The sequence below is a fragment of the Ruditapes philippinarum genome, unplaced genomic scaffold (assembly GCF_026571515.1).
Source record: "Ruditapes philippinarum isolate M1 unplaced genomic scaffold, ASM2657151v2 ctg2530_1_1_1_1, whole genome shotgun sequence".
NCBI classification, from domain to species: Eukaryota; Metazoa; Mollusca; class Bivalvia; order Venerida; family Veneridae; genus Ruditapes; species Ruditapes philippinarum.
This window is the reverse complement of record NW_026858537.1, coordinates 201,886-273,974: the sequence shown is the minus strand read 5'-3', so window position 1 is coordinate 273,974 and position 72,089 is coordinate 201,886. Positions and strand designations below refer to the sequence as shown.

The following is a 72,089-nucleotide window of genomic DNA, read 5'->3' as shown; positions in this document are numbered from 1 at the left end:
TAAAAAGGCTTTTCATCAGTAGGCTCGTAAAATTGATGTTTTTTTTTTCGAAATTTATATACAGAAAAAGCAAATCTCTGGATAATGACCTAGCCATGCGGAAAAATCCTGGACATATTTCTTGGGTTAGGGCTTTAAGCCTTATCATGTGCAAAGAAGACCCTCTCAAGTTGTACAAAATCAAATTTGCAACGGAATTGATCAAATGGTTTTTGAATGGTAGGCTCGTGAATATGATGTTCCTTCCCGAAATTTACATAGAGAAAGAACAAATCGCCGGTGCAAAAAATGACCAAGCCATGCGGAAATCTCCTGGACATATTACTTGGGTTAGGGCTTTAGGCCTTTTCATGTGCAAAGAAGACCCTCTCAAGTTGTACAAAATCGAATTTGCATTGGAATTGGTCAAATGGTTTTTGAATGGTAGGCTCGTAAAATTGATGTTTTTTTTCCGAAATTTATATACAGAAAAAGCAAATCGCTGGACAATGACCTAGCCATGCGGAAATCTCCTGGACATGTTCCTTGGGTTAGGGCTTTAGGCCTTTTCATGTGCAAAGAAGACCCTCTCAAGTTGTACAAAATCAAATTTGCAACGGAATTGATCAAATGGTTTTTGAATGGTAGGCTCGTGAATATGATGTTCCTTCCCGAAATTTACATAGAGAAAGAACAAATCGCCGGTGCAAAAAATGACCAAGCCATGCGGAAATCTCCTGGACATATTACTTTGGTTAGGGCTTTAGGCCTTTTCATGTGCAAAGAAGACCCTCTCAAGTTGTACAAAATCGAATTTGCATTGGAATTGGTCAAATGGCTTTTGAACAGTAGGCTCGTAAAATTGATGTTTTTTTTCCGAAATTTATATACAGAAAAAGCAAATCGCTGGACAATGACCTAGCCATGCGGAAATCTCCTGGACATGTTCCTTGGGTTAGGGCTTTAGGCCTTTTCATGTGCAAAGAAGACCCTCTCAAGTTGTACAAAATCAAATTTGCAACGGAATTGATCAAATGGTTTTTGAATGGTAGGCTCGTGAATATGATGTTCCTTCCCGAAATTTACATAGAGAAAGAACAAATCGCCGGTGCAAAAAATGACCAAGCCATGCGGAAATCTCCTGGACATATTACTTGGGTTAGGGCTTTAGGCCTTTTCATGTGCAAAGAAGACCCTCTCAAGTTGTACAAAATCGAATTTGCATTGGAATTGGTCAAATGGCTTTTGAACAGTAGGCTCGTAAAATTGATGTTTTTTTTCCGAAATTTATATACAGAAAAAGCAAATCGCTGGAAAATGACCTAGCCATGCGGAAATCTCCTGGACATGTTTCTTGGGTTAGGGCTTTAGGCCTTTTCATGTGCAAAGAAGACCCTCTTAAGTTGTACAAAATCAAATTTGCAACGGAATTGATCAAATGGTTTTTGAATGGTAGGCTCGTGAATATGATGTTCCTTCCCGAAATTTACATAGAGAAAGAACAAATCGCCGGTGCAAAAAATGACCAAGCCACGCGGAAATCTCCTGGACATATTACTTGGGTTAGGGCTTTAGGCCTTTTCATGTGCAAAGAAGACCCTCTCAAGTTGTACAAAATCGAATTTGCATTGGAATTGGTCAAATGGCTTTTGAACAGTAGGCTCGTAAAATTGATGTTTTTTTTCCGAAATTTATATACAGAAAAAGCAAATCGCTGGAAAATGACCTAGCCATGCGGAAATCTCCTGGACATGTTCCTTGGGTTAGGGCTTTAGGCCTTTTCATGTGCAAAGAAGACCCTCTCAAGTTGTACAAAATCAAATTTGCAACGGAATTGATCAAATGGTTTTTGAATGGTAGGCTCGTGAATATGATGTTCCTTCCCGAAATTTACATAGAGAAAGAACAAATCGCCGGTGCAAAAAATGACCAAGCCATGCGGAAATCTCCTGGACATATTACTTGGGTTAGGGCTTTAGCTTTTCATGTGCAAAGAAGACCCTCTCAAGTTGTACAAAATCATAATTTGCACGGCCAATTTCAAATGTGCAAAATTTAGAAAAAACATCCAAGACCATGCGGAAATCTCCTGGACATATTCCTTGGGTTAGGGCTTTAGGCCTTTTCATGTGCAAAGAAGACCCTCTCAAGTTGTACAAAATCGAATTTGCATTGGAATTGGTCAAATGCCTTTTGAACAGTAGGCTCGTAAAATTGATGTTTTTTTTCCGAAATTTATATACAGAAAAGGCAAATCGCTGGACAATGACCTGCCATGCGGAAATCTCCTGGACATGTTCCTTGGGTTAGGGCTTTAGGCATTTTCATGTGCAAAGAAGACCCTCTCAAGTTGTACAAAATCAAATTTGCAACGGAATTGATCAAATGGTTTTTGAATGGTAGGCTCGTGAATATGATGTCCCTTCCCGAAATTTACATAGAGAAAGAACAAATCGCCGGTGCAAAAAATGACCAAGCCATGCGGAAATCTCCTGGACATATTACTTGGGTTAGGGCTTTGGGCCTTTTCATGTGCAAATAAGACCCTCTCAAGTTGTACAAAATCGTATTTGCATTGGAATTGGTCAAATGGTTTTTGAACAGTAGGCTCGTAAAATTGATGTTTTTTTCCGAAATTTATATACAGAAAAGGCAAATCGCTGGACAACGACCTGCCATGCGGAAATCTCCTGGACATGTTCCTTGGGTTAGGGCTTTAGGCCTTTTCATGTGCAAAGAAGACCCTCTCAAGTTGTACAAAATCATATTTGCAACGGAATTGATCAAATGGTTTTTGAATGGTAGGCTCGTGAATATGATGTCCCTTCCCGAAATTTACATAGAGAAAGAACAAATCGCCGGTGCAAAAAATGACCAAGCCATGCGGAAATCTCCTGGACATATTACTTGGGTTAGGGCTTTGGGCCTTTTCATGTGCAAATAAGACCCTCTCAAGTTGTACAAAATCGAATTTGCATTGGAATTGGTCAAATGCCTTTTGAACAGTAGGCTCGTAAAATTGATGTTTTTTTTCCGAAATTTATATACAGAAAAGGCAAATCGCTGGACAACGACCTGCCATGCGGAAATCTCCTGGACATGTTCCTTGGGTTAGGGCTTTAGGCCTTTTCATGTGCAAAGAAGACCCTCTCAAGTTGTACAAAATCATATTTGCAACGGAATTGATCAAATGGTTTTTGAATGGTAGGCTCGTGAATATGATGTCCCTTCCCGAAATTTACATAGAGAAAGAACAAATCGCCGGTGCAAAAAATGACCAAGCCATGCGGAAATCTCCTGGACATATTACTTGGGTTAGGGCTTTGGGCCTTTTCATGTGCAAATAAGACCCTCTCAAGTTGTACAAAATCGAATTTGCATTGGAATTGGTCAAATGCCTTTTGAACAGTAGGCTCGTAAAATTGATGTTTTTTTCCGAAATTTATATACAGAAAAGGCAAATCGCTGGACAACGACCTGCCATGCGGAAATCTCCTGGACATGTTCCTTGGGTTAGGGCTTTAGGCCTTTTCATGTGCAAAGAAGACCCTCTCAAGTTGTACAAAATCATATTTGCAACGGAATTGATCAAATGGTTTTTGAATGGTAGGCTCGTGAATATGATGTCCCTTCCCGAAATTTACATAGAGAAAGAACAAATCGCCGGTGCAAAAAATGACCAAGCCATGCGGAAATCTCCTGGACATATTACTTGGGTTAGGGCTTTGGGCCTTTTCATGTGCAAATAAGACCCTCTCAAGTTGTACAAAATCGAATTTGCATTGGAATTGGTCAAATGCCTTTTGAACAGTAGGCTCGTAAAATTGATGTTTTTTTCCGAAATTTATATACAGAAAAGGCAAATCGCTGGACAACGACCTGCCATGCGGAAATCTCCTGGACATGTTCCGTGGGTTAGGGCTTTAGGCCTTTTCATGTGCAAAGAAGACCCTCTCAAGTTGTACAAAATCATATTTGCAACGGAATTGATCAAATGGTTTTTGAATGGTAGGCTCGTGAATATGATGTTCCTTCCCGAAATTTACATAGAGAAAGAACAAATCGCCGGTGCAAAAAATGACCAAGCCATGCGGAAATCTCCTGGACATATTACTTGGGTTAGGGCTTTGGGCCTTTTCATGTGCAAAGAAGACCCTCTCAAGTTGTACAAAATCGAATTTGCATTGGAATTGGTCAAATGCCTTTTGAACAGTAGGCTCGTAAAATTGATGTTTTTTTCCGAAATTTATATACAGAAAAGGCAAATCGCTGGACAACGACCTGCCATGCGGAAATCTCCTGGACATGTTCCTTGGGTTAGGGCTTTAGGCCTTTTCATGTGCAAAGAAGACCCTCTCAAGTTGTACAAAATCATATTTGCAACGGAATTGATCAAATGGTTTTTGAATGGTAGGCTCGTGAATATGATGTTCCTTCCCGAAATTTACATAGAGAAAGAACAAATCGCCGGTGCAAAAAATGACCAAGCCATGCGGAAATCTCCTGGACATATTACTTGGGTTAGGGCTTTGGGCCTTTTCATGTGCAAATAAGACCCTCTCAAGTTGTACAAAATCGAATTTGCATTGGAATTGGTCAAATGCCTTTTGAACAGTAGGCTCGTAAAATTGATGTTTTTTTTTCCGAAATTTATATACAGAAAAGGCAAATCGCTGGACAACGACCTGCCATGCGGAAATCTCCTGGACATGTTCCTTGGGTTAGGGCTTTAGGCCTTTTCATGTGCAAAGAAGACCCTCTCAAGTTGTACAAAATCATATTTGCAACGGAATTGATCAAATGGTTTTTGAATGGTAGGCTCGTGAATATGATGTTCCTTCCCGAAATTTACATAGAGAAAGAACAAATCGCCGGTGCAAAAAATGACCAAGCCATGCGGAAATCTCCTGGACATATTACTTGGGTTAGGGCTTTGGGCCTTTTCATGTGCAAATAAGACCCTCTCAAGTTGTACAAAATCGAATTTGCATTGGAATTGGTCAAATGCCTTTTGAACAGTGGCTCGTAAAATTGATGTTTTTTTTCCGAAATTTATATACAGAAAAAGCAAATCGCTGGACAATGACCTAGCCATGCGGAAATCTCCTGGACATATTACTTGGGTTAGGGCTTTGGGCCTTTTCATGTGCAAAGAAGACCCTCTCAAGTTGTACAAAATCGAATTTGCATTGGAATTGATCAAATGGTTTTTGAATGGTAGGCTCGTGAATATGATGTTCCTTCCCGAAATTTACATAGAGAAAGAACAAATCGCCGGTGCAAAAAATGACCAAGCCATGCGGAAATCTCCTGGACATATTACTTGGGTTAGGGCTTTGGGCCTTTTCATGTGCAAAGAAGACCCTCTCAAGTTGTACAAAATCGAATTTGCATTGGAATTGGTCAAATGCCTTTTGAACAGTAGGCTCGTAAAATTGATGTTTTTTTTCCGAAATTTATATACAGAAAAGGCAAATCGCTGGACAATGACCTGCCATGCGGAAATCTCCTGGACATGTTCCTTGGGTTAGGGCTTTAGGCCTTTTCATGTGCAAAGAAGACCCTCTCAAGTTGTACAAAATCATATTTGCAACGGAATTGATCAAATGGTTTTTGAATGGTAGGCTCGTGAATATGATGTTCCTTCCCGAAATTTACATAGAGAAAGAACAAATCGCCGGTGCAAAAAATGACCAAGCCATGCGGAAATCTCCTGGACATATTACTTGGGTTAGGGCTTTGGGCCTTTTCATGTGCAAATAAGACCCTCTCAAGTTGTACAAAATCGAATTTGCATTGGAATTGGTCAAATGCCTTTTCAACAGTAGGCTCGTAAAATTGATGTTTTTTTTCCGAAATTTATATACAGAAAAGGCAAATCGCTGGACAATGACCTGCCATGCGGAAATCTCCTGGACATGTTCCTTGGGTTAGGGCTTTAGGCCTTTTCATGTGCAAAGAAGACCCTCTCAAGTTGTACAAAATCATATTTGCAACGGAATTGATCAAATGGTTTTTGAATGGTAGGCTCGTGAATATGATGTTCCTTCCCGAAATTTACATAGAGAAAGAACAAATCGCGGGTGCAAAAAATGACCAAGCCATGCGGAAATCTCCTGGATATATTACTTGCGTAAGGGGTTTGGCCTTTTCATGTGCAAAGAAGACCCTCTCAAGTTGTACAAAATCGAATTTGCATTGGAATTGGTCAAATGGCTTTTGAACAGTAGGCTCGTAAAATTGATGTTTTTTTTCCGAAATTTATATACAGAAAAAACAAATCGCTGGACAATGACCTAGCCATGCGGAAATCTCCTGGCCATATTATTTGGGTTAGGGCTTTAGGCCTTATCACGTGCAAAGAAGACCCTCTCAAGTTGTACAAAATCAAATTTGCAACGGAATTGATCAAATGGTTTTTGAATGGTAGGCTCGTGAATATGATGTTCCTTCCCGAAATTTACATAGAGAAAGAACAAATCGCCGGTGCAAAAAATGACCAAGCCATGCGGAAATCTCCTGGACATATTACTTGGGTTAGGGCTTTAGGACTTTTCATGTGCAAAGAAGACCCTCTCAAGTTGTACAAAATCGCATTTGCATTGGAATTGGTCAAATGCCTTTTGAACAGTAGGCTCGTAAAATTGATGTTTTTTTTCCGAAATTTATATACAGAAAAAGCAAATCGCTGGACAATGACCTAGCCATGCGGAAATCTCCTGGACATGTTCCTTGGGTTAGGGCTTTAAGCCTTTTCATGTGCAAAGAAGACCCTCTCAAGTTGTACAAAATCAAATTTGCAACGGAATTGATCAAATGGTTTTTGAATGGTAGGCTCGTGAATATGATGTTCCTTCCCGAAATTTACATAGAGAAAGAACAAATCGCCGGTGCAAAAAATGACCAAGCCATGCGGAAATCTCCTGGACATATTACTTGGGTTAGGGCTTTAGGACTTTTCATGTGCAAAGAAGACCCTCTCAAGTTGTACAAAATCGCATTTGCATTGGAATTGGTCAAATGGCTTTTGATCAGTAGGCTCGTAAAGTTCATGTTTTTTTTCGAAATTTATATACAGAAAAAGCAAATCGCTGGACAATGACCTAGCCATGCGGAAATCTCCTGGACATGTTCCTTGGGTTAGGGCTTTAGGCCTTTTCATGTGCAAAGAAGACCCTCTCAAGTTGTACAAAATCAAATTTGCAACGGAATTGATCAAATGGTTTTTGAATGGTAGGCTCGTGAATATGATGTTCCTTCCCGAAATTTACATAGAGAAAGAACAAATCGCCGGTGCAAAAAATGACCAAGCCATGCGGAAATCTCCTGGACATATTACTTTGGTTAGGGCTTTAGGCCTTTTCATGTGCAAAGAAGACCCTCTCAAGTTGTACAAAATCGAATTTGCATTGGAATTGGTCAAATGGCTTTTGAACAGTAGGCTCGTAAAATTGATGTTTTTTTTCCGAAATTTATATACAGAAAAAGCAAATCGCTGGACAATGACCTAGCCATGCGGAAATCTCCTGGACATGTTCCTTGGGTTAGGGCTTTAGGCCTTTTCATGTGCAAAGAAGACCCTCTCAAGTTGTACAAAATCAAATTTGCAACGGAATTGATCAAATGGTTTTTGAATGGTAGGCTCGTGAATATGATGTTTTTCCCGAAATTTACATAGAGAAAGAACAAATCGCCGGTGCAAAAAATGACCAAGCCATGCGGAAATCTCCTGGACATATTACTTGGGTTAGGGCTTTAGGCCTTTTCATGTGCAAAGAAGACCCTCTCAAGTTGTACAAAATCAAATTTGCAACGGAATTGATCAAATGGTTTTTGAATGGTAGGCTCGTGAATATGATGTTTTTTCCCGAAATTTACATAGAGAAAGAACAAATCGCCGGTGCAAAAAATGACCAAGCCATGCGGAAATCTCCTGGACATATTACTTGGGTTAGGGCTTTAGGCCTTTTCATGTGCAAAGAAGACCCTCTCAAGTTGTACAAAATCGAATTTGCATTGGAATTGGTCAAATGGCTTTTGAACAGTAGGCTCGTAAAATTGATGTTTTTTTCCGAAATTTATATACAGAAAAAGCAAATCGCTGGACAATGACCTAGCCATGCGGAAATCTCCTGGACATGTTCCTTGGGTTAGGGCTTTAGGCCTTTTCATGTGCAAAGAAGACCCTCTCAAGTTGTACAAAATCAAATTTGCAACGGAATTGATCAAATGGTTTTTGAATGGTAGGCTCGTGAATATGATGTTCCTTCCCGAAATTTACATAGAGAAAGAACAAATCGCCGGTGCAAAAGATGACCAAGCCATGCGGAAATCTCCTGGACATATTACTTTGGTTAGGGCTTTAGGCCTTTTCATGTGCAAAGAAGACCCTCTCAAGTTGTACAAAATCGAATTTGCATTGGAATTGGTCAAATGGCTTTTGAACAGTAGGCTCGTAAAATTGATGTTTTTTTCCGAAATTTATATACAGAAAAAGCAAATCGCTGGACAATGACCTAGCCATGCGGAAATCTCCTGGACATGTTCCTTGGGTTAGGGCTTTAAGCCTTTTCATGTGCAAAGAACACCCTCTCAAGTTGTACAAAATCAAATTTGCAACGGAATTGATCAAATGGTTTTTGAATGGTAGGCTCGTGAATATGATGTTCCTTCCCGAAATTTACATAGAGAAAGAACAAATCGCCGGTGCAAAAAATGACCAAGCCATGCGGAAATCTCCTGGACATATTACTTTGGTTAGGGCTTTAGGCCTTTTCATGTGCAAAGAAGACCCTCTCAAGTTGTACAAAATCGAATTTGCATTGGAATTGGTCAAATGGCTTTTGAACAGTAGGCTCGTAAAATTGATGTTTTTTTCCGAAATTTATATACAGAAAAAGCAAATCGCTGGACAATGACCTAGCCATGCGGAAATCTCCTGGACATGTTCCTTGGGTTAGGGCTTTAGGCCTTTTCATGTGCAAAGAAGACCCTCTTAAGTTGTACAAAATCAAATTTGCAACGGAATTGATCAAATGGTTTTTGAATGGTAGGCTCGTGAATATGATGTTCCTTCCCGAAATTTACATAGAGAAAGAACAAATCGCCGGTGCAAAAAATGACCAATCCATGCGGAAATCTCCTGGACATATTACTTTGGTTAGGGCTTTAGGCCTTTTCATGTGCAAAGAAGACCCTCTCAAGTTGTATAAAATCGAATTTGCATTGGAATTGGTCAAATGGCTTTTGAACAGTAGGCTCGTAAAATTGATGTTTTTTTCCGAAATTTATATACAGAAAAAGCAAATCGCTGGACAATGACCTAGCCATGCGGAAATCTCCTGGACATGTTCCTTGGGTTAGGGCTTTAGGCCTTTTCATGTGCAAAGAAGACCCTCTCAAGTTGTACAAAATCAAATTTGCAACGGAATTGATCAAATGGTTTTTGAATGGTAGGCTCGTGAATATGATGTTCCTTCCCGAAATTTACATAGAGAAAGAACAAATCGCCGGTGCAAAAAATGACCAAGCCATGCGGAAATCTCCTGGACATATTACTTTGGTTAGGGCTTTAGGCCTTTTCATGTGCAAAGAAGACCCTCTCAAGTTGTACAAAATCGAATTTGCATTGGAATTGGTCAAATGGCTTTTGAACAGTAGGCTCGTAAAATTGATGTTTTTTTTCCGAAATTTATATACAGAAAAAGCAAATCGCTGGACAATGACCTAGCCATGCGGAAATCTCCTGGACATGTTCCTTGGGTTAGGGCTTTAGGCCTTTTCATGTGCAAAGAAGACCCTCTCAAGTTGTACAAAATCAAATTTGCAACGGAATTGATCAAATGGTTTTTGAATGGTAGGCTCGTGAATATGATGTTCCTTCCCGAAATTTACATAGAGAAAGAACAAATCGCCGGTGCAAAAAATGACCAAGCCATGCGTAAATCTCCTGGACATATTACTTTGGTTAGGGCTTTAGGCCTTTTCATGTGCTAAGAAGACCCTCTCAAGTTGTACAAAATCTAATTTGCATTGGAATTGGTCAAATGGCTTTTGAACAGTAGGCTCGTAAAATTGATGTTTTTTTCCGAAATTTATATACAGAAAAAGCAAATCGCTGGACAATGACCTAGCCATGCGGAAATCTCCTGGACATGTTCCTTGGGTTAGGACTTTAGGCCTTTTCATGTGCAAAGAAGACCCTCTCAAGTTGTACAAAATCAAATTTGCAACGGAATTGATCAAATGGTTTTTGAATGGTAGGCTCGTGAATATGATGTTCCTTCCCGAAATTTACATAGAGAAAGAACAAATCGCCGGTGCAAAAAAATGACCAAACCATGCGGAAATCTCCTGGAATTATTAATTGGGTAAGGGCTTCAGACCTTTTCATGTGCAAAGAAGACCCTCTCTAGTTGTACAAAATCGAATTTGCATTGGAATTGGTCAAATGGATTTTGAACGGTAAATTCGTAAAATTGATGTTTCTTTCCGATATTTATATACAGAAAATGCAAATCGCTGGACAATGACCTAGCCATGCGGAAATCTCCTGGACATGTTCCTTGGGTTAGGGCTTTAGGCCTTTTCATGTGCAAAGAAGACCCTCTCAAGTTGTACAAAATCAAATTTGCAACGGAATTGATCAAATGGTTTTTGAATGGTAGGCTCGTGAATATGATGTTCCTTCCCGAAATTTACATAGAGAAAGAACAAATCGCCGGTGCAAAAAAATGACCAAGCCATGCGGAAATCTCCTGGACATATTACTTTGGTTAGGGCTTTAGGCCTTTTCATGTGCAAAGAAGACCCTCTCAAGTTGTACAAAATCGAATTTGCATTGGAATTGGTCAAATGGCTTTTGAACAGTAGGCTCGTAAAATTGATGTTTTTTTCCGAAATTTATATACAGAAAAAGCAAATCGCTGGACAATGACCTAGCCATGCGGAAATCTCCTGGACATGTTCCTTGGGTTAGGGCTTTAGGCCTTTTCATGTGCAAAGAAGACCCTCTCAAGTTGTACAAAATCAAATTTGCAACGGAATTGATCAAATGGTTTTTGAATGGTAGGCTCGTGAATATGATGTTCCTTCCCGAAATTTACATAGAGAAAGAACAAATCGCCGGTGCAAAAAAATGACCAAGCCATGCGAAAATCTCCTGGACATATTACTTGGGTTAGGGCTTTAGGCCTTTTCATGCACAAAGAAGACCCTCTTAAGTTGTACATTATTGAATTTGCTTTGGAATTGGTCAAATGGTTTTTGAACGGTACACTCGTGAACATGATGTTTTTTACGAAATTTATATATAGAGAAAGAACAAATCGCGGACCAAGCCACGCGTTAAGCTCCTGGACATTTTACTTGGGTTAGGGCTTTACGCCTTACAATATTCAAAGAAAACCCTCTAAAGTTGTGCAAAATCGAATTTGCAACGATATTGGTTGAATGGTTTTTCAACAGTTGACACGAGAAAATGATGCGCATTTTTACGAAATTTCTTAAGTCTTTATATAAATAAAGAACAAATCACAGGTCCGAATAGCGACTATTGAACGTGGAGTAGTCGCTCTTATTTTCCTTGAGTTAAATCTCTGTGCCTTTAAACTTAATAAGCCTTTTATTTTCGGTGGTTTGTTCTTTCTGTATATAAATTGTGTAAAAAAAAACACCTTATTCCTGAGGCAACCGTTTAAAAACCATTTGTCTGATTCCAATGCAAGATCGATTTTGTGCAACTTTGGAGGGTCTTAATTCTTTGCACAATATAAGACCTTTAGCCCTGACACATGTTATACTTCCAGGAGATTTCCGCGTGGCATGGTCGTTTTTTGTTCCTGTGATTTAGGAAATAGATATCAATTCTGAGTGCATTGTTGTAGAATAACGGTTTGAGTTCAAATGCGTAGTAATATAATCACGATAGCCAAAGCATGTGAACGAAAAATGTGCATTATTATACAATTACTATTTCCATTTTAACACGTCAAGAAAAAATATAAGTATTATTATAATGTTAGACTTTATGTTTGGTGGTTAAATTTGTTTTCGCCTCATAGTTTCAAAAAGAAACGTTCTTTAAAGGCTGTCACAGTGGTATGGAAAAAAACTGTAGTTAAATCTTCCGTGTGTAGAAACATTTTGAGAATAACGCATTTTGAAAACGTTGATAAAATTTTGTTTGTTTATTTTATTTCACTCTACAATTTTTCAAGCGAATAAAAATTATTAAAAGTGAAATAAATGTAAAACTCAACTTGTTTGCGACATTAAAATAGCGTTCTTGATTTGATTGTTTTGCACGTGCTGTTAGCGCTACATTGTGACGTCACGTAAACATTAATTTAAACGTCTGTATAGCGTTAACGACTGAATAAAAGATATTGGTGTTTTTCATTTTTCTTAGTTAGACCATTTTCTTTCATTCTAGATAGTTTTCACAACAAAATTGGACAAAAAATTGTTTTTATTTATCAGATTTTTCAAACAAAATGGCGCCCTAAATGTGAAAATACACAGGGAGATAATAAGAACGGCGAGTGCATTGTTGTAGAATAATGCACGCTTCGGGCCTTCTTTGTTTATATAGAAAAATTTCCGATAGTGTTAGAATTGTTCTTTCTGTTTATAAATTGTGTAAAAAACACTATTTGCCTGAGTCAACCGTTTAAAAACCATTAGTCTTATTCAATTGCGGATTCGATTCTGTACCAGTTTTGAATGTCTTCTGTGAACAATATAAAGCCCAAAGCCCTAATTCAAGCAATATGTCCTATAGATTTCCGCGCGGCATTGTCGTTTTTGGACCGTCAGTTTGCTTTTTTTTCTCTTTATCACCTTAAATCGACTAAAACAGCATTATCTTAGAGACAACGTTCTTCTAAAACTGAGATTTACATTACTTTGATTCTTTATAAAAATGAAAGAAAGGGGACCAGAAAAAAAGCATTTTAGAGAATTTCTTAGAGGAATTGAGGTCATGAACAGTTTGTTATTTTACAATGAACACTACGAACTGAAAAAAAGTCAAGTTCATTATATAATAATAGCAATATAAGGCTCAAAGCTCTACCACAAGAAAAATAAAAACTGGAGGTCCTTGTAAAATTTCGCTTTTTGGACCTGCGATATGATGTTTCTGTATATAAATTGTATAAATTTTCGACAAAAATTCACCATTTTTGTGAGCCAACCGTTTATACACCACTTGTCTGATTCCATTGCGAATCAAATTTTGTACAAGCTTGGAGGTTCTTTGCACAAAATAAAGCCCAAAGCCATAACCCAAGAAATAAATCCGGGAGATTTCCGCATGGAATGGTGGTCTTTTTGCACCGTCGAGTTATTCTTTATGTATATAATTCGTATTAATTTTTTTAAAAATACACCATTTTCAAAAGCCAAACGTTTAAAAACCATTTGTCCGATTTCAATGCAAACTCGATTTTGTACAACTTTCGAGGATCTTTTTTGCACAATATAAGGCCCAAAGCCCTAACCCAAGTAATATTTTTAGGAGATTTCCGCGTGGCATGGTCATTGTTTTGTTCCTGCAATTTGTTCTTTTTGTATATATATTGTGTAAAAAACACCTTATTCCTGAGACAACCGTTTTTGTTCTTTCTGTATATATAAATTATGTATATTTCTTTAAAAAAAAACAATATTCTTAGTCGAACTGCTGATTTCGTTGCGCATTCGATTACCCAACGGTCCGTTATTAAACACATAATCATAATAAAACTCTTGTTATATTTTTAGTATTAAACGTAAAATTGAAATACAAAAATGCGCCCAAAATGCTCAAGCACACCGATTAGATATTTGACACACTTCCAGATTCACACTTTAATTAATATATAACAAATATGAGAACAAACAATCATTATGATAAAAATATCCTTCAAAATGCTTTTTACACAAAAGAACATATTTTAACTTAATAAATAATTCAAAAAATTAAAAATGCCTTACAGTGTATTTATTTATACATGTATATCCATCGAAATAGGAAGGAAGGAAGGAAGGAAGGAAGGAAAGAAGGAAGGAAGGAAGGAAGGAAGGACGGAAAGAAGGAAGGAAGGAAAGAAGGAAGGAAAAAAGAAAGGAAAGAAGAAAGGAAAGAAGGACGAGAAGGAAAGAAATGAAACGAAAGAAAAGATTAGTAAGTATAAATCGATTTGAAAAGTGAAACTATAATTTGTGTTTCAAAGCAATCATAACTTCATACAATTATGCAAGTTTAAAGGATTATTCTTTTAAAACAAGGTAAAGCAAAATAATTCCAATCTGATTAAAATCAGCTCCTTATTACCGCTACGCATTAGGATTTGACGGGCACCAATAGGAGGTCATCTCCTGTTACCTTTAGGTGTTGTCATTAGAAATTCAATGTCAAACTGGAGTAATATATTAGCTGGTGTGCCACAAGGCTCAATCTTAGGACCTCTGTTATTTCTCATTTATATATAAAAGATATTGTCATCAAAGTAAAATAATAAAAAAATGCCGACGACACTAGCCTTTATCTAATTGTTGACTTACCTGACACTGCCTCTTCTATTCTTAACAATGACTTGCAAAATATACATTTTGGGGCAAAATCCTGGTTAATCGATTGCAATCCCAATAAGACAGAATCCATGATATTCTCGCGTAAAAAAACCCCCTCTACACCCTTAATTAAAAAATGAACGACACCACAATTAAAAATTTCGATGAACATAATTAGGTATATCTTTTCAAAGTGATGGAAAATGGCACTCTCATATCTCGTCAGTTGTATCCCGGGCTTGGAAACGTATTGGAATATTAAGAGCATTTAAATGTATTCTAAATAGGGTCTGTCTTACAAAACTTTATTTTACTTTCATACGACCATTTTTAGAATATAGTGATGTTGTCTGGGATAACTGCAATAAGTACGAAAAACAAAAGATCGAATCTGTCCAAATAGAATTCACGGCCGCGACTAAACTTTGCAGCATTGAAAAACTTTATAACGAAACTAAGTGGGAAACCATAGCAATTCGCAGGAAAAAACATAAACTGATAACATTTTACAAAATGAAAAAAAACACATTACACCAAATTACTTATCAAACATAATCCCTGAACAAACACAAAATAGATAACAATTACGTAACTTCAATAACATACCAATTGTAGACTCTAGAACTAAACTCTATCAAGATTCTTTTCTTCCCTCTGTAATCCGTGACTGGAATAATCTATCCGATGAAATTAAATCAAGTGCAACCTTAGCAATCCAAAAAAGCATAAAAACTTCACACTCGTTTACGTCTAGGCTGTAGTTCGTTAAATCACGATCTTTTTCGCAAATCTATTGTTAACGACTAACACTGTTCCTGTGGTAACATTGAAACTATGAATCATTATCTTCTTTCTTGTCCAAACTTTAAAGTTCAAAGAAATACCTTCTTTGCAAACATTCAGTTTCCTTTATAACTGTTCAAAATTTACTATATGGCTCTGAACATCTCAACTTTGAACAAAACACAAATATCTTAAGTTGCTTCCAAAAATACATTGTCGCCACCAAACGTTTCACATCATAGTGCTTGCGCATGTTACAAAACGTCCTCATAAGCAGGATTAATACATTATACTAAGTTATTGTTTTATCGGTAGCAAACAACTCAGTTCCACACTGGAACTCTTTTATCACTTTTTTTATAATATCAAATCTCAAAACATTACATGTTATTTTGCCCAGTCAGCCGTCATCCTTGCCAACACACTGAGGAAATGAATTTACATAAGTCTTTGTTTTGTTTACAAAATTAATCCTCTTCCGAATTTAATTAAGTTAATAATTTCTTTAGCATTGTATATCAGTAACTTATATCTTCAGTTTTCCATGTTTCTTATTATACAATGTCTTCTGGTTGTAATGTATATCTATGTTTTGTAAATAAATTCTGGAAATAAATATTGTTTAAACTAAACAGCTAATCATCGTCGAGCTTTCACAATTTTAAAAGCGATGCGGTTTGTAATTTTCACTGCTGGAAAAACAAAACTGAGTAGGTAATTTACACGATAAAGCCGGGAGGTAAATGCCTATTAAAACTGAGTCCATTATTTCCAGTTTATTTGTTTCAAATTACTTCAAACATTTCTTATTTTAACAAACATCAACAATTTGTTTCACTTCCGCGAACAGCAATATTTTGATACTTCGTCCAATGCCTATCTCGCAAGGACAGTTTGGTTGCATGGCTAAAAATAGCTTTCTCGGGAAAGCCGAATCACAACGAAGACGAAACAAATACGGTGGCAATCAGATCTACATGCACGAAAAAACTGAACTTTAGTCAGATTGAAATAATCACATAAAGGAACAACACATAAAATATGACAATTGTGATGCAATTCTGAAAATTTCTGCTCAAAAACTGTCAAATTATTTCATTTAGTTTTCGTATGTTTAGTGAAGTCGAACTATATGTAGAAAAATAAGTTACCCTCTCGTTCTAAATGTGTCGTCAACCCCTAATTATAAAACGACATGTACAAACGGATATTTTCGAGAGCCTCACACTGAACATTTTCTGTTCAAAATCAATGTTTTAAAAGTCATCCAGGTTTTGTATGCGAATGAAGAGGATCAGAAAATTTGAGAGAAAAAGTTGCGCTCATGTTCTGGACGATTTGTCAACCCCTTACGCCATACTACCAGATAACGACCGCACCAACTGAACATATTTGCTCATTGTCAGACTATCGTATTGCAACATGGCCAGCGATTGGCTGAAAAGGCGCAAAGGAAACCTTAAGATTCAATGGAACATGAAGTAATTTGTAAAAAAAATGGACGTTTTAATGTATGAAAACTAATTTAAAAACTATATTTTTTCTTAAGAAAATGAAATATTTCATAAGTTTTTATAATAATTTGTGACTTTGATATTTGCATTTATAAGAAGTGTACGTCAAACATGTGGGCGGCAGATAATTTCAATGAAATGGGGGTAATCCTCTTAAAAGTTATGTTGCAAAAAAACCCTATAACAAGATCATGATTATGTGTCAGGCATTTTGAACATTCTGCTATAAAATCACCTCTTTAAAACTCAAAATTGGTAGGATTAGCTAGGGACCATTTCTCATCATTTAAGTCAAGGGCAATATGTTTTTAAAGGTGTAAGTGAAGCGGATCGGCAATGTCTCGAAATAAAGTTGTCGTTTTATTCTGAACGATTCGCCAACAACTAAAATCATACTACCGTGTATTTTCGAGTGCGCCACACTGAACATTTTCTGCCCAAAATGTGTCAACATCTTTCAAGTACATGTATTTTTAGTTTTTAAAATTCATTTGTACAGTTATCGTGAAGTGTTTTTTTTTCATGTGTTATGAATATTCATTACCTAAAAATATATTAGGCTCAAATATTATATTAGAAAATACAAAATTAATAATTGCTGGATTTGCTCTCTTTTAAAATGTGAAATTTTGAGTACACACAGAGACACACAGAGTAATACAGTATAAATACATACAGTAGTGTCATTAAAATCTGGAATTAATTTTTTAGAAAGGACTGATTGACTTGACCAGTTACAGGGAATCGTCTTCCTTAACATACTTTGCGTATTCTCTTATTCATATTAGATATTCATTTTTTTTTTCTTATTAGCGTCTAACTCTAATATGTGTTAGGTCTGTGATAAGCAAAACAGAAAAGAACAGTTCCCTTCATTAACATCATGATATGGCCTGCAGTTGAAATCAATACTCTCGATATAAAAATTGGCCATTATAATCTCTCAAAAACGCTGAATAGATTTAAAGGAACATTTCTCATCATGCCAGTATTCGGGAAATAAACGGCCTAGTTGAAGTCCCTATACATACAACCTCATCCCAATCATCTCTGCTCGAGGACACGGACTTCACTACCTGGTACCATTTGCAAGAAACCAGTGCTACCAGCGATCTTTCTTCCCAGACACCATCCGCCTCTGGAACAGTCTTCCCCAGACAGTTGTAAGCTGTACAACCATAGACAGCTTCAAGAGGGAAGTACTACAACTCACTCTCCGATAGACTGTCAGGTCTTTTTACCTTTTTACCAGCACTATATATAGTACTTTTTAAATCACTTTGTACATACATAGACACTTCTCACATCGCGCTGCGCTAGTACGAGTATGCGCCGGAAGGTGTCTGTACTATATTGGAAAAAGAAGAGGAAGAAATCAATACATTAGTCTGACCTTAATGTACTAGTCATGGGAAGTAAACGCTACGAGGAGTTCAAACGTCCAACGATTATGACGAGCAAAGGGAGGTTACTTGTGAATGATTCATCAATTGAGGAAGGAAACAAAATGTTTATTTTTTATGTGTTATTACCCATTTTCTTTCTTTTTTCTAATGGTAAGTGTTCAACAACAGAAGAAAACTTTTTTTTCAATCTGAAAAGAGTTAATAGATCTTTAGAATTGTATCACTATTTTCGTTTATAGCCATAGAGGGCGATAAACACTGATAAATTTTATTGAGTCGGCCTAAGCTCGGCCCTAGATAATTTTGCTAGAAGTTGTCCCATACTCACTACGGTGCAAAGGGGGTTGTAACGGTAACTGGACACTATATTGGGGTTATTTGTGACCAAGACCCAAAAAACAGGTGACAATCCTTATAAATAGACTATATATAACACTGTACTATAAGGATTGTCACCTGTTTTTTCGTTTGTTTTTTTTTGGGGGGGGGGGGGGTGGAGGCTGGATCTAGTCTTGGTCACAAATAACTCTAATATAGTCCAATCACCTTTGCTACGGAGTCATCCCAGCCCTAGATAATATATAAAATATGGCAAGGTCTCAAAGGGAGACTTCACTTTTATGATCATATTTATTAGCTTAATGTCTGACTTAATGTCTTGATATGCTGTTCAAAGACAACAGTATAAATACGTTATTAAATAAAAATTGTTTAAACATATTTTTGCTTTTTTTGTGTGATTAACATGCAGTACAGAAAGGAATCAATGTACATGTATGCATAATTCTGTTCTCTACTTTAAAAGATAACGTCATGTCTTTAAAACATCTGCAAATGCAAGTGGAGCTCTTGTCATAGCCCTCTTGTAAGCAATGTTTAAATTGCCATGTAAGATGATAAGGTTGTCCAATCTACAAAAAATGGATAACAATTTACATTTACACAACATACAAAGAATATGAATTTACATTTAAATTTAGAACAGTCCATTCAAAGTTTAAGGGATTTAAATATCAAAATAAAAAAATTGAGCTACCAAAGTGCAGACTTGCCTGGAATCGCATCTTCTCGGCCCTTTCCCTCAAACTTCCGATAAGAATCTCGACCTAAATACTAAGTAGTAACAATACACAGAACGGATATGGTATTTCAGTCTAACCTACACATAGAAACTAAACATGTAAACAAATAGTAATTAAATACTAGGAGTTGAAGCCAAAATTTATATTAATACATATATAAAAGTCCACCTAAATTAAGTAATTTTACAGATACAAAAGTAAACAGTCCAATATTTGTATACTTACTATTATGGTCGTAAAAACCGAAGTACAAAATGTCTACCTGTTGACATTTAATCAGATTTGGTTATAATTGTACACAGTGAGCATTTTATAGTTTATTATGATTGCCTGACATATATTTAATCATTATTTTACCAAAATAGACCTAATTTTCCTTTGGATGTCAGATATATACATTTGTTATACATAATCAAAGATTACACCCTCTGTTTCTGTTTACATATAAAACCATGTGGTAGAACTACTTTCAATCAGTATTAAGTCTGAGGTTATTATTGCCTGGCTCTATACTAGGCTTTTTCTTCAAAGGTGCTTCCTCTCACCATGATAAAGGTACAAAATAACAAATAATGTTTTGCTCTACAGGATGTAAAAGCTGAGACAATATATTTTAAAGTACATGCTCTTATTTCACTCACCACTATAATTTAAAGGTACAAATAATAATGTTTTGCACTACAGGATGAGAAACTTCAGTGATTTTCTCACTTAATTTAATATAGGCCTTAGCCACTTGATTTTGGGGAAAATTATCACTAAAATTGCTGATTTGGGAAGTGAAAATGGTTTAAGTTGAGATTTTTTGGAAAACTGCATGATTTTTAAGAAAATTTCACTTCGGAAGAGGCCTTATATCAGAGTCTGTTATATAAGCAGGAAGATGTATATAATTTTTATATTTCAAAATACATGTTCTTATTTCACTCACTTTTATAATTTAAAGGTACAAATAATAATGTTTTGCTCTACAGAATGAGGAAACTGAGACAATATATAATTATGTCAAAGTACAAGTACATGTTCTTATTTCAGGTTATTGTGAGAGAACAAAAGAAAAGATCTATGTGGAGATTAAGTCAGGTGGAAGATCACCTTGTTTTAGAAGGCTAAATGGGACTCATCAGATTGGATGCACATGTAAGGAAAACAAAAACTTTTTATTTTTGTTTCTTAAGTTTTTTTTAGTTTTTTATTGGAGAGTAAGTTATATACATGTATTGTAGGGAGTTTATGAACTACTGGTTTGATTCGTTTATTTATTATACTTTATTTGCAATTAAACCTCTTAATTAAACTGATGTTCACCAGGCCGTTTTAATTAAACTGATGTTCACCAGGCCTTTTTAGCTCTACTTTTCAAAATTCAGTGGTGTTGGTGGCATTCCGAAAATGTTGAAAAAAAGGCTTGTTTAAAAATATATACTTAGGTTTTACATTGAAAGAAACAAAGCATCCTTCAAAGTATACATCTACAAATTTGAACTGATTATGTATTTTGATATTTTGTAGTGAAATTATATTTCAATAATTTCACAGTGAAATATTCAAAATATAAATCAAATACATGAAATAATAAATTAACTATTTTGATATTTCACAGTGAAATATTCAAAATATATTTTCACTATCTTAGAGCTGTCATCGATATCGACAATATCGATGTATCGTTGATATTTTTTTGTCGATCAATAATCGATACACATTTTAAAAATCGATACTTTTGACTTATAAATTAAATGTCTAGAAATTATACAATTCACCCAAAATATATGCAGAAACAATTATTTATATCAAATGTGATGCTTTTGTAATAAAGTGGAATTATTTCATAGCAATGGTGACAAATAATATTGTCCAGAAAAAATCATGCAGTGGACAAGACACTGTACAGAACATGTTTTTGACTGAAATCATTGAAACAGGTATGAAAATGAATGACAGACAAGTGAGTATAGGATATTATCGATATATCGGTGTATCGTTGATTTTAGTTACTTGATATCGATATATCATTGATATGCTTTGCACTGAATCAATGACAGCTCTACACTATCTACAAAAAAAAACTTATTTATATATAAGAAAGTTTACTAAATATTGTCAAGATATGCATTTAAGAATTGCATTTTTCTAGAAATCAAAATTTAAGTACAACTTTATCATGTTTTTACAGCTGATCCGAAGGGGAATGTCGGTGTTGTATATTATGTGAATAATACACAGTCAGATTTAGATTGGCTTCTAAATGAAGGTCCACATAAACCATATGCTGTATTACTGAATCCGAAAGATTTTCACATGTAAGTTTGTTATTTATTCTTCTACCCTGATAAAATTCTATACACCTTTTCTTTACTCTTTTTGTTACATTTAATATCAGCTTTTTAATTATAAACAAGAAAGTGCTTGGCAGACATGATAAATTGTGTTCATGTATGGTGATGTGGACTGTTACTTTCAATCATATATAAAAAGAAATTAACAATTTATATAAAATCACTATAATCAGTCAACATTTTTGTTCTTAAGCATATTCTCTATTATATTAGCTATATTGCAAAGATCAGATTCTGAGGTTTACCCTCATCGCCAATAAAATCTTGGACTTGTGAGAGACTTGTGAGAGACTATAAATGGCCTCAGATCGATCTTGAGGTAATGTGTAACCAACCCTGAAAAGCCTTTGACTCTCTCAATCCATTGAGAAGTTGCAGCACTTTGAGATCAGTTTTGATGGAAAAAATCAACACAAAATAGTGATTTTTGGCAATTTTTGTATGTCCCCTCATTTCCATGGTAACAGGAAATTTAGAATTGAGCATACCATTACAAAGGCGATAGTCCTGTCAACATTTGTGCCAAGTTTGATCAGTATTGAAGCATTTTTTGCAGTTCAATAGTAATTCTAACTTGTAACAGGAGGTTTTCAATGAAAACAGCCATTTTTAATGCTCATGCAGTAGTGGGTTTAAAGGATATCAAAATTTCTTATTAGGGAAGGCTTTTTTAAATGTGATAAAAATTAAGTCAGTATTAAGATATAAAATTTTCATTTGTCAGTCTGTTTGTACTTTTTCTGATATATAGTTTTTTTTCTACACAACACACTAACTTTTCAAAATTTCATTGATTATATTCATTGTTTTGTATGCAAGTAAATGTTCATATGTCAAAATTTATGATCAAGATGTTCTTTTAATTTCTATAGGAAGACAGTAAAAAGATTACTTGATTCTGGTAAAGTGAATGGTATAATGGTAATACAGGTACCAGATAAAGAACATAAATACCCTCCGGCCGAGGCATTCTCTCCTGATCAGTCCTGTCCTAACCAAGGCTATGGTGAGTATCTCTATTTCAATTCACCCTACTATGGGTTGTAAAGGGTTGTTGACTTTAAACAACTTGTGTCTATTGCTGTGGGTTTGAATCCCGCCAGGAACTTTGGATTCTTTCATGTGAGGAAGCCATCCAGCTAGCTTACAGAACGTCAGTAGTTCTACTCAAGTGACCTTCTTGTCTAAAATAATGCACAGAAGGGCACCTGAGGTTTTCCTTCACTAGTTAAGCTGAAACGTCAACGCATATACTGTGTCAGTGTGACCCAATCAATCAAACAACCAAATCACCCCTAACTGATCACCTCTAGTGAAGAATATTGTTCCCCACTTATCACTCCCAGTGGGGTATAGTTGCTACATTGATGTTTGGAAAACCGAATTGATGTTTGGAAAACAGCAAATCCATTTTAAAATCTCGCCGCAACATTTAGTACATGTACATGTAGTTAATTTGCAACAGTTTTAAAAAAGGTACACATCTAGTTTAGCTGACTCAAGAAGATAAACAAGATTGGCACACTTGCTTACTGGGGCATGCAGCCCACACACCTTGCTCTTTTAAATATTTATTTTTTAAACTACAACAAAATTTAGAATAAAGAATAAAAACAGAGATAACTAACAGACACCATGCACAATTGATTATTTCTGGAGTCTGCTAAACTAGAATCTATTTGAATCAAATTCTTTCATAATTTAAATTTTTTGAAACTTTGAAAACTATAGTTACAGACTCATGTTGCCATTTCATAGTGTCAGGCCAGATTCTTAGTATCTACCTTCTTACCGACTATATACAGTTACTTATTGGTGTCTTATGACATGTATGAAAGACATTCAAGTTCATTGTAGGGCTGTCATTAGATATTGCAGTATCATCAGGGCTCATCCTGGGTGGAAATTTTAGGGAGAAGTGACTTCCTCGCGAAAAATAGGGAGAAGGGAAACAACCCAATGTGTATGCATTAACATGCATGGCTATACATCCTTTAACTATAATATAAACACAATCTATTTATCAGCTATTTATAAGTTTTCTCTAAATATTTGTTTATGTATTTTCATGTAGATTTATTGATAATAATGTGTAAGAAAAAATATGATGAATAAACTAATTTTATATTATTATTTTCTTCACTTTTCATACAAGATAAAGTTACATTGGATATTGATTAACAATATCTACATTGGATATTGACTAACAATATCTGTCTACTCTGTTCTGATTACAGAAATTCTTTTATGACCTTCAATGTTGTAATGCCACATTTATGTGCTTATAATTATGTTTATAAAACAATTTTCAAACATCGAAGAATATGTAAAATATGTACTGCAAACATTTGTGCACATTATATTTGATCACTAAAATTATATACATTCATTTCTTATTGAAAACTTTGACTGAGAAATTATAGAAAATAAATTTCTAATTACCTCCCTTTATTTTCATGAAATGTTAAACTGGCAATATCTTTATAAATAATGCTTTTTGATATTTACAATATTGATAAATCTTAATCTGAGCGTCATATTTATGACATTAAAACTCATATCTATATTGAAACAATAAGAACACTTCTTTCCTGACAAATTTTGTTGTTATATACATGTACACATGATATATATGTATACGACCGATATGTAGCATGCCCATCATGATTCGTAGTTTTTTCGGGATATCGTGCCCACGTGCGTAAGCTGTGTCAAATTTGGCATTTCTACAAAGATAACAATGCCAAACACTCTCATTGTCTACAATATACCAATCGTAAGATTTTTGCGAATTGGGTTTCTTAAATTTTCGCGTAGATGTATCAGAATCAGCTAACTTTCTTTGGACATTTCGTAGCCATGACGTGAGCGACATAACTATTTTTATTTGATGTTAACAGACTGAAATCATTCAAAACATGATTAAGATTTTAATCCAGTTGCTGATCATTAATGAAATTGATTATTTTAAATTGACTAACAGTTTTGTGATAGCCGTGAAAAAACCATTGCACATCGCCTTTACTCGGGTTAAACACCGCGTGTATATCAATTAGGGAAGATTTGCACGTGTTTAGATGATCGGGAAAAAACAATATATAATTATCGCCTAATCCCGTATTAAACTCGCAAAACTGTCACATTATTATACCCGTTTCGGGCCGATGCTCTCATTATTTACTGATTAGAGTAGGCGGTTTATCGCTTTGCATACAGGTAGACGGGTAGTATAAAGCGACGCTCTGATTGGATAATGATAATTAGCAGTCGTCATATGGGCGGATACAATCTCTGCTCTTTACATCGCTAAGTAATTACTCTTTGGGAATTAAGATTTTATCGGCGATGTTGACTTCTCTTTGATCAATTGGGAGAGCGAAATGGAAATATACACGGCGAAGTTTTCGCCTGAATCGCCCTCCCGGATGAGCCCTGATCATTATATATCATCAATATCAATCATCCAATTCAATATCGATACACATTTTCAAATATCTATACAGGCTAAAATTTATTTATTTCTGTCAATGAATATACCTCTCTATTTTGCATAATAAGAGAAGTCACTTTTTTCCAGTTTTCTTGGCTAACTTGAGCAAATGTTAGTGACAAAAAAAACTCCAGAAAAATACAAACTTTCTGTTAGTTTGTAGTATTTGTAATGTCTAATAGCATGCATGATACCATGATCCCGAATCATAACACAAATTTAAATGTTTTTTCAATGTATCTACTGTCAAAGTTGATATTATCAATATATCGTCGATATTTGTCCCTCGATATATTGATACAAAATTTTCCATCAATGACAAATTTAGGTGGATAAGGGTACAGATAGAAAGCTGATGATGATGGAGTGTAAAAGATGTGTTAGTTTTTATAATGATCATAATTATAATTTATGTATTGTAGGTCTATATAGCGGGGATGCTACTTACGGAGACTGTTCAAAGAATCAGTGGAACTCTGTTGGAGAAGGATTAATGTTCCAGGACATTGGTATACCTATATTTGTCCTTAAAGAAGAGTCTGACGTTGATTTTATCATAGAAAAAGTAAGTACCACAGACATTCCGAAAAGTATTTTGACATTACTGGACATTTGGTTCAGCAATCTTGGAAGAATCACTCGACTGAATCAGTTTTCCCTGGACCGTATGGCAGAGCACCATCAAAATAGCGTAAAACTTTCATTTCTTGCAGTCGAGAATAATTTTTAAACCGGATGTAAGTATTTGTTCACGTGCTGAACAGTAAAAGGGATATTACAATTAGATTTTTTAATGATTTTATCCCTCTTACTTCGTATAGGCAAATTTATTGATGAAAATTGTTGATTTGGAATACATAATACTGATAATTACTGTGTTTATTTTAATTCTAAATATTATCTTGTAAAAGTTGAATGTAAAATCTTAAGATTGTTACTGGACAGTCTGACAGGCTCGGACGGAATTTTTCCAGGTCCGACAATATTTTTACCGGTCAGGTCCGTCGGACCAGCACTTTTTGGTAATGTCTGGTACCACAGGACCTTGGTATACTTATATAAATTTGTCCTAAAAGAAGAGTCTGATGTTGATTTTATCATAGAAAAGTAAGTGCCATAGTATAACACTGCTCAATGATTAGAGAGAAAATATTAATGAATGTTGCTAGGTAAATTAGTTTGTATAGCTGCAGGATGGTATTCTGAAGCTCCTTAGTTCAAATCTTTGTCAGGCAGCACATTTTTCTGATCATTTGACACAATGCAACTAATTTGTGGTGGTGATGGTATATGTATATATATTGTATATAGGTCCAAAATAGTTCACATTATTATCTGTACCCATTAGAAACTTAAGGAACAGAATTGAAAAATTATGTAGAATGCCTGTATCAAACAAATTTTCATGTATGGGCCTCTTCCCTCTACAGAAATGTTATTATTCTGTCTTTAAACAACTTTGCTTTCAGGCATATGTTGCCCCACCTGTGCTAATTTTCCTTTCACCAAAAGGTTCTGTGTGCCTCCTTTTACATCAAGATGCTTATTCTATCAATCCAAATTTATCGACTCCTTTGAGGTTTCAAAATATTCTGATTTCATTGAAATAATCCTTAACATTTATTAATTGTTTACTTGTCAGTGCTATAAAAAGTTCAATGCACCATCTGTCAGCGGTGTAGCGAGAGAGTATCCCCTATGCGCAGTACAGTTGAAAGACCGTATGGACGGAGCGAAGGACTCGGAAACTTGTACGCGTAGAACTAACCACCAGATGAACCTCAATCCTGACCGATACTGTGATCCTTTAGGCGATCAGAATGTGTATGCCACAGTGAAAGACGTTACAAAAGATATGAGGAGAGAAGAAAAATCGGTCATTGTTGTTGCAGCTAGGGTAAGAGAATGGTTGTTAATTAATATGTTTTGACTTTCATGCTTTTTTCCCAATATATATATTGTCACTACGGGTTAGATTACCAGACCAGTTCCAAACACGAATAAGCATATTTTTTCCCAATCTTTGAGGGAAAAAAATCTCAATTGAACTGAAATTCTCAAGTTTTGCTGGAGTTTATTCCAATATAGTATCAAACAGAACTGATGATTCCACACATTTCATCATCAAATTTTAATATATTTTTTATGCTTTGAATGATGTTTGCATAGGTTCGAATAAACAGTTTTGCACAATTAAAAATGCTAAAAGAGCATGAAGGAGGTTTCAAAAGGAACCAAATATTTTTCCAACCTAAGCAATTTTACGACGCAAAATTTCCCAAACTGGACAATACATTTTTTCCCAAAATGTCTAGGAAAGGCCCTGACTTCCCCCATTCCCAACAAGAGACAATTAGAAAACATACAGTCTACACTTTTTAGCTCAGCTATCATATTTATATGATAGAGAGAGCTATCTTACGCACCCGGGCATCTGGGTCGGCGTTATACTTTAGGTTTAGTTTTCTTACCATACCACTTATTTCATTAACCTTTTGAGGTATTGCTTTGAAACTTTAAATAATTGTTAATGACTATCATACCCACTTCAAGGTAAGAGGACGTAACTTTTCCATGGATTTTGAAAAAAATTCTTGTAGTCTGCATTATTTGTTATTCGCTTTGTTCTTATTTCGAAAATTTCCCTAAAATGATGAATGGTTATGTCGTTAGTAAAAAATGAATAAGTCCTATTCAGATATTTTGTGTGTCAACAGTTAATTGCTGCATCAGCTGAAGTTTGCTTGGCAACAAATTTGTAAAATTTAGTAAAAAAATTTCATCAAAAAATATTTTTACGTAATATTGCAGATGGATTCTTTCTCCATGTTTGAGGACAACTACCCAAGTGCAGACAACCATGTGTCAGGTATTGTGGCTCTGTTAGCCGTGTCTGAGGCTATTGGAAAGGTCAAGGATAAGATTCGAGATTCAAACACGACCAAAGATGTTATGTTTACGTTCTTTCAAGGGGTAAGCTTATAATGTTGAAATTGCTAAATTTGTGTAATGGGCAAGGCCAACTTTGAATTTGGAACATTCCATTATAAGTTTAAAAGATTTCAATAGTGGTGCAATAAAATATCGGTTTTGCGGTATATTATTGCACCACTATTGAAAACATGCCAAAACATGCCATGTTGAATGGTGCAGCAATAAGTGAATACCAGAATGTTATGATTCAGCATTGTCCAATACATGCAGCGAATAATGGTGCAAAAATAAATGCATACCATTACAATATGATCCAGCATTGTCTATTACATACCATGAATAATGGTGCAACAATAAATGTATACCGGTATGTTATAATACAGGGTTGTCCAATAATCACTGTGGTACAGGATATTCTCTTGTATATTGGATCACAGTATATTCTCACCTACCTTGTACGAACACCTTTTTGTATACTATTTGCTAAAGACTTAAGAAGGGTTAGAAATGAAAAATGTTCACACATATTTGAATAAAAGTGTACATTGTATTAATTGTTTGGAGTGTTTTTACCATTTTGGAAGTAAAAAATGGCTATTGTAGTGTTATATTATCTACATGTATATTATAAAAATCTATATTATAAAAATATACTTTTAAGGCAGGTTGACTGTATCACACTATATCTCAATACAGGTTTGACTGTATCACTGTACCCCTAGATTTCAATAACAAAATGTCACAATTAAGTATGATGGGACTCACAGTAATAATAATGCATAGATTTTGATGTAGATATAAGTGTTTTTAGTTCACAATAAAAACATGATGATGAATTTATTACTGTGTTTCAGGAAGCATTTGACTATATTGGATCTGGAAGAATGGTGTACGATATGGAACATAATGAGTTTCCTCCGTCTGATAATTTGCAAAAGGTAACCATCAGATAGCATGCTTGTTTCCCCTTCTTTTGAAATTTTCAAACTTATTTGACTCGCCTCTTTTAATATGTTTTTACCTAGTTGACACCCTATTTTACAATTTCCAAACCAATTTATTTCCCATCTTTTGAAAAAATCTTGGATAAACTTGGTTACCCTTTTGAAAAATGTTAAACCAGCTTGTTTCCACTCAGCTTGTTTCCATCTAAACCTATTTGACTTTCCTATTTGGATTTTTTTTGGAAAATTTTATACCTGCTTGAGACCCTCTTTAAAGAAAATTTAAACCTACTTATCTCCCCTACTTTAAATCTTCCAAACCTACTTTGTCTCCCCTCTTTTAAGAAAAATTTAAACAGTATTTTATGAATTGATTAACACACACATTTGGCACTACAGATATGATGTCCTATACAGTAAGCAACTAAAAGTAGATTGTGGTCGGACTGCACTTATGTACAAGCAGTGTTGGATTGGTTTTAACAGAATTTATTTTAGTTTGATTGTGAAGGACGCTATAAGCTTATAAACACACATTCAAACTTATTCGTGTAAAGTTTCTTGCTCAAGGAAACAACGACTTGCCCCTGAAGGAGGTTTGAACCCATGCGGCTAGCAATTATTTGTTTACTAGTCAGACGCGTTAACCACTCGGCCATTCCGTCACAGTGTTTGATATACACTCATTCAATATCCATTATATTTGATTTTTGTAGTAGTAAGTTTTATTCTATCCCTCTAATCTGTATTGTATGTGTATTGTAGATAAACCTGAAGCATATCTCACATTTTGTCGAGGTTAACCAGCTAGCCTATAGAGATGATGGAAAAATCTGGATACACACTGATCCCCTCTCACGGCCTAAAATACCCGAGGTAAGTCTAAGATTTAACTAACTGACTTGTACCAGCTCCTTTCAGGTCTACTAATTATAGTGTTTTGCAGGGAATGACCAATAACGTGTCCATAATGCCATTAAATCCAAACAAACAAACTGAGGTAAATGTTTATGTTGTTGTACCTTCTAAAATTTCATACAATATCTAAAACTGGGACAATTATTGTTACTGCTCTTTACAATAGTGAGACGTAATTTCTCCATGACATTTGATCTAAGACTCTTCTTGTCATTTGTCTCTCACCGATGATTCACAAATCATGTGGGATTATAAGTCGGTCACTTTTGGAGGATTTGGTAATTACTGGTCAACTGTCTATGAAAACAGTTAAGGTGGATCCGCAGTGATATGATGAAATGCTGATTCAGCTGAAAAAATAAAACAAACAAACTTTATGAAAGTTGTCAATAATAATGGTGTATCATCAATATTTCCCTCTGATTGGTTGTAAATAAAAATTGACACATTTATAATTTGTATATGCGACACATTTAACAATTTGTTTATGCATAATGAAAGTAAACCCATAGATTGTTGGTGGCAACAAATTGACAAGTGCAGGCCATATGGCCAGTGCAGACCAAGACTACAGTGCAATCTGATCATGGTCAGCACTGTGCACTATTCAGTCAGTTACGATGTTCTTAATTAATTTTATTCCTAAAAATGATAAACGTTTTTGTCAGTTTGAAAGATGAATAAATCCATTTAAGATATTTTGTATGTTAGTGGTGAAGAAAAACTATAATATATTAACCATTTCGATATGTAATAGAATAGCTTAATGCACTTTATTTATACTTTGTACAATATTTCCTTTTTTTCCTCCAGCATGTCCAGAATTTTTATATGAATTCTCAACTTTGTGACGTAAGAATTGAAATACATTTTTGGAATTTATTTATATATTATGTTACAGGTTGAATATATGGTGACCGGATTGAAGGACATAGATCCCTCATTAATTGATGAGGTCGACAAAGATCAGCCGCTACCCCCTGCCAGTGCTCAGTCGTTCCTGAAGAAAACACAACTTCCTACAGTTGTCATTACTGACCATAGAAAAGAATACACAAACAAGTAAGATCTTAATCTAATGACTTTCATAAATGGACTTGTCCAGTTTTTGGACTTTGGAACAGTCTATTATAAATTTAGGGATATCAAGATGAAAATGAAAAAAAAGGAAAATGTAAAGTTGGTCAGGCATCAGTATTGAGCTGGGTCAGACTGCACGAATATGCAGGATGGTCTGGCTCTATACTAGTGGCAAAGGATAATTACTTGCGATTTTATCAGGTCAAGATTTAAAGGGGAGAGGTTAATGTCTACCTGGATCCATAAATCTATTGAAAGAAATTACAGTTAATTGCATGAATTTTTGTTTTCATTTGTTTAGTTGAGCAAGTAGACAATGCCATGTGTCTGTTTTTAATTTCTTGGATGAATCGATTTAGTGTAAAATCAAAATTCTTAAATTATTGCATGTGAAAGAATTTGTTCCCTAAAAGCTGCCAAAAATCACACTGTTTAAACTTTCTGCAAAGAAAATAAACTGTTTAGATTGGTTTCTTAAAAACAGTAGCAGGTTGTATGATCATAGATATAAATGAAAATTTGTAAGTCATGAGTAAGATAGTTTTTAAGCTTTTTAATGTTTTCTTTAATTTCACGAAATGTTGGATATTTTTCCCCAATTTAAGTCTGAGGCTTTTTCCCAAAACAGCTTGAAAAATGTACTGTAATTTTGTATACGTGAAATTAATAAAGGTTGTATACTTACTACATGCATGTTTCAAATTTTTGAAATTTTCCAGTATAGTAAAAGAAAAGAAAAAGAAATTAGAAAGATTTTTCACAGCTAGTTTGTTACTTTTTAGTTCTATTGTACACTTTGTCTGTTAATCTTTTATTTTTTGCCCCTTTTATCACTAAAATATATGTTCTGAGGAAAACTGTGACACATGTTTTGTTCATTTTAGTGTAAAGTCATTTTTTCACATATTTTTCTTAATGTTTCTCAATAAGTGATGTACAATGGTTTGTGTTAAGATATCAAGGGAAAGAATATTTTATTTTACCCATAACTCAATCTTAGAACTTGGTTGTAAATTATTATGCCACCTGTTTAGGAGGAGGGCATATACTGTATAAGTGGTTCATGTAGTGACACGGCAATATTGTCAAATTTCGTGAATCAATGAAAATTGCTTTAATTTCCTCTAGGCTAAATATCAACCAACCGGTCAGTAAATTCTACGCTTGCACAATTCACTAATATTTCTTCACGCGAAATGACTGAAATTTTCAATTTGCTAACCTTTTGACAAGTGAAAATATCCACTTATATACAGTAGATTTGCTCTTGTCCGTACATCTAACTGTTGTTCTGTATACTAACATAGTAGGGTTGTTTTATATTGACATGTTCCTGGTTATTTCAGATTTCATAACTGTATACTGTACATTTCAGATTTTACAACAGTCGGCTTGATTTAGCGTCAAACATCAAAGCAAGTTGTCCTGATAAAACAAACCTTACTGAATGTTATGATACAGTATCTAAGCAAGCCAGTAACCTGACACCTGTGGCCAACCTACTGGCTAAATTCCTGTATACTCTGGCCACGGGAGATAACTCTACAGACAATGTGACAGTTGATGTGAATACTGTAAGTATTAAGAGTTACCTTTCTTGTTTCTTAGCAAACATGAAAATATAACATGATTAGGTTTTTTTTTTAACTTGAACTCCACAGAACTTGTGTAATGACTGTTAAGTTAATCCTTTATAATTATGAAACATGAAATATATAACATATTCAGTTAATGTAACTCAGGTTGTCCCACAGCCTGTATGGACTAGTGATTCTTTCCAGAGTTTACTTTAGAAATATACAGACAAGTAAAGAAATGCCTCAGGTAAAACGGACAGGTAAGTCAAAGTCAGATTTTGCCGTCCCTGGTTACTCAGTAATAAAGTTCAAATTTTAAAAGTAACATAATCATATCAGATTGCAGATGTGGCTTCACACTTAGGTGTAAGCAAGTCATCATTGGTGTAAACTTTCAAATAACTTATTGTTGTGTTATAATGAGGTGTTATTTTTATTTCAGGTACAACATTTATTGTTTTGTTACCTGATATCTCCGAATTGTGAGCTGTTTAAACAGAGTCTGGACAAGGGTAAAGCAGATCAACTAGGTAAGACCATGTCTATGTGAAATCAATTTGAAAATAAATTTTAGAAAAATGAGATATTTTTCAATTTTTAGGATATCAATTTTGAGTGCATTGTTGTAGAATAATGCATGGTTCGAGTTCAAATGCACAGGAATATAATCATGAAGGCCGATATACATGATTGATTAATAGAAAACCATTTGAACGATAACCCATGCATTGTTATAATATATTGTAAGAAAAATTTACATCTGTTTCCCTTCTAACGTGCTAATAAAAAGAGAATTGATAGAAATATTTTGAACTTCATTTAGCGTTGAAGCAATTTTCCTGACATCATTTGGTTTATTTACATCACTTATGACGTGTAAGCATTTTGCTTTGTTATGCTGTTATATATTGTGTGATAGAACAAAGTTCATATATTGTGTAATGCAATTGATTGCCTCTCTGTTCGATAGGGGATAAGTGTGGAGAATCTTCAATAATGCTGAAAGTTTAATATTTTATTTTGGGCTTATATGGCAACTTTTGCCGACCTGACTGCTGCGAGTTATTATTCCACTTTGTATTAGGAATTTTTTTTAATGTGAGAAATCTGTCCAGCTAGTATATGGAATGCTGATATTCTACTTGGATTCCTAATTGTTACTGAAAAAATACTTGAAGGGGCACCTGAGGTTTTTATTACCCAGTAAAGCTAGAAAGTTGCCATATGACCATTACATTGTTGGTTTATACTAACACCAAAAAATTGTATGGTCTGGTGGTTGAGATTACATTTATAAGTAGTTTACCCAATGTGTCAATGTAGTAATGAAGAGAAAGGTCAGTGGTTTCAACCTAAATGCAAGAGGGGCAAGTGGTATGGGCCTTTTAGTACCAGTTAAGACTGGAAAGTTGTCATTTTACCTTAGGCTTGCCATTCATAGAACTAGTATTTGATGATATAACTGATCTGCATACTTGTTACTTTTAGCTGATGAACCATACCAGTTTTATGTTGGTGTCAACACACAGACCAACAACTACACTGCCTTGACCAAACAGATGCTTTTAGTATACCTAGGAGACCATGTTGAAAATGCTACCAAAGACACATGCAAAGTTTGTTCCCATTTAGATATTAAGCTATACTATAATAAGAATAGGGGGAGCTATTGTACTCACCTGGGCGTCGGTGTCACCATCACACTTGGGATAAGTTTTGCATGCAATACTGTATCTCCAAAACTACCAAAGGAAATGTGTAAAGCTTCAATTATTGGTTTTCTGTGATAATCATAATGGGCATAGGTCCCATAACTCGGAGTAACCTTTTTACAAAGTTATGCCCCTTTTCAAGCCCTAAGAATAGTAAAGCACTCTGTTTTACAGACAGCTCTGATTTTAAGCCCAATAATATTATTATACCCCCAGAAACGAAGTTAAGGGGGGTATATATGAGTCAACTTGTCCGTCCATCTGTCTGTCTGTCTGTAGGTCCCCATCATTGTTTCTGACCAATAACTACAGTTTGGAGTTAGGTATTGTAATCAAACTTGGTATATTATAGCAACCTTATGTGGAGACCCCGGTTGGTATTGCATTTGATCCCCCTGGGGTCAAGGTCACCATTTCTAGAAATAGAAAAATGTTTTCCGGTCAATAACTAGAGTTAGGAATGAGATATTGAAATGACTTGGTGTATAGCAAGTTTATATGAAGACCCCGCTTGGTATTGCCTTTTGACCCCTGGGGTCAAGGTAAATGTCATTGTTACTAAAAACAGGACAATAACTAGAGTTAGGGATAAGAAATTGTAATCCAATTTGGTGTAAAGCATTCTTATATGAAGACCAGAGTTGGTTTCCCATTTTTGACCCTCTGGGGTCAAGGTCACTGTTAGTAAAAATAGAAAAATGGTTTCCAGACAATAACTATCGAGTTAGGAAATGAGATTTTGTAATCAAACTTGGTGTATAGCAAGCTTTTATGAATACCCTAGTTAGTATTGCATTTGGACCCCCTGGGCCTGGGGTCAAGGTCACCATTACTAAAAATAGAAAAATGGTTTCCGGACAATTACTAGGGTTAGGAATGAGATATTTCAATAAAACTTGGTGTATAACAAGCTTATATGAAGATCCTGGTTGGGATTGCAAGTAATTAAATTAATTCTTTGTATACATTTGATACTTCATAAGTTATAGGTTGAGTTAAAAAATTCTTCAGCCCACTTATTTTTCAAAAAGTCAAAGTTGATGGTGGGGGTATTAATCACCTTCAGTTATAGGTTTAGTTGCAAATGTTATAAATTCTAGATTTGTTCAAATACCATGTTTGTTAATGAGTAAATAATGTGCCCAAAGTGTCTTTTTAAGTGTAAGATCTCTTTGGATTAAGTGATTTTTCATATTTGATGTAATTATATTGCAACAAAAACAAAAAGGCTGATATTTATTGATCAGCAGATGACATAATAACTGGGTTGTTTTGTAGGGTGGCGAGTGGGTACAAGGACCGTTGAATGAAAATGGAACCAGGACTAATGGATACTGTGTAAGAGGAAATGCGAACTTGTCAAAGGCAGTATCTAAAGCATTTGAAATAGACGGTAAGTTTACATAAGCAATCCATAACTAGATTATTATATATGAAGAGTTTTGACGGGATAATGGCCCTGTATTATTGGTTAACTATGCCAGGGTTTTGTGTTTAGATTGGTAATGATTGTTGACAAATTTTGAATACTGAAGGAGCTATTAGTGATAGTATACATGTACCCTGTTTAAGGACTTAAGGCAAGAGTATTCTATTAGCTTGAGACAATTTAAGTCATCTGACATCATTTCTGTGTGGTAATTTTAATGCCTGAACATGCTGAACAAACTAAAAAAAGGTTGTTTTTCCTAAATTTAGTATAAAATTATTTACAATTTCTTAAGTGCAACCCTTACAAAGACCAGTATCACACATATGTAAGAATTGCTACCTGTAATGCAGGTAGGACCTCAAACTGGAAGTGACATACATTTATCTCTATGTAACTATTGGCAGTTTATGATCACAGTATATAACAGTGTTTCTTGAAATTCAATTTGCACTTAAGTACATATTATAGATGATATGACCCTAACATGTGCCCAGTGGCAAAATTTTAGCACAAGAAATAAATAGATTAACATTAGTGATAAACATTGTAAACAACCATACATTTTTTCATCCCTAATATTTCAAATATAGTAAAAAAGTATTATATTATTCCAACATAAAGTTGTCTTTTGAAACAATAACTGGCAGAATCCATGAAGTTTGCCTATCTATAATAGACTACAGGTATACAGAGTGTACGAGTTCACTTCACTCTATTTAAGTTTCAACAGAAACATGAAAAAAAATGAAAAACATGGTCCAAGTAGTCCTCATATACATGGTTGGGATTTTATTTTTATTTTAAAAATGTGGAACTTACCTTAATTCACTGATTATAGATTCTTATCGATGCAACAGCAAAAAGTAGTGAATAATTTCAAGGAAAATAAAAAGGAAAACAAAAGTTAGATCTTGTTCCAAAATTTTCAAAACATTCTATTTATATAATAATGCACAGAGCTGACACTTAAATGTGCCAAATTATTGGCAGAAATGGTGGGACGTACATGATTGCCTCTGTAGTGTGAGGGACATTCCTACATCATCATTTGTAAGAGTGGCGGAAATTATTTATTGTGTGGCGTGATTATAAATCACCTTTATTTGATTTTAGTAAAAGTTTTTAATAGTTTTGACATGTTTATTGCACTTTTCGTTTGAAATTCTATATAAATGGGATAAACGTTTATTATTGGTTGACGACCTTTTAGGACATGGAATAGTTTTACATTAAGCCCAAGAAAATTTTCTCTCTTATTAAAAATCTTAATAACAAGATCCTTTTTCCAGACTATGATTTCAAGTCACGGCAGTATTCAACATGGGCAGAAAGCAGCTGGCAATTCAATGCAATGAACGTTAGGGTTTTCTTAATACCTAGCAAAAAATTTGAGGTAAGATTTATCGCCTATGTATTATAAATTGTGATTTTTTTTCTGGAAGTGCCAAGAATTGAATGGTTTGCGTTTGTGATTCAGGATAAACAGTTTAACCATTTATGTATTGTATTGAAAGCAGGATTTGAGATCTTATAGGCTTAAAGGGTGTAATGACCATGTGTAATATTCTCTATACATATTTGGGATTTGGGCCTTGTGGTTTAGGTATATACCTCTCAATGCAGGGTTTATAGGTTTGAGCACCGCTGAAGTCATAACTATGTTTCCTTATGTGACAGCAGTGTGTCAGCTTAGTGCAGTCATGGGTTATGTCCTTCTAAATTTAATAGGAGTTAACCAGTTATTGCATTAAGGTGACAAGTGCTGTTTAGTTTCAAGAAACAAATTCAAAAGTGGCTTTATTACACTACTGGCTTTACAATATTTGAACTTAATCTTTTGCCTCTAGTGGCAAATGATCACACCCTTGTATGTGACCAGTGTAGACCCAAGATCAGACGGCACAACCATGCTATCTTATCTTGGCCTGCACTGCTCACTTTTCACTCAAATTTAGAAATAATCCCACGAAATGATTAATGATTTTTCCCAGTTTGAAAGATGGATTAGTCCATTTAAGATACTTAGGGTGCTGGGTGGTAATGGCAAAATAAATAATGCTAATATAAAAAAGTGTATAGTCATGCTATTCATGTATGCTGCACCTGCTTTGAATGAAATTTGCAAGTTTATTTACTTTGATATGATTCTTATTTAGAAACAAACAAGTCTTCTATTTATACCTTAAGATTTTGACACAAAGAATAATGATATAGACCCTAACCTTGTTAAAACAGAAATTGTATTGTAATATAGAAATCCCTTTAACTGTGAATGGACTGTTTTAAGTTCAAATCTGGGTTGATCCATTTCATAAATTTCAGCAAGTTAAGGATTCAAACTTGTCTGTAGAGAAAGCATGGCTACCCTACTTGGAAAAAGAGAGAGAAATCTTGTCCTGGTTTCAGCACAGTTGTGTTAACGTGCTTTTATATCTTCATTATCTCACTGCTGTTTGGATACTACAAACTGTAATTTACACTTACCAAATTTCTCCAAATCGGTGCTCCCCGGGGATGATACATTTTGCAAAAGATTATTCTTTTATGTGTTTTCTGTTTTTAGTTAAGATTTTATTATATTTAAAACTACGGTCAGAGAAATTGAAGGGGTTAGAATTTTGAGACAGAAATACTTGATGCATGTTTTTCATTTTTCAGAGGAAGGGGGTGTGGGGGCTTATTACTTAATACAGTGCAAGCAATAATAATGGCAAAATCTCCTCACCATAAAATAGCAATGCCAGCTATATATCTTTGATGTCTGGCCAGAGTCTATACTGTTTGGTGTCTAATTTTAGTATTTTACAATGTTTATACAAAATATTCCAATGCAACAACTGGTATGAAATTCTACCAGGATAAGATTGCCGAAACTTGAATAAACTGGTATTTCAGGAAGCAAGAAATGTTTTTTATCATCTAGTTTCATGTTCATGTATATATTTGTGAGTTGTAGTTTTGTCTTTTAATAACTTTTTTTTTGTAAAGATAAATTTCAAACAAAAGCTTTAAGGTGGGTTAGTAGCTTTATAAAGTGACACATTATTAAACAAAATGAAATAGATTGATGACAAGAAAGAGAAACCAAATTTTATTTCATCTATAATTCATGTTTGTATGACATGTATGTTTTCAGGTAGTCACCCTGGTAGTAGGTGTACTGATATTAGTTATCTCCCTTGTTGGAGGCTATTTTTTCAACAAGAGATCATCATTACTGTTTGAATCAAACCCGTATGAGACCCAGGCCCCTGTATCACTTTAAGGTGTGTGTATGTGTGTAATATTGCCTAATAACAACTGTTTTGTGTAGACTAGAAGTAGCTTTTGCATGCTTAAAATTTAAAAATGAAAATAACCTGGGTGGAGGAAGTACTGCTTATTGGGTTCATAAATTAAGCATACACTGCAACAATGGTATGTTCCTTGGGCATATTATGTAGTCACTAGTATGAAAGTAAAATATTTGAATATTAGGTTTCAGAAATCTTTATATATATAACATAATTTTGCATGTTTCGTTGTCTTTGTATAAAGGGTGAGAATGCTTGCTTTTTGTATTACCATAAGCAGAATTTTGTGATAACCTTATATATGTATAATGCTGTGTGTATCTACAAATGTATATTTTTATTCTTAATAGTTCATTTTTCCCATACTTAACAAGATTGTTAAGTCATTGAAGGTGAGAGGCCATTCTGACTTGGTTATGCCACCAGTATTGAGGTCCCTTTGTCTACATGTCATCCTGGGCAGTTTTATATGGGTCTATACTATTGGTAGCTTAATTTAACTTTTTAACTCAATTATTCAAAGAATAGGGAGAGCTATTGAACTCACCTGTTGGTTGGATGTCGGCATAGCTGTAACACTAAGAAGTTTTTGCATGCATCTCCAAAATTACTGAAGGGAATAGGTTGAAACTTGATGCACATTTGTCTCTGTGATTATCTTACATATTGGGCATAGGTCCCTTAACTCTGAGTTACCTTTATTGCAGAGTTATGCCCCTTACTGTCAATCACTTAGAATAGTCAAGGACACTGTCTTATAAACAGTTCTTGTTTTATATTGAAATCTTTTAAATAAACTGATTAGTATCAAGGGAATTCATAGCAGGACGAGTGTAATACTCATGTTCAGCAGGGAAATTATTTAAAATTAAGATATTGTTCAGTATCATAGTATATGATGCATAATACATAGGTAGGTACATTAGGAAAAATCAAAGTGCAATTGAAGCTAGATGTTATTTGTACAAGAAATTGTGTCTGCAAAAGTTTGAATTTGACTCAATATTATTGTGTCATACAACACAACAGTTGATGTAGGAACAGACAAACATTTTTAAAAGTAAAATAAACAAAAACAGTGTTGAACTTTATTATTAATGATAATTCTTTCAAGTACAGACAAAAACAGAAAGATAACCACAGAAGCTTTAAGTTATTAGGGGGCAGGGGACCTAAAAATGAAAAAAATTGTATTTCAGTGTGACCAGAAACACAATTCCAAATATTTCAAAATCTGTTTCACAGGCAGATAACCAGTTGCACAGCATGATATATGACATATATTGAAGAAAAAAATAGTTTGCATGCATTGCTCCTTCAAAAAAAAGACTGACAGCAATTTATATTTACCCCCACCCAGCCAAAATCACACCTAAAATATACCAATATGGCAGAGCAACAGACAAGGTGCGTATTTGCGTATTTACGCAATTAATTTTATAAAATACGCAATTGATTTTTTAAGAATGCGTATCAAAATCCATTAAAAAAAAATAAAATACGCAATTGTCTTAAAAACCCGTGCGTATTGTCATTTTCATCACCGCAAAATTAATCTGTCGTACGCTTGTAGTTTTGGACAAATTAATATCGATATGCATGCTATCCGAATATTCCCGAATCAATGCTAACTAATCAACGGTCTCCGGTCTTTGACGGTCCCCGGTCTCCAAAGACCGACTAAGCCATATCAATAAAGCATGAGACCGTCGATTTGTCTACTCAGGTCACCGGCAGAGACCGTTGATTTTGCGGAGACCGTCAATAAGTAGGTCCCAGCTGTATCAATAGACGCTTTGAAAGCAATATGGCGTCAAAACAGTCGTAAATCAAAAATTAGTCAGAAAACGAACTTGTTAAAATATTATGAAATATAACATGAGCATTTTATATAAAAATAAAACAATTGTGAAAAGTTCTAGTAAATTGTTAATCCTATTTTCTTTTTAAAAAAAGTTTAAATTTTATTGATATTGAAATATATCATAAAATTCATATCTTCATATTTGAATACCCAATTAATCTTGAAACCATAGGGTATCGAGTTTTGGAATACCCAATTAAATGGAACCAATACCCAATTCCAAAGGAAATGATGGAGTAATACCCATTTCACTTTTAAAGCTTATCTGTTGCTCTGATATGGGCAATCTTCATGAAGGTGCAGCATACTCCAGAATCCGCCCGATTCCTTTAAAAATATCAGTAACACGCAGTGCAAGCTATGGCATTTTCAGAAATGACCAATAAAGTGTCTGTCATACGTTTAGATTTTTCACAAAATTTATCTGAAATTTCTTACATGTTTGGCGCCAACTGTCAAAGCTTGATTTTTAACATTTTCACCTCCATTCGGAGAGTCAGAAATACATACAAAGCTACCAAAATGCTTAATTTCGGGTAAAAACCCAAAAATACTTTCCTACACAAAAACAAGAAAGAATTACAATGACAGAGAAATATCAGAAGTTATCAGTACATGTACCTTCAAAACACCATGTCTGAGTTATTAAAAAATTTGACCGGGGCCATCATTCGAATATGTCCCCTGCCCCCTTAACTGCATGCTTGTAGTAGTTACCTCCCCTGTTCTGCTCGCTGGATTGCTTTGTCATACATGCATATAAAGAGGCAATTATTTATGTTTATGATTGCATTTTTTTATTATCATTCATCAGTATCTTTCATTATTATCATCTGCTTTTCCATAAAAAACTTTTTTAGTTAATCATATTTAGTCTAAAGTTTTTATTGGAAAAAAATTAATATTCTCATGGTCACTGTCGTTATTCTTATAATTATCTTTAATATCATTTGTATATTTTACAGTAAAATTATCATTGTCCTTATTACAACCATTATCATTACCAATGTCAATATTTTTTTTCTTTCTAAAAGACAAGTAATTATTATGTGTCTACCTTTGTAATTATCATTCAGTACCATGATCAATATAATTATCATTGTTATTATCATTCAGTATCGTTGTCAGTTTAATTATCTTTGTCAATAGAATTATCCTTGTCATTATCATTAGATATCTTTGTGAGCATGATTGTCATTAGTGTTATCATTACGTACAATTATCATCAAATGCAAATTATCATATTATGATATAATTTAAAAAGATAATATCAAATTAGTTACTAATACCATTATTTTTTCAAGTCAAGTTTTAAGACAAAGTATGTTTGGAGGAACTTTAAGACAGAATTCAAATGATCTTTATAGTAAGAAAATCAAACAGGTTGTTCCCCTTTGGCTGATATATTTGGGGGGAACAATATATCATATTTTGTGCCATATTTATCTAATATATATTTTTATATGTATATACATGATTTATTTTCATATTTCAGACTGTCACGTTGAGTGTCGGAGTAATTATGCTTCTTGTTTCCATGGTGATTGTATATTTCATCAACAGCCGGGTGGAAGTACTGTTTGCTGGTGCCCGACGTGACTATAGAACTATAGACACGAACAACGATAATGGCATGTTGTAGCAATAACTTTTGAAATGTTTGTTTAGCATCTTTATTTTGATGATATTTTTTGGTGATATTGTTTGAAGTGACGTTTTTCAAACATGATTGTGATATTGTGTAAAAACTCGCACTATTTCTACTTTGCTTATTTTCACTATATAAGTTAAAGCCATTTTTAACGTGATACTGTCAATTTTCACTTATTTTATGACGTAACATATGATTATAATAATGTTTTCTTAAGACGTAGCTGAATTTTCTGAATATTCAATTTTATTTTTTCAAAGATAATGGACACTTTTACACATTTTTGCCATGTACTTTGATTTTCTCAACATTTTTATTTTTGTAAATGATTGTGTGCCTATTGCCATATATTGGAAGTTTAATTTTATATGCATCGATTGTGAATAACTAGAATAACTAGATTTTTACTTATAATTGGTTACAAGTAATAGATTTGATCTTTGAATTGCTATCATTGAATTTGCTTTATATTTTAGATGATATTTTTACTTATAATTTGTTACAATTAATAAATTTGATCTTTGAATTTGCTTTATATTCTAGATGATATTTTTTTTCCTTTTTTTATGGACATTGTTTGTAATTATGTATAATAACAATTTTTTGCATGCCTTCTTTTGAATTCAGTACAAATCAAGTATTTGAGTGTTAGAATGGAGAGGTGGGGTGGGCTTTTTAGTGCTACCAATTTTAGTAATGCCTGTCTACACGTCTGCGCAGTCTAGTCACACTGTAATAATAATAAAAAACAGACTGCTTTTGTTGGATTAATTTTAGCATTTTGGTTTGGTTTAAAGATATACAATGTATTCATTAAAGCTTGATTGCGAAAACTTATATTAATCACTTATTGAGTCCGCTTCCTTGAACCAACCAGTACTAGTGTCATATGAAGAAACATTGTAGTGACCCAATTAGGGCTGGAACCCATGATCCCTGGGTTGAGAGGCAGACACCTTACCATAAGGCTTCTGCTCCCCTTGAAAATCATTATAGTATTGAAGTTCCTTAAATTTTTATAGAGTTAAACATTAAATTATGTTTACTGAATTCAGTGATTGAACTGTTATGAACAGCCCTGTATGCTGGACATATAGGCTAGTATGTGTGATGTGTACATGTATATCTATTTAAATCCTGTATTATCAGCTAAGTGCAATAACTGGTTAACTATTTTTAGAAGGACTTAACCTGTTATTGCACTAAGGTGACAGTTTGTACCCTGACAGTAGAAGAAATGCTTGTGTAAATTTTGAAATAGTTATGTTAATTCAAGCACCAGTCGTAACTCACTCCCAGCTGTGGAAATAGAGGGTGGAAGGAGAGGGGTGCATAGGGGGCCATTTTATCAAGGATCAAATCCTTGGCCTATTTGGGATAGTCATATGTCAAAATCTATGATCAATATTCTCCAATAATCCCCATACAAGTTAGTGTATTCCCTGAAATTCTTGTCCGCAGCATTGAGCATAAGAAGTCAGAGGACAGACTGAAAGAGGAAAATATCACCTCCACTATTCCAAGGAACTAGGAGGGATAGGAGCTGCTGTTACCATTGACTTGTGCAGTTTTTATTGGTTGTTTTTTTTTGGGGGGGGAGGGGGGTGAAATCTTGATAGGAAGTTAATATCAAATCAAGGTATACTGACATTTGTCACATATGATAGTCCCACTTATTCTACATTCCACTATCATCTATGGGTTGAAAGAAGTAATGACATGTTAATTTGTTTCATTAATATAAACTAAGTATCATGTACATTTATTTTATTTATCATGTACTTTGTTATGAACTTTGTATTATTGTACATTTGTTTATCATGTTGTACAGATTAACTAAGTTTCATGCACATTTGTTTATCATATTGTACAGTGACCATAGTTTCATGTACATTTGTTTATCATGCACAGATGAACTAAGTTTCATGTACATTTGTTTATCATGTTGTACAGATAAACTAAGTTTCTTGTACATTTGTTTATCGTGCTGTACAGATGACCATAGTTTCATGTACATGTGTTTATCGTGCTGTACAGATGACTATAGTTTCATGTACATTTGTTTATCATGCTGTACAGATAACTTTAGTTTCATGTTCATTTGTTTATCATGCTGTACAGATGACCATAGTCTCATGTTCATTTGTTGATCATGTTGAACAGTCTTATTTCGTCATAATATATTTTATGGGAAAGGTCGTGTACCCATCAATGCTTGTTTTGGTGAACTTATTTCAAGCTCAAAATATAAATGCAATCTTTTGGACCTTTTTAAGTGCTGATGCATAAAAGTAATATATGAACAAAGTGTGACAGCATTGAACTTATCAAATTTGGGAGAACATCTACTGGCAACTTGAAAATTTATGTACAAGAGGATTGGACTAAAATAGGAATGTCCCAGATTCAGTCCCTTATTTTGCTATGTAACATGTAACTGTGCTATAACAATATTACTGTTAAAAAGATGTTATATATTGAACAAATATGCTTATGTTATATATTGAAAAAATATGCTTAATTGATAATGTTTTGCTTAATTTTTAATTTAAAATAAAGTCATATAGGATGGACTTAAAGGTGTAAATACTTCTATAAAAGTCAAATATTTACTGAGAAGTTTTTCTTTTTATTTAAGAGTGAAAAACTTTATATCTGGTGAAGTATGCTATCACTCAGATTATTTTCACATTTTTAGGTCATTTCTGGAGTTTTAAAGGTGCATAAAGCCTAAACGAGTATTTCTTTCTTTCTGTACAAAGACCAAACACATGCTTTGTAAGAATGTAATTATAGATTTAGAGTATAGGAGATGCTTGTCTCCTGAAGAAAATTGCACTAGATGTGAAATTACTTGTTATTAAGATAGGGAAATGTAATCAAAGAGGTATAGTGACTGCCAGTCTAAAGTCACTAAATAATCAATAAATCACTATAATTGTAATTATTGTAAAAATGAAAAAGAAACAGAAAATCACTAAGCTCTACGGCCAATGAGTAATTTTTTGTTATCAAACTGTAACAAACCTCAAAGAATAGAAATGAAATTAAAAGGTGGTTTTTTTTGTGTTTTTTTCCAGAAATAAAAGTAATACCATTATTTTAGGCCTAATGGGCCTCTAAGCTGTACTGTAATTAAGTATCCAGTTTATCTAAACAATGTAATATAATGTGTATATAATTAAATTTTGTATTTAGTTTGTTATTTTGTATTGAGTTTTTTGTTATTTATACTTGCTGATAATTCAACAGGCTTGAAAAGTTTAATGCAGATATTTTCTTTTTTTATGGAGATTTTTTTATTATTTATTTTTTGAATTTTGTTCCACAATTAAACAGAAAAACAAACTTGAAAAAGTGCTAGGAAATTGTCATTATTATCATTTATTTGTCTGTTAATATGTCATCTTTAGTTAATCTTTGAAAGATAGTGATTTTTTCATCTTTATCAAATAAATCAGGTCATTTGCCATTATATTTGATTTTGATAATTTTGCAAAGTGACCATTGGGACCAAAATGTTTTTAACTATTTAGATGTAGAAATATCCATATTTATATTGTAGCTCCACTATTCAAAGAAAAGTGTGGCTATCCTTTGAGCCCATTTGTTGTAAAAATATCCATATTTTAATTTTAGTCCTATTCTTCAAAGAAAAGTGGGGCTATACAACTTGCCCATTTGTTGGTGTCTGAACACTGGCTATAAGTTTTGTGAACAACTTTAAATCTCATTCATGTATTGTATTCATTTACTTAAACTTCTTTTGGATAATAATTGCAAGTCACTGACCAAGACACATAACTCTAGCTTAAATTCTTTTTACTCAGTTGTTCCCCTTTTTGAACTTGGACAATTCCTGTTTTATCCATGCACTGAACAAAGTTGTGTAAGATTGTGTAAATAGGAAGTTCATGAGTTAAAATTAACGTAAGTTGTTTGTGTTGTTGTGCATAAACAATACAAAGTATATCAAAATTCTCTACTACATGTATTTATGCAAATATTTGTCAAAGTTTGGAAATTTGCCTTTTTATTAATTTTTTGTTTGGTGTCAAATATTTAAGTCATTTACCAGTTTTATTTGTGCTATTGTATTTATAATTTTTAGAGATACTATTATTTTGTGTGTGTGTGGTTATTGTATACTTGGTAAATAGATAATTTTTGTATTTTTGTGCATTGTGCCTTTTCTGGTAAATAGACATGTTTAGTGGAAAATATTTGACTATTATAATAGCTGTAGTGAAATATTTCCATGACCATAAATAAAGTTAGGAAGTGAGAAAGAAGAAAGTCTAGTGTTAAATTGATTTTTTATGCCAATAGTTCAAATGCAAAAAAAAAGGTTTTCACTACTGTTGTTTTTTATGTTTATTTTGTGTGCAAAGAACATTAAAAATGCTCCAATAAATTATAAATAATTTGCAAAGTGTTGTTTTAATTTGAGATTGACATATTTCTTAATATAATATAAGGTTTTTCCTATAATGTTATTTATTTTCCCCTTCTTTTTCTGATACTTTTCAGATCTTTATATTATATAATGTGCACTTCAAAAGCACATTCGGAAAAGTATAGAAAGAAGAAGCGAAAATACGAATAATCATTATAGGAAACCGTTTAGTGATTATTTATTTTAAGGAAATAGTATCTTCAGAATATAAAATTTGGAACCTACTTGACTATGGCGAATAGAATAGTTATGTTGTCCTTCCGAAAAATGCAATTACAATCAGAGATACTTGTTGAGCTAGTTACATTATGCCTTCCAAAGAGCTTACATTAGGAAAATTGTATGGCTAGAGTTACGTTATGCCTTCCAAAGAGCTTACATTAGGATACTTGTGTGGCTAGAGTTATGTTATGCCTTCCAAAGAGCTTACATTAGGATGTTTGTGTGGCTAGTTACATTATGCCTTCCAAAGAGCTTACATTAGGATACTTGTGTGGCTAGTTACATTATGCCTTCCAAAGAGCTTACATTAGGATACTTGTGTGGCTAGTTACATTATGCCTTCCAAAGAGCTTACATTAGGATACTTGTGTGGCTAGTTACATTATGCCTTCCAAAGAGCTAACATTAGGATACTTGTGTGGCTAGTTACATTATGCCTTCCAAAGAGCTTACATTAGGATACTTGTGTGGCTAGTTACATTATGCCTTCCAAAGAGTTAACATTAGGATACTTGTGTGGCTAGTTACATTATGCCTTTCAAAGAGCTTACATTAGGATACTTGTATGGCTAAAGTTGCATTATGCCTTCCAAGGAGCTGACATTAGGATACTTGTGTGGCTAGTTACATTATGCCTTCCAAAGAGCTTACATTAGGATACTTGTATGGCTAGAGTTACATTATGCTTTCCAAAGAGCTGACATTAGGATACTTGTGTGGCTAGTTACATTATGCTTTCAAAGGGCTTACATTAGGATACACTTGTATGGCTAGAGTTACATTATGCCTTCAAAAGAGCTTACATTAGGATACTTGTGTGGCTAGTTACATTATGCCTTCCAAAGAGCTGACATGAGGATGCTTGTGTGGCTAGTTACATTATGCCTTCTAAAGAGTTGACATAAGGATACATGTGTGGCTAGTTACATTATGCCTTCCAAAGAGCTGACATTAGGATACTTGTATGGCTAGTTACATTATTCCTTCCAAAGAGCTAACATAAGGATACTTGTGTGGCTAGTTACATTATGCCTTCCAAAGAGCTGACATGAGGATACTTGTGTGGCTAGTTACATTATGCCTTCCAAAGAGCTAACATTAGGATGCTTGTGTTGCTAGTTACATTATGCCTTCAAAAGAGCTGACATTAGGATACTTGTGTGGCTAGTTACATTATGCCTTCCAAAGAGCTTACATTAGGATACTTGTGGAGCCAGAACAAGTATATGTAGCTGTACTTTCTCTTTGATGCGATTTTTTCCGTAAGGTTTTTATTTTGCATTTTTTCTTTATGGGACTAAAAGGAAGTTTTGTGATGGGGTATTGAATTTTGACTTTTGATGATATCTAAGTGGCCTACTTTATTCATCTATGTTATCAAATTCGAACCATTCGAAAATTTCACCTTTGATGACCTTTGATGACCTTGAACATGTGAAATCTCTTTTTTAACTTAGACGACATTGATCATGTCTCGTGACCTTTTTTTGTATCCTTGGAAATTTTATGACAGTTCCTTGCAATCATTCTCGGGTGAGTGACCTTGCGCCATTTTGGTTCTTGTTTAATATGCAATAGTTCTTGTTTATTACGTAACTATCAGTAAAAACAATAAATCAACAAGATGAAACGGTTTAAATTGCGGTTATTCATCCTCGTGTTTGTGATAAGGTTCTTTAACAATTATTGAGAGTTTGGTCAGCTTGTCATGTTTTCAATTAATTAGCCAATGGTATCATTAATCTAACAAAATGTAAACATTGCGTTTGTCATGCAGCTATAAATTTTTATTTGAATTCTGATATTGGATCAACATGAAAAGAAAATAAACAGTATTTCCTTTGAATTAATCACATAAAGCGAATCTTTGATCCATCTTTTTGTTGGTTTTCTGTCTATAAAGGATCCCCCACTGACGTTTGACTGATCATTTTATGATAGCGGTTTTGGTAGTTACGCAACATAATGGAGTACAGATATTCCTATTTTCTTGCACAATTGTGTCAAATACTATGGGGTATCATGATTTTTTCACTTTAAATCTTAAATGCGCCAATGTGACTTAAAGCTTTAATCCATCCATTTTGCTCGATGTTTATGTAAAATTCAACTATGATCTCTTGTGACATAAGACAATTATTTCACACCATATAAAATATATAATCAATGATCTTTCAGAGTTTGAACCACGTGATGTTCAAATATAAATCATTATTGAATCCAATCTTATCTTTTAAGCCTCGTTCTCATTTCGAGAGTCCAAAATATATGTATCAAAAACCCATACCCCATACAGTACCGTTTTCATTTACAGGGTCCAAAATATCTATATCCAATTCATATCGTACTAGTTCAAAAAGTCGTATTAAATGCTTATTGTATTTAAAGTTACAAATTTCTGTAAAATTGTCCAAGGAAAGGTGGTGTAAAATAAAGAAGTCATTAAACAATGTTGAGAACAATACTGATTCTATTGGACGAGTACATAGATGTAAAACCTATATTGGTCGAGGTTTGACATATGTGTACTCATCCAATAAATTCAGAGATGACCTAATAGTAAAGACATTTGACATGCAAGTAGGCGTGTGATATTCGTATAGATATGGTAGGCATTTTGTTAAATGGTCCTTAGAATGGAAATGGAAACAAACGTACATTGAAAGACAAACAAACGTCCGAGGAATAAGTTTTTTTTCAGTCACTGTTTCATTGATGTTATTTGTTATATCATATAAAAACAACAGAGCATGGCTCACTCTGAAAGTTGTTTATTTTACTATACTAGATCTAGTATAAATTTATAATTTGTTATGAAAATTATTGAACAAATATATGACACTTATTTTGACAAATAAGCATTGAATCGATTGAAGATAATCTATATTTGCTTAAGATAATCTATAGGACCAGCGGAGGTTAGACCTGCTAGCACAATGCTAATTCTGAGACTTAATTTCTGTCTGCTTTACTGTAGTGGTTTACTATTTACTGCAATTGCAGCCAGTGCATGTCATTTTACGATTATTCCCAAGGAATTAATAGCATGTATAAGAAATTGATACCATTTGGCATAATGGCATAAGGGAATAACAAGTGACTGTCAAACTTATAGCACATACGGCAGTAAGTACAAAGAAAAGAATTGCATTAAAACACAAAGGAGTAGTGATCGATGCCGCACTGTCATAGTAGTCGAGTGATGTCGTATGGATGTCATTAATTTTTGTTTCCAGTTAAGAAACGGATTATCTTTATAATAACATAAAAAATATCAGTATGCACACACTCCGACGCTTTGCTTCGCTACACAGCCATTTGAGCGTAGCCATTAAAATCACTGTGAAGAGTTCGAAAACAGTATAGCTCTTGTTAGAGATATCCGTATAAAGTTATTAAAGCGGAAAAATGTACTTTGCTACGAAATACATTTCTTGTGAAATGTTTCAAGGCAATGAGTTTTACGGGATAAAGTGATTTGTGAATACGGAGATTTCTGGTATGATTTTTTATCGAAACTTCAAAAGAGTGAAATAATATTCTGCCAGGATCTGCTTCAGTACATTAAATGTTTAAACGTATCCTAGCCAATTTAGTCAATTGAAGTTCTGAAGCATTCTTAAGCAATGTTTTAAAAAGGAAGCCAATTTAAATGATTTCTTGTGTTCACCGGAAGTGAGACGATGTTGACGTTTTATCGTCTGCGTTAAAGTCGATATTGGCAGCTTCCTGCTGCGACACGTTAACAAACTAATTCTTACAATGCAACAAAAGAATTAAATGCTTGTAAAAGAACAGTTTGACAGCAGACGATAACTTTTGAAATTTATTGAATTTGGTATTATTCTTCCTCTGTGAAAGACTTGTTTTTTGAAAAAAAAATCAAACAAATCAATTTCATTCGTTTCATAAATCTGTATGCCAAAGATTTGGTCTAAATAACCAGAAACGGTTCCCGGATACATTAAACAATGCGTCAAGACATCAGTCTGAAAACCGGAAACGAGACGGCACAGAAGTAGAGAGAAGGTTACAAATTTAAATGGAGTGCGTTAAAATGTTTTAAAGAAGACGGAAGCGTAAGAGATTGACAACAAAGTGTGTCAGAAAGAACAGTGTGGTACTATGGGAACTTAACAAACATTTGTATTTGAATCACTCTAATTTCAAAGATATAGTATTTGATTCATAATTGTATGTTTTCCTTATACAGCATTATACACGAGTAAAAACATTAACTTATAAATTCTCCGTCTAAGGGTGGGAAAAATGAAGCAAAAGTGTCATGTTATTTACCGCACACGAATTTATAAAAATACATAGATTTACATTTCTTAACAAAATATCCAACTGCTATTTTTATGACATTTTATATTTACGGTATCGCGCATGCGTCACATACTATATCGGAAATACGACGAATTTAATTTTCGTAATTTAAGTTCCTCGGTAAAGTGTCTTTTATCAAGATATAAACAAATCTTCTACAGACCACAAAGAGCCAAAATAGCTTTATATCCTTTGAAAAGCTTTTTGTACAATCAAATATGACATCCCGCGCTTTGTTCTAGTTTCTATGAACTGATAAAATGCACCAAAGCCGGATGAACTATAAAAGTGATTTTGGCTTTGATTTAGCATGTTATTAATTATTTTTGAAAAGAAATGAGCCATGTACTTTTATGTCAGTGGAGATATGGCATCGCAATTGAATTAATACCTTAAAGAAATCTAATAAACTTCGAGAAAGGAAACAAAATTAGTTTTGCCATTGATTGGCCAATCATTTACTCATACATTCAAGACATTTCAATTTGTTCATCAATTAAATTACATTGCAAGAAATCTGCGAATTATTTTAGCAATTGTTGTAAGAATGATTCATTTCTTTAGAATTTTAACCAGTTACTTGTTGTACATGTATAAGATGGTTTGGTCAAACCTTGCAAGAACAATTTGCGTATACGTACATATTATGATACTGATTTAGTACGCAAGTTGTTTTCAATGCTCAAGTTAGTTATGAAACAATCTGTTCAAAACATTTTAAGTTGATCGTATATGACTTCAATTGTCACGTTACATTCTTTTCTTTGTATAGATAGTAACTAGTAATGCAAATCATACGGGTTATCATTTTTCGTCTTTTTGAGTTTACTATTAAATTTTAAAAGTTCATATATAATTTCTACGAAAATTTGGAGTTTGCATTTTTTCTCTTCTTTTAGTAGATCTATTATGTATATAACAGAATTATTGTATAACTGCAAAACACGAACGTTTTAAAAACGTTTTATATACATTTAATGCAAGAGATATATTTCAAATTTTCTTGCAAATATTAACAATGGGTCGATTTTGCCAAATTACACACTGACTGTATACTCGACTTATTCTACTTGTAATAGAACAGAACAGACCAGAATATAACATACTTCTATTAAAAACTTATACATATTATATAATTTATTGTCTACAAAAACTGAATAGACAACAAACATACAACGTGTAATAGAAAAGGTAATGTAATGGACTGCAAGAAGAAATAGTTAAATCTTGAGCAGACGACAGTTCTAACACTGGTAAGAATCTATATTTGCAAGCCGAATCCTTAACCTGCAGCATTTGTTAAATGGACTTTTCAAGCATCCATTTTTGGAACTTTTTACTGTCAATCTGGAAATATCAAGATAGAAAATTAAAAAGTTAGCCAACAAATGTTTAGTCTGACTCTATGGTTTAATTTATCTATTTATTGTTATTAGCTTTGTTGTTTGCAATTAATACTTAACACATAATACATATGTGCAAATTTTTCATTTCAACTTTTTATGTTCCTTTGAGGATTGTGTTACAATAATAATACATTGGCAATAAATCTAAACATTAACTGTTTAGCATATCATTAAATCGACATGAGCAAGTGAGCATAGAAATAGAAATTTATTTAAAAATGAGGAAATAACACTTTATCGAACTGCTTATGAAAAAGGGGAATAGTTTGCGCTTTATTTTGTCAAACAAGTTATAAACAATTCATGTATAAAAACAACTAAGAAATCAACATAATAATAATAATAATAATAATAATAATAATAATAATAATAATAATAATAATAATAATAATAAATAATAATGATAATGATGATGATGATAATGATGATGATGATGATGATGATGATGATGATGATGGTGATGATGATGATGATGATGATGATGATGATGATAATAATAAAACGAAAACAATTAAAGCAAACTACAGTATTTTCCAACAAGCGTATTTTTCAAAACGAAACCCATTAAATGGATTTATATGTTCACCGGAAGTGAGTTGTGTTGAAGATTTGTCGTCTGCGTTGAATCAATATAGTCCACTCCTGTATTTCTTTTTTTTAAAGCTGTTCTACTGAAAGTTCAACCTCTGACGACATTCTGTCGATATTTGTACAAATATACGATATTGAATTAAAAAAAAAAAGTCAATGCACACAAACGTATACAAAACTGTTACGATTATGTAAGTAGGTATATATTTAAGAACAAATCTTATATAAAAGCATGAGATCGGCAGTAATTGTGGAATTTTTTTTTTACATTAGATATTACGTTTTTGCAATGACTATCTAATGTCACAGTGGATTAAATAAAATCATAGTATAATTTATTGTAAGTCTATACACTTCAACGTGAATGATTTAATGCAAGAATAAACACTATATAATTCCAATAACTGTATCATTTATTTTATTTTTTTAATTAATTAATTAATTAATTAATTAATTAATTAATTAATTAATTAATTAATTAATTAATTAATTAATTAATTAATTAATTTATTTATTTATTTATTTATTTATTTACTTGCTTATTTATTTATTTATTTATTAATTTATTGATTAATTTATTTATTTATTCATCTATTACATCTTGTATCATATTATACATAGTAGTAAATAGTATTTTATAAGTTATATGTTAAAATGCACATGTTTTAAATTATAAAAAATAAGTTTTAATATTTAGATACTCATGTGTGATTAACGACAAACTTGAATAACTATGTTACAATGAATACAATGACTTTATGAGGGATAAATGAGAAAACAGGAGCGACTTCATTTGGCCTCCTAATGAAATTACCATAATTTTACGTTACATCAACTTTTAAAACTGAACTTTCTCTACTTGATTAGGCAGACGCTTGCAGAATTTTGACAGTGGAGTATCGCATACACAGTGATAGCTTTTCAAGAAAGTAACACGCAAATTACGTTAAATATGGCAAAATAAGATATGGGAAAGGGTTGATGACTTGAGTCAGGAGACAAAATTTAAAGAAAGAGGCTTGACAAATTCATCAACGCTTCATCAACATTGAATATTTTCATATGTTGTATTGCTCAATGAACAGCGCGTGTTGTTCTCAAACATTTTCCCACGGAACTAAGTAAATCGTAATAAAATCAATAAGGAGCCAGGTACCATTATTCATAAGTCATTGTAAGAAGACGTTTGTTTCTGGTTTGCAAGCGTCTTAAAGATATTTAAACACGCGGCAAATACTTGTGTCACATGTCATAATGCTGATGTTCTCTTGCATTAATTTTTGACAATAGAGTATTGCGCACAAGAGCTACTCATCGCGTGTCAAAAACCTTTTAACATGATGTCATAGAAAAGATGAAACGCTTTTACACGTCGTTAAGTTTTAATGTTACGTCAACTTTTATGCACAAACCGTCTTAATACAAATGAAATAACGCATTAAGAATGATGAGCACTTTTAGGGTATTATATATTTGCTGTAAAGTTGCCCGATAACTTTACAAATTCCTTACTAACACAACTTTATTCTATACTATCGTACGCTTTAAAGGAATATACATGTATTTTCATGTTTTGTCAGACGGTAGAGGGGTGCATCAATCGGAACATCTCGGTTATTATCAATCCGAATTTTGACGTTAAGGGGCGAGATGATGCGATCGGGAGCATGTGTCAAATTGCCACAGCAGGAATAGTACCGACTTTGACGCAGACGGTAATATGTGACCGTCTGTTTACTTCCAGTAATTTTTAAACTGCGCTTTTCTAGGTAATATACATACATTGATTAAAGGATACCATAGTCAAACTTCTTGGCAGTATAGGACTACCAAAATATATATAAAGAAATTATGCTTTCTATGTAGTGATTTTTTTCATTAAAAGCTAACGGCTATATGCACATTTCAAAGACGTTTCATCGTATTTGTTTGTTGGTCGGTTTTCCTTAATCTTAAAGTTTGAATAGGTAATCCGGAGGCGTGCATCTTTACATCTTTAGATTATAACATTGGCACGAGGTTGAATTGATTCGAAATAGCTTTTATTAATAAAGCAAATGATTAATTAAATGCGGGAGTCACAAGAATCTCAAGGGACGCAACTTCGTTTCACTCAATTTTCGAAAAACGTGAAAAACGTGACGTGTTTATTTAATCAATCAGTTACATCTAAAGTTGCTTAATCCTTTGTTTCTTGGAATGAAAAAACAATTCCCAAAGGATTTATTTGCAAAATTCCATTTCAAACAGAATTTTTCAAATAAGACGAAATATGACGAAAAATTAAGTGCGAAGAGGAAATTGTTTTTTTTTTTATAAAACCCGCACCTTTTTGCACTGTACTCCTGTTCTGAAATGATGGGAAACAATGTTCTACTGTTTTTCCTTGAAATAAATGGTATTAATTTAAACATTGTATATATAATTCCTTTTTTGTTATTTTTTTCCATGTAACTTTTGTGTATACATGTATATAAATATTTTTTTTCCTTTGTTACATTCTCACGATATATGTGTTAAGGAAATAATAATTCATGTATTATATGTAAAATATTCCATGTCATACCTATATGTATATGTTCTGTTCTTTTCATTGTTAACATAAAATATTTGTTCTGTTCTGTTCTGTTCTGTTATAATAGCTTAAATAAACAAATACACATTGCATAAATTGCTCGAACTATTTTGTGTAGTATCATATAATTATATGCTGCACGTAAGATTTAGGTTGTGTGCATATTTGTTCATTCAGTAATGTCCATAGTGTGAATATTACTTATACACCGAGCTACCTCTTTCGGAGGTAAAATTAAAGTCGCTAGTTCCGAGCTAGTGCATGCCGCCGAATTTAAGTGTCAGCAAACTTTAAAGTGCAATGTTGTTTTAATATTTATTAAACTTTAACTTTTCATCGAATGTCGCAAATCGAAGAATGCTATACCATGTAGATTTGAAGTGAACTTATGTTTGAACTGTAGTTGTAGCGGCGAATCCCAGTTAGCGATTTAGCGTTAAAATAGACTTTTTTTTATTTCATGCTTTCCAGTGTTTTATTGTAATATATCAGATGATTATATTCTGATAAACCACTAGTGAAATTTATAAAATATAATTTTCACTGTAGCCGGACTATATCTGAATGCGGATGAAAAGAAAATCATAACTAAATGGAATAACAGGCAGAAATAAATGCTGTCATGCGTAAATTTTGCTTCTTTAGGAAAAGAAAGTCGATGTCACCATACATCATGTTAAAATGTAACAAAATTAGAAAAATTTAACAGAACTATATTTCAAAATAAATGATGTGACGTCATGATGTGATGACGTCACAAAGGAGAATTCGCGACGTTACGCGGCAAAATCAGTAAAAAATACTTAAAATCACTTAAAAAGCATGAAATAAAAAGAAAATTTATTTGTTTTACATTATAAGATTGAAATATATTTCATTCGTGAACACCAGCTATTATATTTTCACTCGTGGCTACGCCACTCGTGAAAATATTTGCATCTGGTGTTCACTCAGTGAAATTATATTTCAATCTTACATGCAAAACAAACAAATATCCTCTATGTTACGTCATGAAAGAAATGCTATTGCTTCCTATTTCAATTTACACAGCAATAAGTTACAATTGATACTGTGGCTTAAAGAAACAGAATGCCTCCGAAATAAGAATCATTAAATGAGATTCACTTGACCTCGGAATGAAATTACCATAATTTTAATTTGCATCATCTTTTTAAAACGGACCATCTGTGCCAACTTTCAAAATTAAAATAAGATAGTTGATAGTTAAAGTTCAAGAACGTACCACAAGCCAAAATACGTCATTTGATAAAATAGGGAGCGGAAATTGGTAATTTAATTTGAAAGGTAAAATGATTTTATTGCAGAAATTTATTGAAATCTAGTAAATTCTTCCTAAATATGTCTAATTTGAATAAGTGAATATATTAACTGTGTTTCGGAAGTTACATCCCTGTTACTTGTCAAATTAATTTTGTTTTGTAATAAAAACTGCCAGTTTTTATTAAAGGGACTCCAATGAGGTGTTTTGACATGAAGGGACTGAAAATATTTTTTCCAGATAAATGGACCATTTGATGTAGGTTTAGACAACTTATCTTTGTGCAAAATTTAAGATCATTCGCGCACTTTGTTAATCCAGAATAATTATTCAAATTGTAAAAAAGTGACCCAAAATGAAAAGCGTTTAAACGCTTTTCACTCAAATCGGGCTAAGAAAAGCATAAACATACGAATTTCAATTTACTTCAAAGTATATTTGTTAACATCTTTGCATATATTTCTGTTTAAAGTGCCCCAACTCATTTATGTAAGAATTCAAATGTTATGTTTTTTAGGATTTTAAACCCCAGTGGAGTCCCTTTATTGACACAATGTAATCATACTGCGATTACCTGTAGTGCATGTGTAAGGCAACATATTTTTCAGTATGTATTGAAAAGATGTTTATTTTACATTAAAAAGAGACTTATTGTAATTATCTTTTTTTTTAAATATCAAATTTGAGCTAATATGTCTTTAAAGCAAAAAGCCTTACAATTTCAGCAATTTTTCTTTCTTTTGAAATTGATTGTTTTCCTATATTCTAGTATAACGTTTAATGAAAAGTGCATATCTTTCGTTAATTAAATAAAATACCTTTCTACGGAAATAAATTAAAATGGAGCCAGGTACCATTATTCATAAGTCATTGTAAGAACACGCTTGTTTCTGGTTAACAAGCGTCTTGAAGATATCTTAACACGTGACAAGTACTAGTGCCACATGTCACAATGCTAATTTATTTTTGTATTATTATTGACAATTGAGTACTGCGCACAAGAGCAGATCATCATGTGTCATAAAACTGTTAACATGATGTCACAGAAAAGATGAAATCGCCAATTTCAATGAAACGTCGACTTTTATTATGCACTGCTCATTTTTGTGTGCAAAATAAAGCTCTTTACCGTCTTAATACCAAATGAATAAAATGAAGAGCTTTCAATAAGCACTTTAAGGGTATTATACATTTTCAGTAAAGTATCTCTATTACTTTACAAAACTTAATATTTAACCACAGCTTTATTCATAACCGTCATCAATATATTATCCTTTGTCAAAAGGTGAAGGAACGCGTGTCAGTTCGTCACAGCAGGATTTGGTATCAGACGATAATATTATATTAATAATACCGGCTATTTTCTTGTGATGAACATCAAAGTTTAACTTCATTTTAACTGTCCTTATTTATGCATAACTAAAACATATAAAGTGAAGAGTTATTATATGCCTCATTATGCCTCTGAAATTCTTTGAAATTCATTTTTATTTCTCAAAAGTTTATTTAATTTTGGTGTAAATTTATTGTATTCAAAAAAATACTTATTGGCCAATTATTTGAACCATCGCTTTCATCTGTACCTTTTTGACAAAACAACACTTATAGTGAATAAGTATTTTGCATTGAAGTCAAAATAATCTACAATGTACTACTTTGTTTACATTTTGCTATTTTTATGACGAATTAATTCACATTTATGACTACTTTCTTCAGGTTTAAAAGCGTCTTGTACCTTTGTTGACACTTCACTCGGAGCTAGCGATATTTACCTACGGAAGCGGTACCTCGGTGTATTAGTATTATTCACAATATGGACATTACTAAATGAACAAATATGCACACAAAATTCAGTACTACGCAAAATGATCCGTGTAATTTATGCAGTTATTTTAATTGTTTATTTCAGCTATTATACATACATATACAATGTTTAAATAAATAATATTTATTACAAGGAAAACAATCAGTAAAACATTGCTTCCCATCGTTTCACAACAGGAGTATAGTGCAAAAAGGGAAGGTATGATTTCTCTTATCTTCCTCCATCGGAATAATTATATTTTTCATCATATTTCGTCTAAATAAAAATCAGTTTAAAATGGAATATTGCAAATAAATCTTTTAGGAATAGTTTTTCATTCCAAGAAACAAAAGATTATACCATTTTAGATGTAACTGATAAATTTAATAAAAACAGGTCATTTTTTCACGTTTTTCGAAAACTGAGGAAACGAAGTTGCGTCCCTTGAGATTTCTGGGACTCCCGCTTTATTAGAAAGATAGCAGAAAAATATATGGCTTCATTTTGAATCAATGCAGCCATATGTCAATGTTGTGATTTCAAAAATAAAGATGCTCGCCTTTAGAAAATCTTACAAAGATTAAAATCAATCCGAACAACAAACAAATAGGATGAAAAGTTGTTGAATGTGCATCTAGCCGTTAGTGTTTTGTTTATGAAAATAATTCTCTATCAAAAACATCATTTCTTTAGATATATGACTATGTTGGTAATCTGATACTGTGTAGAAGTATGCCTGTCCTTAAATAATTGTACATGTGCATATTTTACCTAAAAAAGAGCAGTTTAAAGTTCACGGCGTTAAAGTCGGTACTATTCCTGCTGCGGCAATTTGACATGCGTTCCCGATCGCATCATCTCGACCCTTTCCGTCCAACTTCGGATTGATAATACCCGATATGTTCCGAGGATGAAAACATATATATAAAAGCAGACGACAGAAATGAATAAAGTTGTGGTAAAATTAAGAATTTGTAAAGTAATTGGGCTACTTCCCTGCAACCTGTATTAAGACGGTTTCTGCATAAAAGATGATGTAACAGTGAAACTTAACGACAAATAAAAGCGTTTCATCTTTTCTATGACATCAACTTAAAAGGTTTTTGACACGCAATGAGTAGCACTTGTGCACATGACTTATTGTCAAAAATTAATATAAAAGAACACCAGCATTATGACATGTGACACTAGCATTTGTCACGTGTTTAGATATCTTCGAGACGCCTGTAAACCAGGAACAAACGACTGCTTACAATGACTTATGAATAAAGGTACTTGGCTTCTTATTGATTGTATTACGATTTATTTAATTCCGTGCGAAACTATAGAACAACACGCGCTGTTCCTTAAGCAAAACATATGAAAATATTCAATGTTGATGAAGCGTTGATGAATTTCTTAACCTTCTTTCTTTAAATTATGTCTCTTGTCTCAAGTCATGAACCCTTTTCCATATCTTATGTTGCCATATTTAACGTAATTTGCGTGATTAGTCTTGAAAAGCTATCACTGTTTGTGCGATACTCCACTGTCAAAATTCTGCAAGCGTCTGTCTAATCAAGTAGAGAAACTTCAGTTTTTTAAGTTGCATAGTGTAACGATAAAAACTTTATGGTAATTTGCATTACTCTGAGGTCCAAAGGATTGTCGTCCTGTTATATCTCTCCATAAATCGAATGCTAATTCGAACTGTATCCACATCATTCTGCGTTACGTTATTCTATCAGTCCGTCCGTACGTTTAACTCAACAACATTGTGAGTCATCTAAATATTAAACTACTATCGATTTCTGTACTTAATCTTAAGAACATGTGCATTTCTAAAACAGTATCAATTATAAATAGTACTTTACATGTTTCGAATCATTTGAATTACTCTATTATGCCTTCCAATTCAATCTATAGCAACATGAGATATGTGCCATGACTGGAAAAGAATAACAAATTCTTCTAAACAAAATCAAAGTTTATAATATATTTCGATTGTTTTCAATACAAGATGAAATAAAGAAGCTTGCAAAATAAATAAGTAAATGATTCAGTAATTGGAAGTATAAATGCGTGTTGCTCGCAAAGAATCAATCACAAAATAGTCTTTGAAAAACAACAACAACATCAAACATTCAAGTTTCCACAATAGCTGGCAACGAGCATAATTTAATGTAATATTAATTAGCCCTTTAATATGAACATTGAACTTGGACAATCATGTTTTTTTTGTATTACGATTGTGTGCATTGAGCAATTGTTTTTTAAATTCGATATCGAATATTTGTATCTAAATAAAAAAATGTACAAATATCGAAAGAAAATCGTCAGATGTTGAACATTCAGTAGAACAGCTTGTATAAAAAACAGGAAGTAGACTATATTGATTTGACGCAGACGACAAATCTTCAACACAACTCAATTCCGGTGAACATATAAATCCGTTTAATGGGTTTCATTTTGAAAAGTTTGCTTGTTGGAGTTAGCAAATTGCTTTTTAAGATTAAGGTATATACATGAATTGTTATAACTTGTTAGACAAAATAAAACGCAGAATATTTCCGTTTTCGTTAAGCAGTTCGATAAGGTGTTCATTTTCTCAGTAGACCTTTATAAGATATATGAATATGCTCACTTATTCATTTAAATTTACCTTTATCTATTAATACATACGGTTTTTATTGTTGAAGAACGAAAATTGAGGTAACATGCATGCATTTTATTTTGATAAGATTTGATATCGGGTCTAGTGCCTTAAACGCCTCATCAACATAATATGAAAAACAACAACCATCGATTCATGTTTTAAAAGCTAGAAATACGTCCCTAAAGATCGAAATCATGTTTGTAAAAATGACAACTACACTTTTAGCCAGATGGAACTGAAATGAAATAGCCAGTATAGTGCCAAGCCGTGTAGTCTGAACAGCATCTGTACTGTTGGCAGACTATTTTTTTTTTAAATTTCTATCTTAATATTTCCAAACTGAAAATTGACCGTTCCGGAAAAAAGTCCATTCAGAAATACTGCAGGTTAAGGATTCGGCTATCAAATATGTATAGCCTTACCAGTGCCAGCACTGTCGTCTGCTTAAGATCAGTCTATTTTTCTCTTGTTGCCCATCACATTACCTTTTCTATTACAAGTAGGATAAATCGAGTACACAGTCTGTTAAGAAATTGAAATCATAATTTTGTAAAATTGCCCCTAGGCTAATATTTGCAAACAAAGTGTGAAATATATCTCCAACATTTAATTTATATATAAAACGTTTTTGATACGTTTTTGTTTTGAAGTAATACAATAATTCTGCTTTATACATAAAATGAAACGAATTAAAATGGTAAACTCAAAATTTCCCTATAAATCAAATATGAACTTTTCAAAATTTCATAGCGAACTCAAAAAGACGAAAACTGATCACCCGTTCGGTTTGCGTAATTAAAGTTGTATATTTACTAATGTGAAAATTTGCCTCCTATCATAAAGTAGGTAATGGTATATTTTTCAAGTCTGCCCCTGTAAAGAAGGGGCGGACAACACTTTCTCCCTTTCTCGTTTGACAAGGGGAATTCTGTGATGCGTGTATGTGGTCGCACGGTCACTTTCCTTTCAACATGTCCTCGATGCGTGTATGTGGTCGCACGGTCGAAAATCTCTAACGAAATTATATGGTCTTTCAGAAGTGCTTTTGAACGGAAGCTTACTTGTGCCAAATTTTAATGTTTTCTAATAATTACCTTAACTCGTCGTAATAAGGAGTTTAAAAGCCTTATAAAGACTGAAGCACTTTTAATTATTTGGAGTTATTAAAGCATTATAAGGAGGAATAATAACAAAACCTTATTATGACTTTGTTACTTCCAGTTACAACTAATTAGGTATTTTAACTATAAATTATTGGAGAAATAAACGTAATTACACTCATTAAAATTCAAAATTGCTAATTAGAAATTATGTCCTAATTAGGAGTTGAAAAGTAAAGTCTTTGGAAATTAAGAATAACGCAAGCCCCAATGCACAGTTTCAAAGACCTAACTATTTTTTTTTGAGAAATCAAACCCTAATTTGAAACTAATTTGAAAATAGGTTTTTATAAAAAGTAAAGATTATAATTTTATTTCTTCTAATTTAGTTTTAAAACTTCTAATTAGGCACCGTGAATTAGGACATACGTAAAAAGGCAGAAGATTTAGAAGAAGCAAATCTCGTTCGCCATCCTAATATTTGCCTCTTGTTATAACAGTGAAAGGATCAAAAAAAAAAAAATAGATATATAAACACAATCAAACTCTGTGCATTTGGAAACGAAACTTTAACACTCTAAAATGTTCTGGTTAGGAAAATACCTTAGTTAGGTTTTCATTATGTCCTGTTTAATAATAACATCCCGTATGTTTTCCTGCCTGTGTGCCCCGTCATGTTTGGTGTCCTGTTGGCTCCTTGCCGTTGGTCCTGTGTTGGGGGATGCGTTCATCGAACCCCTTCCTTGCTGATCTTGTTTTTCCATATTTGAAGATACTGCGTACAGAAGTTAAATAATATGAAAAAGACCTATTTGTAAATTTGCGCTTGTGTTTCGGCTCATCTTTGGACATGTTTATCGCCTGTAACGGGCGATTTTGTACTATTGACTGAACTATCTTTAATGTAAGCTACTAATCTTTTATTTTTGATTATAAATTATGATCTTTTGCCGAGAAAAAAAAAAACAACACTTTTCCTTAGATTGCTCTTTATGTCATCTTAACATTGTACCGATAAAGCACTGTATAAGTAAGTATCAATCGTTCAACCCGGGACGTGGGGAGTAAAATGCGACTTTGTATCTTTTTTAGCGCTTGTGAAGAAAATTATTTATAAATGGCCAATGGAAATTCTACTTGTAATCATTTAAATCTACGATGGGAAGAGTATTATAGTTCTTGCGAATTGTGAAATAATAAGTTGAATGCTAGAATTGTATTGATGCTCAGAGGCAGTTGTAATTGTAATTTAGGGTACGAAGAATGCGAGAAAAAACACTCGGATTTATCACTTTCTTTGTAGATCATATACAGTATAACACTCTTTTTCTCATATGTTTTTTAACTTAAGACGAATTCAATGCCTAAATATACAAAGTCCCATTGTAGGCTATTGTAATATAAGATTTTCCCATTGTAATATAAAATTTTCTTTCAGATACGTTACATATTTGTCATATATTAAAAGCACGTTTTTTCTTCTCCTTCTTGTGAAATTCATTTTTCTTTTATTTTCCCACGGACATCAGTCACTGTTCGCCTTTAAAATCAATATATTACCTGGCCTTATTATTCTTATTCCTTTGTAAAAGACGATTGCTTTCGTTTGCAAGCGTCTTAGATACATTGCCACACGTGACTTCCGCTAGCGTCGCATATGTCATAAAATGCTTTCGGAATAATGCGCGCATTATCCACGATCGTCGCGTGCCAAATAAAAAGTTTATTTAGGACATGTATAATTATGAGTACAAGGTAAACACTCACGGTACTTCTCGAGCGTTTCGCCATGTCAATATTTGAATGTTCATTTTCTCCTATGTAAATATTGTCAACATAAAAGCGTGTAAGCGATTGATAAAAAATCGTAAAGCTGAAGTAATAAGCCTATGATATCCTATTATTTAAACCAGTTGAGAAACCGAATAGTATAAATTCAATACATTACAAAGCCTGTATTATCAAAGTCGCCTGCCGTGCGATTATTTAAAATATCCGAAAACAAATCAAATACCTTTTGTATAGAAATTGAATACTAGTGTTACTTTAGCATAGTAGGGAAACTGTGTAAATGTGATTGATAAAAAAGAAAAATATTTAAAAGATATAACATATTTAATAAATAACACGCCTTGTCACATAGTGTCATGCTATTTTTAGTTTTAATGTGTTTGAATTTTTGCCATATTGGAAATACATCATGTACACAATTTGTTAAAAAATTAGAATTATTTTGCTAAAATTAATATGCCCCATTATGACAAGATGACATGGACTGCTAACTATTCCTTTGAGACAACCGCCATGGAGAGAAAGAGAAAAAATGCTTAACTGGAAGGCGCAAATCAATTGATAGCCACTTTACAAATTAAGGGCATTATGCACATTTTTTTTATTCAATTGTGGGAAAAAATACAAGTTTCAATTTTGTAATATAATATGATAATAGGATTGTGGAGAAAAATATTGAAGCTAATTGGCTCACAATGAGTCAAATTGGTAAATTATGTTCAGCATTAAGCATTTTAAGAATTTCCGTTTAATGATTTATCGCCACCCGTTCCCTGTCGTCAAATTTTTTACCCCAGTTATTAAATTAAAGTTCCCGTTTTTGTGTGTGTTTTTTTTTTCTTGTAAGAGAAAGAATGAAAATGAAATCTTCTATTGATTTGGTGTTGTTTTTTTTAAAACTAAATAAGAATTTAAGATCTTAATGTAAAGACGTTGTTTATTTCATGTAAACATAAAACAATTCTGTTCCAATATCTAGAGTTGAAGATTTTATCAGAATTAAAGCAAGCGCTAGGGGGCGTTGTCAGTAGCCTATACGTAACTATACGTAACCACGACCGTCCATGAACGCTCATTCAAACCGAGCCTACATTTGCCGATTTTGCCGGTTTGGGCGATTTTTTTATAGGTTCTCCTTTTTTCGAATCAACACACTCTCAAATCCGTTTCCATAACCAATCAATAATGAGCAATAAGTGTAAAGTTTCTTGCTCAAGGAAGCCTGACCCTAACGGTTAGAGATCCTCAGATTGTCCGACTTGTTAACCATCCGGCCATGCCGCCACACGACATTAATTGTGTTCATTCAGGCGTAGCATTGCCCACTTATTGGACATTGGATGGGTTCTTTTTTAGAATTGTGGAATCTCAAATAATCTATAATGTCATCTTATGAAGAATGATATTTTTCTATTGATCACTTTTAAGAAACATTTAATGAAATTGCACTTTTGGGGCTAAGTCTTATTAACAATGCTAGACCGGTGATCTAGAGGATTAAGGATGACAACAGTTGATACACCGTTCTCATATTTCGTTTATATAACAATTGACTAAGTCAGCTCTTAAATAAATCAAACATATGTTAATACCTTTGTGACACATCATCTTGAAGATCACACATAGATTTTGATACCAATTCGTTAATGTTCAACAAAAACGCAGAGTCTTTAAGATTAATCACTGTAATGGAAATTAGATTGGAATTATTTATCTGCAGAGGAATTCGTTTGTTAAATCTGAACAATGATATCAATTGTTAACACAGCAAGCTTGATACGTTTCTTTCATAAGCACAAATAAGTATATCATCATTATAATGCAAATATTTCAACGGCGGTTCTGCAAATCATTTGAAAATCTGGTAAAGGGGTAATCCTTTGGAAGCTATGAAATCAACAAGTTTGTAGAAATTGCAGACTCGCTTTAATGAGTCTGTTTATGAGAAATTATGTAAAATTGTAACATATTTCAAGCGCCCTGATCACCGGTTTAAGCGGTATTCATTTTCAACACTTATGTTAATAAATCCACCCCAAAGGACCAAAAAAAAATATAACAAAATAAAACTAAAGAAATCCAAGCCATGCTTATTGCGTTTAACGTCACACCAACACAGTAAAATACGTCATATGGCGACTTTCCAGCTTAAATGGTGGCATTGTGTACACCGGTCTTACTGTCGATATTTGAGACCGGTGCGTATACAATGAAATGGTGGAGGAAGACCTCAGGTGCCCCTCTGTATATTATGTCAGACTTAGTAATTGGACACCTTAGTAGAGCCACCGGCGTTCCGTAAGATGCTTTCAAGTCAAAGGAAAATCTGTAAAAAAAAACAACATTTTTTAAACAAATATCATGGACAAATAATTTATACATTGGATCTGTAAAGGGATTTAGATAATAGCGTTGAAATTTCCCTGTCCTTGTCTGTATGCACATCACAAGTCTGATTTAACAAATCGACCGGTTTTTTTAAGAATAACATCAAAAAATAAATAATGACGTTGAGGGAAATATTCAATTTAGAAACCCGATGCTACTCACCAGCCCTAATTATTTAAAAGTTTTGCAGTTTAATGTTCACCGGAAGTAAACAGCCGGTTAAGTTTTAACGTCTGCGTTAACATCGAAACCACTTCCTGTTTCGAAAAATTGACATACGTTCCTAAAAGAAGAAGCAAAGTGTTTGTAAATATTCGACGAATCGTTGCAGTCGACAGCTTTGAATAAAGGTATTGTTTAAATTTATTATTTGAATTTATAAAAGCATTGGCTAAACATCCGTGGTAAGTGAAAATAAAGCAGTAATAATCATAACAGTTATTTAAAGGACGCTATACACCATGCTGATGGGGGCGGGGAGTGAATAATGATATCAGAATGATATTGTATGATAATACGATAATAAATACGAAACATCGTCATTGCAAAGTGTTAATGACCTCATATTTAAATTTGATAGGGCATGCTAGCGTTCCATCCATTTCTAATCCGTCAACAAAACAGCTTTCTGACACGCGATACGAGGCGCTCTTGTGAGTGGTATTCTATTGTCAAAAAGTAAAGCGATTGTATTTCATTAGTATTATGACATGTGACACTTGCAAATGTCACGTGTTTCGATATTTTCGAAGAGGCTTGCAAATGAAAACAAAAATCTTCTACATTGACTTGTAAATAATAATTACAAGATTTCATATTGATTGAGAAATATGGTAGAATAATTCAGCTAGCATTAAATTAAAATTTGCCCATGACGTATTCTAAAAGATATTCGGACATGGAAAAGAAACGTTATTATCGTCGTTTGGTCGCTTTGTCTGTTCACAACAAATACAAAGGAACTCGATAAAGTTCATGGTCACTATATTCATGAATTCAAAATAGCATAGTACTGTGTTTACTTGCCGGGAATGCCGGGAAAAGGATGGCAAATAGCACGTCAGTTCCTGGAAATCAAGGTGCAAGTAACTATCATACGGTAAAACAATGTAGTGCATCCCTTTCGATTCGAATAGGACTTGATACGTTGGCTTCGTCAACACTGACCAAATTCAAAATATTTGTACTGTTACTCTGTCTACTTGAGCCAATGAAATCCCGCAGACTGACTACCATTATTTTTTTATAATCAAAATAGTTCAGTAAAGTACATTAAATACACAGTTTGTGCTATCTAACGAGCATTTATATACCCATCTTGAAATTACGAATTAACGATGTTAATTAACACGTTATCTTTAAATTCAGTTATATTCATATTTTCACTTGCAAGTTTCAATTAGCATTCATTTGTTACATAAACAATCATTTTGTACCACTGAAATGAAAGTCATTAAGTAAATCTAGCCCAAAATGGTTTTTAATTTTCTCTCGTGTTTTATGTCATTAAGCCTTTACCGATATTTCTGGAAATGTAACACTATTCCAAAGTTGTCATTATGAAAATTCTACAATTATATGCTTTAACTTATTAAGAAGGCTTTTTCCTAAACTCTGGTGTAATGTAGAAATGTTATTTGATCATACGCGCATGTAAACTTTATATGGTAAGGGATTCAAAATGTTTGCTTTCTCTATTCTAAAGGCCTAATGTGCCTCGGAAATACTTTTATTTTCATTTCTTAAAAGCTTTTTAATTTTGGTGTACTTTTATGGTATCTAAAAAGGTACTTATTGGCAAGTTACCTGAACCATCTTTCTAATCCGTTTCTTTTTGGCAATCAGTACAGTCATAGTGTATTAGTATTTTGTATAGAAGTTTAAATACTCCTTCGTTTACATGCATTTTGCTACTTTTATATAACAAATTATTTTACATTAATCACTACTTTCTTCGGGTAACAAACATCTAACATTCTGTTAATCCATTACTTTAATGTTATTAAATTCATGTTCATTCTTATGAAGTAACAATTTATTTGTTTACGAGATATAATATGTCTTTAATCATACTCTTAGTATTTAGTAATCCATAAAATCACGTAAAATACCTAACAATTTTAACGTAATAGTTGACATTTAACCATTATATATTTTTATTAATTGCGCTAAATCATCAAGCAAAAGCAGAATCGTTTATTTACAATAAAACGAAAATTATTGTATTATAAATCTACATGAAAGCTTTTGTACCATTTTATATTATAAAGTCTGAAATGATACTTATTTTTTAATTATCTGTGAAAAGAGGGCAACTTCTATTGAAAAGTAGAAAAACAACTATGATAATAACACATATAAACAATGTGCATGATATACATGTATAATACTTATAGAAAAAATGTATTTTCTATAGCATAAATGTTGCTTATACTTGCATTATTATTAGAATTATAAATAACAGCAATATCTTAAACCTTCTCTTATTACTTTTAAATTAGAATTCTTTGAAATATACAATTATGTATTTTTAGAAATGGTTCATAACTTTCACCGATGGAAACCTCAAAAGTGCATAAAATAAGCAAAGTTAAAGCTTATTTGAAAAAAAAAAATTCACAAGGAAACGCTCTTTTGCAAATGATTACTTTACTACAATCTTTACACATTTTCGTGACAAAATGGAAATATGTAGAATTAGTTTAATTGAAAATGCCAATTCTAGAATCGGGAAGATCTGGAAGAAACTTGAATGACAGCATTTGATATATTGAGCTCATCTCTATCTGAATTTAACATAATTTGAAATCCCAAAAGCCTTGACCAATCAATTTTATATATGATGACATTGTTCTTTTTAATAAAACATAACAGCTTTGTAAAAATGCTACTAGATTTTGATTGTACATTTTTTCAAATGAGAAACTGGGTCAAATCAATACAATCTAATTTTTATCTGCGAAAATATGACAAATGGGATTTGTTTATCGTAAACTTATTGTTTCTTGGATCTGTCCTTGTGATACGAGATGTGCCATTTAAAATTTTAAACATCTATTTAACGTAAGTTCTAACACTATGAAAGAAATGACATGATATTTTTAAAACTTATTTGATCTATATTGAAAAAAGTTATTCAAATTCAAAGTAATCCTGTTCATTTCTTTATTATTTTTGACCAAGAATAGAGAATATACTGAAGTTTATTTCTTTTAATGTTTAATTTGATTTAAAATGCCCCTAGAACAAGATTTTTTTTTTTTACAAATTTCAATGCAATTTGATATACAGTGTATGTACTTTTAAGTCACACTCAGTTGGTTCAAAGTATATATCTATCTATCTACCTTAGAATAAACATATTGAATGTTAAAAATGTGTCATCATTTTACTGTTTAATAACTTTCTCATTTCCAAAACAATATCATTGTCTCTTTTGTTTTATGACAAGAAATTTAAATATCAGTAATAATATTGGTATACAGTAGCGTATTCAAGTTTTATAAGTTCCTGTATGCTTTAATTACCTTTTGTATCTTATTTCTGCAAAAGTTCTAATGAACATTCTGTTCATTGTTTGATAGGTAACCAATCCTCAAACAAAACATGCCGTTTTTCCTTGGAAATAGATATTATATTTCATATTTGCATTTGTTATCATAAAGTGGCAATGAACTACTTTAATGAAGGTTTTTACCAGATAAATTGAAATTTTGAAATTAAACAACAAATTGAAAGTTCGGTTCAAGCTTTTTGTTATATACGAGCAATTGCAAGTAGAGCGAGAAAAAGCACATTATTGAAAATATCTTTGTAAAAAGAGAGGAAATGTGAAAGAAATATGAACAAATGTCTTACTTTACAATAAAGCTTTGTTTCATTGATGACAGTATTGTGATAACTAAAATATGTTGTGAATGAACTGGAATCAACGTGTAAATATAATTGCTTTGTGGTAGTATTTTAGCATATTTTGTTACAAATTGACTGGACTAATATGATGACATTGTACTTTTTAATAATACATACATGAGTGTGATGCAATCATCAGTTAATCGCTAAAATGTCGAAACTAAATAGTTAGAAAAACAACTGAACAAATAAAAACAGAACTAATTTAAAAGTTACTAATATTTATTTTCCGACACATTTCAGAATGTCGCTAAAAGTCTTTACCAATAACTATGCTTCCTGTAATGCATTGGAAGTCTTAGCGCATGCAATTATTGTATTTGTAACTTTTACTACTTTAACATTAAATAATAATATGATAGATATACACAAAATAACAAAATAATATATGATTTTCTAAACTAAGATATATCGACGTTCAACAGTTATCTTTAGGTTTTATTCTGTTGTTGATTGTTAATGTCCACAAAGAGAAAGAAATACTTATTCAATATAATTCTAAATGTTACAAATAAAACATACCAAAGAAAAGATTTAAAAAGAGGTGCAATTCAAGAAGAAATCAATAAAGAACGCCCAAAACGGCAAAATTAAAAATGTTGCAGGCTGTGTTTAATTGAGCTTGCGCATGGACAATACTGGAAAGTGCAAGTTACCGTCAACATCCCCTAGCACCTATTGCAATAAGTTCATTATTATTCGCATACAAATAAAACGTACCGATAAAAAGTACAATGCCCCTCTAGCACATATATGAAAATTGCTAATATTTCTTGTCAGTCGTACATTAGCTTATATTCAGTACCATATACATTGAATGATGTTCAATTTATAGAAAGTCAGATATGATTAATTTAAACCGCAACAAGAGCGTTTCATTGCTTGATGAATATTGATGGTGTACCAGCTTGGCAACTTGGACATATGTATCTAAGCACTGCACTGGAAAGCACTTGATTAAAAATGAATATTTCTTAAGCTTTATTCAGAAATCTATTACAAACCCTTTTTGTGCTTTTCTTAGCCCGATTTGATTGAGAAGCGTTG

General features: G+C 33.0%; 1 protein-coding gene across 2 annotated transcripts; it reads left to right on the top strand.

Annotated features, from left to right (window-relative positions):
• The first annotated feature begins 18,279 nt into the window (after positions 1-18,279).
• Positions 18,280-46,980, top strand: LOC132753523 (nicastrin-like). 2 transcript variants are annotated; one of them, XM_060744004.1, is made up of 17 exons: positions 18,280-18,388; positions 20,356-20,460; positions 21,497-21,623; positions 22,532-22,665; positions 25,572-25,714; positions 26,792-27,046; positions 27,961-28,122; positions 28,938-29,021; positions 29,793-29,903; positions 30,847-31,007; positions 32,401-32,599; positions 33,045-33,132; positions 34,091-34,218; positions 35,593-35,707; positions 37,036-37,139; positions 38,883-39,012; positions 42,399-42,535. In XM_060744004.1, the coding sequence occupies exons 1-16, from the start codon at positions 18,283-18,285 to the stop codon at positions 39,009-39,011; spliced, it is 2,151 nt and encodes a 716-aa protein (XP_060599987.1). In that variant the 5' UTR covers positions 18,280-18,282; the 3' UTR covers position 39,012; positions 42,399-42,535. The 2 variants fall into 2 exon arrangements, with proteins under 2 accessions (XP_060599987.1, XP_060599986.1); XM_060744003.1 differs by lacking the exon at positions 38,883-39,012 and having other exon boundaries at positions 42,399-46,980.
• Positions 46,981-72,089: the final 25,109 nt, after the last annotated feature.

What these genes read in the sequence shown, in the direction of transcription:
- LOC132753523 (XM_060744003.1), top strand. Translation starts at nt 18,283, where the DNA reads ATGACGAGCAAAGGGAGGTTACTTGTGAATGATTCATCAATTGAGGAA. An exon ending in AATCCGAAAGATTTTCACAT is followed by an intron (nt 21,624 to 22,531) that starts GTAAGTTTGTTA and finishes TAATTTCTATAG; the next exon opens with GAAGACAGTAAAAAGATTAC. An exon ending in CTGTCCTAACCAAGGCTATG is followed by an intron (nt 22,666 to 25,571) that starts GTGAGTATCTCT and finishes TATGTATTGTAG; the next exon opens with GTCTATATAGCGGGGATGCT.